The sequence below is a fragment of the Eumetopias jubatus genome, unplaced genomic scaffold (genome assembly GCF_037043125.1).
Source record: "Eumetopias jubatus isolate StellerSeaLion01/CBP00866 unplaced genomic scaffold, mEumJub1_p1.0 scaffold_75, whole genome shotgun sequence".
Lineage (NCBI taxonomy): Eukaryota > Metazoa > Chordata > Mammalia > Carnivora > Otariidae > Eumetopias > Eumetopias jubatus.
The window spans coordinates 689,376-759,633 of record NW_028274881.1 but is presented as its reverse complement, the minus strand read 5'-3'; the positions used below and the strand labels follow the sequence as shown (position 1 = coordinate 759,633).

The window sequence follows — 70,258 nt, the reverse complement described above, 5'->3', positions numbered from 1 at the left end:
ACAGGGATAGTCCCCTACCGCGTCTCCACGTTTTTCCACCAGAGTGGATTTCATATGCGCTCCCACAGTCTTTAGACCGTGGTTTTCATCTATTCGCCATCATGTGGATGCTGTGCACGTGCACTCCCAATCCCGGGTGACTTTCATGCAATGACAGACGTCTGGCATTGTCCTTGCTGGGGAGCGAAGCTGAGAGGGGCCACAAGGCAAGAGGTGTGTGACCTGGGAAGGTGACTGAAACCCCTAGCTATTTCCCATACCTGGAATCATATGTGCAATCAGCACAGATGGGTGCTGTGCCTCACACCCGCCTGGCAACTCCCACAACTCCCTCCTTGCCTTGGCCCCTGTGCGTCTGTGCATCGACACGGGAGACATAACCCTGAAGAACCACGGAATGCACACGAGGCCTCTGTGTTTGGAGGGATGTGGCTGCCCTCGGCCTCTTGCCACTTCCTCCATCATCGGTAGAGCTGGAAATCCCACATTCCTCTCATTCGCTGACTGGGGCCTACACACACTCTCATACACACATGTGCACATGCAAACGTTTGGGCACACAACACACATGCTTAGGATCTCGACACACAGGCATGTGCCTGTGGCCACACACACTCACACTCACAAGTGCCTGGAAACACAGGCATGCAACACACACCGGAGATCATGCAAACACAGACACATGACACACACCCACCCACCCTGGCTCGACACACGGAATGAAGAGGCCGCACGCAAACAGATACACAAACCAATGCAGAAGGCACCGTTCTCTCTCTCTCTCTATCACGTGCACACACACACACACACACACACACACACAGTCTGTGCCCCTCAGAAATGCATTTGGCGGCACACACCCACTTGAACACACACCTGTGCATGCACACATTCTCAGAACACATCATACACAAACACACACGTCCTGCACACAGGCATGCGCACTTGCCCGTGCAAACAGAGACACCTGCACTGGCACAATACTCACAGAAGTTCTCTGGCAAAGCAATACACGCGTGGCCCAGCACGATCACACACAGCCCGCTCCACCCAGGAACTCACGCACCCACACACGGAACAAATACACATGGTCTTAGGCTCACATAAATATACAACTTGCCCTCCCCAGACACACGCACAGACACACCTGCTCTTGGGATTCCCACACAGAACACAAACACACGTTCTATGTCGCACAGGAACGCACACTGATCCACACCAACACACACACGCACGTGTTCACGCACATGCCCACACGCACCACACACAAAGTCTCTGGCTCACAGGCATGTACCGTGAGCTTCCCAAAACACACACACATTTTGCACGTATTATTCCAGACGCACAGCATACACAAACGTACTCCAGGACAGAAGAATACACAATTGACCCCGGAACAACACCCACATACCATCACACACACACAAACACACACACACACACACACAGCCCATACAGCACAGAGACACTCAAGGAACACACAGTCATCAGTACACAGGAATACACGGTGGTCTCGCAACCAGACACGCACACACACAACAAGAGCTCATGCCAACACACAAACCTGCAGCACACACACCTCCACACGATTTTGGGCACCCAGGTGTGCAAACATGACCACCCAAATACACACACATGTGGTACAGCAACACATACACACCAGCCATGCAAACAATCTCCAACACAGAGGCATGAGCAGGTGGTTATAGAATGCTCGCGCGCGGGCGAGTGCTCATGCACACTCACACTCACAGACACTCAAAGTCACCCAAAGGTCTGCAAACACACAGACACACAACAGAAACCCTTGCGCATGCAAGCACACATACATTCAACACTCACATGGAATGTCTCTGGAACACTTCCATACATACGTACCCAGAAGAAAATCACACACCGAGGTGCGCCCGAAAACACACACAGATGCAATACACCCATGGAATAGCACAGCCAGGCAAATTTCTGCTCACATACACACACAGGTTCACCTGCACTGGGAAACACACACACCGTGCAACACACACACGGTCCCAGCACACAGGCATGCACGCTTGGCCGCCCACAGACCACTCGCGCATGTCAATGACACGCTCAGGAAACACACACCCAAAACATTTGATCTCCAGTACACAGTCATGCACACTTGCCAGGAACACACACAGATGTGCACAGGAAATACACACACACACACATACAACACTGGGACTTACACACTGTCACCGATACACAGAAACACACACTTGGCCACACACATACAAACATGTGATGCATGGAAACAAGCATTCGCATGAAATATAAACACAGTGGGTGCCCGCACACAGGTTTGTGCATTTGGGCCCACACGCGTGCGCGCACACACAAACGCACATTTGTGTGCAAACACACACTCAGGCAACACACACGAACTCACAAGGTCTATGGCACACAAGCATGCACCCCTGGAAACACAAATCAACAAATAAGTGGGCATGCAAACATGCAAGTGCAGCACATAAGAACCCAGGGTCCCTACAAACTGGCACACACACGTGGCCTCGAAACACACACACCTGTGCCCTGCAAACACACACTCTCCAAACACACACCAAGACACCTGGTCTCCGGTCCACAGGCATGCCCCCTTGCCACTGAGTCACATGTGCGTGGAAACTCACACACACCACAGAAACACACATGATCCCCAGCAAAGAGGCATGCTCAGGTGGCTGCAGGTGCAAGCACACATACACGCACACACGTGCGCACACACACACCCAAACGTGTACCTGGGTATGTAACTCCCTCATACAGCCCACTCAAAAAGCCACAGTGCACATCACTCAAACTGCCTTCCCTCACACGTGCTTGGAACTGTCCCGTCAGCACGTGGTGCGGCGCAGGAGGTTGTGGATCACAGGGAGCGCCAGGAATGGCCTCCTCCTTACTCCTCCCAGGACACGTGGGTTTTGCCGTGCTCCTGACCAGATGAATGCATGGGAAGGCATCACAGGAGTGTGGGGTACATTTCCAGGAGCAAGGCTACCGGGCCAAGCTCCCCAAGCGGTGTCAACTCAGTGGTACCAGGAGCCACCAGGCCACGAGGGCCCCGCTCACCAGGACGCTTCCCCACTTGTGTGCCCTGCCCTAAAGGACAAGGCTCCCATGAACAGAGGTCTGCCTTTTTCCGTCCTCCTCCTTGACCGTGCCAAGGATAGACGGTGCTCTGTCGGCAGGCCGAGCCCTGCCCTGCCCTGCCCCCATGCTGAACATCACCGCCACACATGGAATCCCAGAGGCCATGGGGTGGAGGGTCCCGCTAGGCTGACTGCCTCCTCGCCATGTCCGGGCTCCAAGTACAAACGCACACACAGACGCAAAGAGTTTCCTAACTCGTTTATGCCTCTCTCGCCTTCCCTAGATAGGTGCTGGATACTCTCCAGAGCAGCCACTTGTGATCCGTTCGCTCAATTCTGTCCTGTGCAGGCAGAGCACCACGAAGATTCCTCCAACCCTCTCTCACAGGGGCGGATGCCTCCTCAACTTCTTCTTGTTGCTCAGATTCTGATCATCTGTGGTATACACGTGCAACAGCTGCTATGCCACACACACACACACACACACACACACACCACACACCTTAGTGATTCGTGATATTGCATAATAAAAGTATAGGCAAGGCGGTGTTGAGGGTGTCCTCTGTCCTCGTGGGATCCCTCTTCCTCCTCAGCAAGAGCAACACAAGCCTCCTGCTCAAGGCCCAGTGCCATTCCCAAGAATGGCCGTGTGGCTGTGCGAGGCCACGGGGTGGTCGGGAGCATGGAGGGAAGTCTGGGATTCTGGGCACAGGAGTGGGAATGGAGCAAGGGAGCCCCACTCCCAAAGACTGGGAAGATTTCACCAACTGAACGAGTGGCAGGAGGCCTGAGAGAGGGTTGACGGGCACAGGTGAGAGTATAGAGAAATGGGCTGGAGAGCCTTGCTTCTCCCGAGTGACCTGGGATGTTCCAGCAGACAGGCTGGGGGCCTGAACTTGCCTGCAGGGCGCATCTGCCTGGATGTGTGCCTGACCTCCCCCAGGTTCCCTTCTCACCCGGCCACCCGCTCCCTGGGTGAACTGGGGCCCAGGCTCCCCTGAGCTTCAGTTTCCCCACCAGGGCAAGCTGCCTGTTCCCCGACACCTGCCACACACACACGTCAGGGCCCAGCCACCCTGGCTCATTAGCAAAAGGCCCTCCTCTCAGTTCGTTACCTTCGGCTGCCTCCCTGCAACACACACTCTCGAAACACACACCAAGACACATGGTCTTCGGTCCACACGCATGCACTCTTGCCACACACTCACGTGCGTATGCAAACTCAAACACAATGCACAAACACACACGATCCCTGACAAAGAGGCATGCTTAGGTGGCCGCACGCGCAAGGACATATACACGGAGGCACATGAGCACACACGTACCCGAACGTGCACCTGGGCATAGAACTCCTTCACACACGGCACACTCACAAAGCTACAGTGCCCACCACTCACAATTTTGTTCCCACACACATTTGAAAGTGTTCCCTGTGGGCAGGTGGTGTGGTGCGGGAGGGCGTGGGTCCAAGGGAACGCAAGGAATGGCCTCCTCCTTAATCCTCCCTGGACACGTGAGTTTTGCAGGGCTCCTGACCGGATGAATGCATGGGACCTGATCACAGCAGTGTGGGGCACGCTTACAGGAGTAAGGCTACTGGGCCAAGCTCCACAGGCCGTGTCAATGCGGCGGTATCTGGAGCCACCTGGCCATGAGGGTCACGCTAGCCAGGACACTTCCCCGCCTGTGTGCGGTGCCCTAAAGTACAAGACTCCCTGAAGAGATGTCTGCATTTTCCCGACCACATCCTAGACCCTGCCTAGGATGGGCGGTGCTCTGTCGGCAGGCCGAGCCCTGCCCTCCCCTCCCCTGCCCCCATGCTGAACATCACCGCCACACATGGAATCCTACAGGCCATGGGGTGGAGGGTCCCACTAGGCTGACTGCCTCCTCACCATGTCCTGCTTCCAAGTACAGACGCACACACAGACACAAAGAGTTTCTTAACTCGTTTATGCCTCTCTCGCCTTCCCTAGATAGGTACTGCATACTCTCCAGAGCTGCCACTGGTGATCCTTTCCCCCAATTCTGTCCTGTGCAGGCAGAGCACCACGTAGATTCGTCCACACATCTCTCACAGCGGTGGAGGCCTTCTCGACGACTTCTTGTTGGTCAGATTCGGATGCTCTGTGGTTTACACGTCCACACAGCTGGAATGTCCCCGACACACGCACGCACACACACACACACACACACACACACACACACACACACACGTTAGGGATTCTTGAAATTGCATAAAACCAAGGATAGCCAAGGCGGTGTTTAGGGTTTACTCTCTCATCGTGGGATCCCTCGTCCACCTCAGCTAGAGCCTCACGAGCCTCCTGCACAAGGCCCAGTGCCATTCCCAAGAATAGCCGTGTGGCTGAGGGAGGCCAAGGGATGGTCGGCACCACGGAGGAAGTCAGGGATTCTGGGCACAGGGCGGGAATGGAAAAAGAGACCCCTACTCCCAAACACTGGCAGGACATCCTCAAATCAGCGAATGCAGGAGGCCTGAGACAGGGTCGATGGGCAGGGTTCAGAGTTCAGAGAAACGGGCTGGAAAAGTCTGGGCTCTCCCGAGTGACCTGGGACGTTCCGGCTGCCAGCCCGGGGGGCCTGAAATTGCCCGCATGGACACACCCGCCTGGATGTATACCCTGAGTTCCCCCAGGTCACTTCTCACCCTGCCTCCCCCTCCCTGGGCAAGCTGGGGCCCAGGATCCCCTGAGCCTCATTTTACCCACCGCCATCCTGCCTGTGCCCCGGCACCTGCCACACACACACGTCAGGACCCAGCGCCCCTGGCTCCTCACCGACAGGCCCTCCTTTCACTTCATTCCCTTGGGCTGCCTTCCTGCCTCGGGTAGTACTGCAGGGGATTGGGCCACAGGTCCTCGATGATGACCTGGTAGGGGAAAGAGGGGAGCTGGGCACGGGGCCCGGGCCCCATTCCCCAGCAGCTGGGGCTCCGGTATCACTCCGGCTGACGAATGCCGCAGGGGCCCCACCTCAGTGATCCTGTGAGACCCTGGATAGCAGGGGTCACACAACCAGTTGAAGAAGTTAAGGCTGGTGGTGTCGTGCCTGCGCCTGGGAGCTCCACGTTCAAAGTCCCAGAACCACTGCACTGGAGTGGAACGAGACGCCCTATAGCCTGCAGGAATGGAAAATTTAGAAGATCCTGTGCAAGGCCTAGGACCCACGCCACCTCGCCCTCTCTCCCTGTCAACCTCCCAGGGTCTCTCCCTCCTGGGCAGGGTTCCGGGCCTACCCCCACTTGGGGGCACCGCGCGCACCTCCCCTCGCACTCCCAAGAGCACCCCTGCCTGCCCCCAGCATCCTCAAAGCTCAAGCCTACTCTTACCGACAATGCTAAGATGATACTTCCTTAATGATCACTTTGTTCAGGAAGTAGGGGTTGTTCTCAAAGAAAAACATCAACCTACAGCGGTACTTGGGACGGCACAATTCCTCCACCTGCGCCGCCGAAGAAAGAGTAGGGCACGTGGGAACGTGTCCTTTACCTATCCCTAGCTGCTTGCCTGGCTGCGCTCTGAACCACTATGCCGGCCCTTTCATGCTCAAACCCCTCTCCCAACGGGCCTCTCCCAGCCTCCATCTCCCACGACTGACCTCCAAATTGGTCAGGTAGCTGAGCATGTCACTGTCCTGTTCACCCATCACGGCTGATATCTTGGGGTGATTCAGGATCTAATTTGTGTCAAGGAGCCTCGCACGTGCTATGGAAGGAGAGCCAGGAGCGACCCAGCCCTTCCTGGCTGAGAACGAAGTATCCGAACAGCGCATGTGCAGAAACACCAGGGCCTGCAGGCCTCCCAACCTCCTAAGCCCCTGCCCTTTCTTCCCACCTGCTCAACCCTGGGGAGTCCCTTGGCTGCCAGAACCTCTGACGCTGCCTGCACTCAACAGGGCAAGGCCAAGGGCCTGATTGCTCTCTGTTCCCAAGTGCCCTGGCCTGTGCCTGTGGCCTGCAGGCAGTCACTGCTTTGGATGGCTGGATGTGCTCCGTCCCACTCTCACAGCTTGTTTGCTTGGGTGTTTCCCTGAGGCTCCATAACTTTGAGGGGCCTCCTGTGCACAGGAGGGGGCCACGCGGCTCACCTGGAGGATGGCAGCACACCCACGACGCAAAGGGTGATACAGACAGTTTTAGCTAATGGGAGGGTGAGGAGTAGGTGGGGGCAGGAGGGAAAGGAAAAGAGAGAGAGGGACAAAGAGACCCCACACCGGGAGGAACGGACACAAGGGGGGGGCAGAGAGGACAGAGGGAGAGGGCGGGCGAGGACACAGAGGGGGAGAGACTGGCAGGGAGGAAAGGTGCATGTAGGTGCCTGGGCCTGGGGCCCCGGCCTGGCTGTGTGGGGCTGGTGGAGACAGAGGTTGCAGCACCCCGGCAGGGCCGAGTCTGAGGTCCGGCGGTCTGCTGAAGCGAGGCGGCCCGCTGATGGACTCGGCAACCCGTGTGTGGACGAGATTGTGGGTCGGCCCTGAACTCTGGAAACCACGCAGTCTCTGAAGGGTAGGGAAGGGGTCCGGGCAGCCTCCCCGTTTGCCCCAGGTCCCAATAAATGTTTCTTTCCAATATCTGGTCTGAGCCAAGTGGGATTTGGGCTACAGTACTTGTCGAAGAGTGTTGACCCACGTTCCCTGAACCCTGCAAGCCTGTTGGGAGAGCTGCAGGCCCAAAGCTTTCGCCTGCAGCTTCAGCTCAAACCCGGTTGGACAGGTCTCAGCCCCTGCGTTCTCAGCCCCGCCCCGAAGCGCCTTCCTCTGCTCTGCCTTATAGGGATCGTGGGAAGGGGGTTAGGAACCCTTCCCCACAGCGCCCGTGGCCGTGGCTCTGCTGCTGCCCTCCTCCCGGTGCTCCTCCACCACAGCCAAGCCCCACCAGCCGGAGGAAGGATACGGCCTGGGCCCAGAAGCCAGGGATGCACTGGATGATGGCCCTCCGGCGAGCCAGGTGAGAACTCCGCTTCTGATTCCTCCTGCGCTTGAGCCGCACGTAGGCCCTGGTAGCTTGGGCATCCACAGAGCTGAGCGCCACCTGAACAACCTCCAGCGCGGCCAGCGGGACCCAGCACTGGCTCTTCCTGCGGCAGCTCCTGCAGCTTCTCGTCCTGCTCCGCTTGAGTCACCTCCCCGTCTTCCACGGCCACGACCTCCACCACCGCCATGATATCCTCCACCACGACCACCAAATCCTCCCCCCGGACGGCCTCGCCACTGCCCTGCCGAGTCTCAGCCTCCTGCACAGATTCTGCAACCATGCCGCCCGCACCTAGGGCCTGTGGCGCCCACGCCTCGCCACAGGCGCTCGCCTCCCCACGGGCCTCCGAATCCTCACCGCCCCCTCCACGGACTAAGGTGGCCCAGGATTCCCGGGCAGCCCCGCCTTGCCCGGACCGCGCCTGGCTCTCCATGGGGCACTGCACGCAACCGCGCAAGCCGCAGACAGAAGGAGCTGGAGTGGCGAGCACGCAGCTCCGGCAAGCGCCGGGTAGTTGGAGCTATGGCGCCCACGCTCTGAGGCGGACAGCTATCGGAGGCCGCTGGCCGGGGGGACGCATGCGCACAAATACTGGGGGCCTGGTGGCTTCTGGGTGGCGTTGGGGGTTGCACTCCTCGCACGCATGTGGGCTTTGTGGGATATTACCACCCCTCTCACGCCCAGGATGCTGAGCGGCCCCGAGGACCAACCCGTGGCAGGGCGGTGGGCGTGGCCGCGGCCGGCACCACCCCTTGTTCCCGGGGGAGCCAGGCCGCCACTGCACCTCCTCAGGGGTGGCGTCCGTGCCTGGACCCTGGCCATTTTCTTCGCTGACACCTCCCAGTCCATTCCCGGGAGGTCCCTGCTATCACAAAACTCGTGTTCATCTTCTTACCAGTTCCCTTGGGAACACGCTCCTGGCACGGGGGAATTCAAAGCCAGCGGCTCAAAGGGTGACCCCCGCCGCCAGGGATCCTCACCCGGCCCCTTCTTAGTCACACTGGGGGCCAGCTCTGCAGTCATTAGCTGTTGCTCCAACCACTGCCACATGGCTCTCCACATTGCTTCCAACACTTTAGCCGCCCTGTGCGGGAGGGAGTCTGCAGGCGGCCCAGGAGGATCTGGGATGCAGGGTCTTCCCCGCCCCAAAGACCCGCCTCTCCTAAAAAGAGAGGAACCGCACACAGATAATTGGCCTAGCAGGAGCAAGGAGCTAAGTTCCGAGGCCACGCCCGTGCTCACACAACCACTGGCACAGCCACTGTCAAGTCCAGGATTTGGACTCTTTGGCAGGCTAATGGGCCGGGTAGCTAGCCTGAAGAGTACCTCTGGGTGTGTTGTTTCGTCAAAGCCACTGGTAGGATTCGCTCCCACTGTACTTTCCTCTGCCTGGCCCTTCATCTTTTGTTTCTCCCTCCTTGCCTGATCCACGCTCCCTTTCCCTGTGTCTTCCTTCCCGCCTCACCATAACTGCCAGGGATGTCTGAGCTCCAGCATAATGCTACACGGAGCCTGCTTTAATCTGCCTTCCTGAGGAGCTGTGGCTGTCTTGGCTGCCCCAGCTCTGCTGCAAGTTCTTCCTTGGTCTGTCTGTCCCTGAGTGGAGTGCCAGCCAGGGAGGGGATGGCAAAGTGAGCATTGCCGGCACACCCTGCCCCTTCTGCGGTACTCACGAGGCCCTTCTCCACAATCCCACACTTCATGCCGGTCCCCTGCAGGGAGGCATACCGAAATGTATACGAATCATGCCACCTGAAGTGCCAGGAAGGCCCAGTGGGTGATGGCAAGCCCGAAGGCGATGTGTTGCATCGTGGGAGGGCCTCACATATCTAAGAGGGATGGGTCGGGCCGCCCGTGGCGGGGGGTGGGATTTGACCAGAAGGAGGCAGTTGGAACCCCCTTGGGGTGAAGTGCAGGGTTCTGGGTGGTAGCGCGTCACCGTTTCAAATTCTACTCGTCAACGCACCCAGTGACCTTACAGGGATAACAATGCCCGGGCATCTGGGGTGGGGGGAGAAGAACAATTTTTTGAAACTGTCCCTGACACAACCCAGACTGTGGGTTTACTGCTACAGTCCAAACTGAATTAGTTCCTGTATACTTGCCCAGGGCGCTAAAGGAGGGTCCTGAAGAAATAGTGCACCAAAAAGAGCACATCCTTGGGGATAGGGAAGACCGGGGTAGGGGTGTTCCACAGGGAGAGGTGAAGAGCAGGAGCGGTGTGGAGAAGGAGAAGAAGAGAGAGGGTGGTCAGAGGGAGAGGAACAGGGAGGGAGAGGAGGGGGTGCGAGGGAGAGAGGAGGGCAGAGGAGGAGGCAGGCATGGGGACAGGGTGGGCGGGGGAGGGAGAGAGGGGGGAGCGAGGACGGGCGGAGGCAGGGACGGAGGCTGAATTCTCTACATTGCAAAGCCCACAGCCTGAACGAAAACATTCCCTCCTGGACGTCAGGAGGAGATCTGAACGCACCCGTGGCCCTGCAGACAGATCCCACAACGTCATGCGGGTGAGATGGAGAGGCAAAGCCACAAAGAAATGAAGTGAAGGGCTCCAAAGAGGTCTGCGGGAAACTCTCATGCCCACCACCGACATGTGCGAATCCGGAATGCCAGAGAGAGGAGGGAGGGAGTTATTCATGCAGCAAGTGCACGAAGACCTAAGGTGACAGGGCTTTGCAAGTTGCCTGACAACGCTGACTCTGCACATCCAAGGAGCCCAATGTACTCCTAGCAGAAGGTACGCTCCAAAGTGTCGCCCAGGCCACTGGGCCAGCGAGGCAAAGACGCATCTCTCGGCAGCCTACAGAGTTGGGACTGACCCACCACCTACCGGGATCCTCAGGGAGAGGAAGAGCCTGCTACCCCTTTGGATGCACGGAGTCCAGAAGTCACTGCGTGATACGTTCGACCGGTTCAGAGAGAAAACTCCTGTAAAGTGCAGTCGATGTTCGGCACCAATGACCCAGAAAATGTTCGCCAGACATAAGGAGTAGGAATGGGAGGATGAGCGTGGGTCATGAGGGCTGCGGTGCAATGCTGGTGGGAGGCGGGCCCTATGGTAAAGAGAGGCCAGCGGGCCAAGAGGAAGCAGGTATGTGAGTCCCTTATGTCAAGGTGCTAGCCTGAAATAAGGCATCCCCCTAAAGTACACGCATAACAATCACCAGAGCAGGATTTGCATATGGAAGTACTCTGCATTGCCTAATGGGCCCCAGAGACAAATGCTTCCAAGCAGGCATCCCTTTGCATACTCAGGTGAGCAGGCACAGAGCTATATCTTGGAAGCTGCAGGGTGCCGTTCCGTGGAGTCATGACAGACAGCCTTGAGCAGGCCCCTCGCGCCTTGCGCCAGCCTTGTCCCTGTTATCGGCCGACCTGGGGCCTCCCAGGCTCAGGTGTTCACTGCAACTGTGAGTGGGGAGAGCCCCGAAGAATGCGCGTTCAACGTAGATGCGGTAAAGCACTCTGGGTTATAGGAGTTTTGTTCCCGTAGTGCCCGGGTTCTTGGCTGCACCGCGTCGAGGAAGGAAGGGGTAGACCAGACGAAGTGCACTAGGCAGCAGGGCAAAGTTTATTGAGCCAGAGTACAATACGCCCTGAGAGGGCTGCCGGGTTCGCATTCAGACTTGGGTGTTCTTTTGAGCTCTTTCCAGAACCTTGAGAGTGGGCCCCTTGTGGATTCGCTGCCAAGGTGCGGCCAGTCAGGCCTTGGATCACGCTGCCCTTCTCCCATGTTGATGGGTCTTGTGGGCTGACATCTGGAGACCAAGTGCCTGAGCTTGTGACAGCGACCAGTGTTTCATGGTTAGTTCCTTTATTTCGTGTCGTGCTGCAACATGGACCCCTGCAGAGGCTGTTAGACTGGATGCTATCGTCTTCTCTGAGCGGTCAAACGGGACGGTAGCGTGGTTTTTCTGAGCTGTCCGGCCCCCTGCTTTCCCGTTGGGGACGCTGGACCTGACGCCCTCAGCATCCAGTTGACTCTCGACATCCGGGGCTCCCTGATCTCCCAAAGCTTTTGACCGCCCCGCCTCGGCCATTTCTCCAGGCCGGGCCTCAATCACGCCATTGTTCGAGCAAAGGGGAGGTTTGCTAAGAGGTGGGGGATCCTGTGCCCACCTCTTCCCCCATGTTTTACATTCTTGGCATCACCCTACCAAAAGGAACAAACATAGATGTCTACCCTGCGGTGCCCCGAAATGGCCCAGCCTAGGACCCCTTCAGACCATGTGCCAACATGGGTGCTGTCCTGCTCACGTTGCGGATTACGAAGTCACACGTTCATCTGAGCTGCACAAGAAGAGCCAGGGTCCAGCTGACGGGTACCCCGGCATTTACAGACCAAGAAGCTGAAAGAAGGGCGCCTGGGTGGCTCAGCTGGTTAACCAGCTGCCTTCGGCTCGAGTCCTCGTGCTGGAGTCCCGGATGGAGCCCCACGTCGGGCTTCCTGCTCAGCGGGGGTCTGCTTCGGCCTGTGACCCTCTTCGCTCTCCTACCTTCTATCTCTCATTCTCTCTCTTAAATAAATAAATAAAATCCTAAAAAGAAAAGAGGCTGATAAGCCCGATCTCCCCACAGGGCGAAAGAGACAAGCCTTCCCTCCTAGAACTTCAGAGGCTTCCGCCCGCCCTGGAAGGGCAACGCTAGGTCCTACAGATCATCAAATCCACAACCTGATGCCAGACAGGAGATCTGTCCTTCATACTGTAAGGGACAAGAAGCATCCTTGCAGTTTCACTGTCAAACCTTCCGACGGGAAAGTGCCGCTGCACTTCCCAAAGCTGTGGAGCAGGGAGCCTCACTGGCTGGGGCGTGGTGCGGGGTAGGAGGGTTAGTATCGCCCTCTCATCCTCAGGGCTGGTGCCCATGGAGCCAATTTAGCTGGGGATGGAGAAGAGCCTCGTGGGGCAAACGCTCATATCTCCCCACTCTGCTGCCTGCGGACACGGTCCTCTGCCAGCGTCTCAAGGCAGAGGCGTCTCAGGCAAGCAGACACCCGCTTGGGGGAGGAGCACCCAAGGGGCTCACCTCACCGCCTCCCAGGTGCGGCTCACGACAGTTGCTCAGTATGCTCCTGGTCTTTCCGTGGACCTACGCACAGAACCCTAAGGGTTATCAGCCCCAGAGTCATCATGAGACAGGCAGCACATGGGTGGGTAGCACGGCCCTTGCACGTAGCAACTGTGCTACCCCTGCCCCACCGCTCTGACTATCTGCATTCTGGCAGACACCAAACTAGGGCCCTAGGAAAACAAGAGGCTAGGGATCCTGGGGGAGCGTGGGTTCGACAGTGTGTTAGTGTAAGAAGATGTGAGTGAAACAGCCTTGGGTTGGTGGGTGAGTGTGTGTCTGAGTGAGGGAGCGAGTGTGCGTATGTTAGGGGTTGTGTGTGAAGGAGTGTGTATGTGGGGGTGACTGATAGTATGTGTGTTTCAGTGTGTGGGAGTGCCTGAATGAGTGTGGGGGGATGAGTGATTTGTACCTGAGTATGCTTCTCAGACTGTGTGTGTGTGTGTGTGTGTGTGTGTGTGTGTGTGTGTCTCTCAGTCTTGCCCACAAATTAGAGTCTCGCCTGGCTCCTGTGCATGAATGAGTGTCATCTTTCTGCCCTCCTTCCATCACCTCCCTCAGTCGCCTCTCCCAACGACCCTCCTTACGGTCTGACCCATATTCCCTATCATCGTGGCTGGTCCTGAGAGTCCAACCGTGACAGCAAGAGCCTGTGCACCGTTCCTAGGCCCATGAAGTGCACCAGCGCTGGGTTCAACTGAGTAACGTACCTTGGGTTCTCCCCGCACCTCCCCCGTGGCATGTGCATTGGATGTGTCGGAGGACACCCACCAGGGAGCATCCCTGGACGACTCTCATCACCATGCAGCAAACCTGCGTCCTGGACATGTTCGGCCCTTGCTCATCGCTCCCTTTCCTTGAACTTCCTCATTTCTCCAGGGAAGAGATGAGCCCCAGGTAGCTGGCCTTGGTCTCATTTCTTCTCCTTACCAAGCGCCCCCGCACCCCAAGGGGAAGGACCTCTGACCCCTAGGATGCAGTCCCCGAGCATGTGTGCCCTAGCCCTCTGGGCAAGCATGCAGGCCAAGCCATTCCATGAGCTGGCGATGCCCAGGCAGAGAAGTCAAACACCCACACGAGGCCGATGTGCTCAGGCACTCCCCCGACCCCTTGCCACAAACGCGAGTGCGCAACCAAGCGCCCGCATGCACACACACACATGCACACACACACACACATATATACACTCACACAAGGACACTTGAACTTGTTTTTCAAACTTTTAATATTGTTCCAGGTCACCTGGGGCCTCAATCTGCCCTCTGTTTCGCACGGCTTCGGCCTTTGGTTACTCCCACGCAGAGGAACCACCCAAACATTCGGGTCCACCTGAAGCTTTTGGACTGGCTTCGGCCAATGCAATGCTCCCTCATTTTCATCTCAAATGCATGACGCTCCCTGGGAGGGACAGGCACACAACATGCAGACAGACACACATGCACACAGGCACACAGTAGGAGACCCCTGTGTACCCTCTGGGCCATAGGTAGGGTTGCTTCAGGGTTTGAAGGCCCTCCCCGGGAACGGCGGTCACTCTCCCATGCCACTCGTCGCTGCGCACTGTGATCGCCTTAGCCATCCTCCACCCATGTATTCAAATAATCTGTGCACGCTGGCCAGTGTTCTCAGCGTGGCTGGGGGCGGCGGGAAAGGAGCTGCCTGTGGAAATCAAGGGTTCGACTGTGGTCTCCAGACCAACACAGAAGTGTGACGGGATGGCAGGGTGTGCCTTTGCGCCAGCGTACCCAGACGACTGTGCCAAGGGTGGCGGGAGGCAGCTTCACTGGGCCCAAGTGTAAGGCGGTGCTAGGACACCTGAGGGTGGGGCTCATGGCCCATGAGAATTCCCACAAGTGCAGCTGCGAGCCGGCTTTGCCTCCCCAGGTCTGCTCATGGACGCTGCTGGGCCCCGCCTGTCTCAAACCCCCCATGCCGAAGCCCTTTGCCACTGCACTTGTCCAAGCTCCCTGTCTCATAGTGATGCCGTTTTGACCCAGGGTCCTTGCATCGGAGAATTTCTCGGAGCCTCAGTGTCTCCATTGGTGGAGCCAGGTCCCACGGGCACCATGGCGCACAATTCGGCACCCACACCCCAGGCCCCTCACCTGTCATCCTCTCGGGTCCCTCTCCTGGGGCCTTCTTCCTCACGTTGTCCTGCAAGGGGTTGGGCCACAAGTCGTCCATGATGATGTGGCAGGGGAAACGGGGCAGAGCTCAGAGGCCCATCCCAAGTAGCCGGGGAACCCACGGGGTCCTTCCCGCTGTTTATCACTGGGCCCCACCTCAGTTATGGTGCTAGAACCAGCAAAGCTGTGGTCAGAGAACCAGTTGAAGGAGTTAAGACTGGTGTTGTGGTGCCTGCGACTGTAGGCCTCCTGTTCATAATCCTGGTGCCACTGGATGGGAGTGGAATGAGACGGTCCATACCCTGCTGGAAGATGAGAATGGGAGACGGCGCCAGGTAACGTTTTGGGTTCGACCCTCCGTCTTGCACCTGCTGCCGCCCATTCAGGCAGCAGCCTCTTACCAGCAGCGCTGAGGACATACTCCTTCACAACGACTTCATCCCGGAAGTAGGGGTTTTTTCGAAAGAAGAGCAGGATCTTGCGGCAATCACGGGGAAACCTGAGTTCCTCCACCTGCCGGGTGGCAGACTGGGGGAGACGGGGGTGAAATGTCTGACCAGCAGACCCTCCCCGTCCTGATTTCGGGGCTGGATCTCTTCGGCACGCTCCCCTCTCCCGTTCCCCGCCCCGGCCTCAGTGTGCCGGGCCAGACCTTCAAATCCGTCATGTAGCCAAGGTGGCCTTCATCTTGCTTCCTGATCACGGCTGACATCTGTGGGTGGTTCACAAACTGCTGTGAGTCTAGGACCCTCCGAGGGCTTGAGATGATAGAGCTACAACAACAGAGCAGGTCTGGACAGCAGCCGGGCACCGCCCCCCCCTCTGCTTCCCGATCGCACGCCCCCACAAGGGCTGCATCAAGACCCGCTCGCTGGGCCCCCGCACGGAATCCTGTAGATCTCAACACTCACACAGGAAGCGGTGCATCCTCAGGGAAACCGCTCCCGCCCCACACCGCCCTCCGCAGGCCATACTCATGTCCTGACAGCCAGACACAACCAGTTCATCTCCAGACAAGCACACATTCCTGCCTCAGGCTGACCAGGTGGGCACTCACAACCATGCGCCTGCCTTGAAACCCCGAGGGGAACTCGAGCTTTGCCTGGAGTCGTTTTGAGGAAAGACGCCCTGCCGCGGCTCCCAATTCCTAATTCTGAGCTGGAACGCTGCTGCTACTCTCCCACTGGACTTCCAGTGCCTTGTGCGAAATCAAGGGCACCCTGAGGCCCCCAGCCCCCAATTCCACCCAGAACGAGGATGTCGAGGCTGTCGGGATCACCAGGGCATGAGCGTGGCCACCACACCCCGGCGTGGCTGGGGGTGTGTCTGCGGGTCTGGGGGTTCACCAACCGCTGTATTTTGATACTCATCGTCCCCCTCCTTCGGTTCCTCTTGCTCTAGCCCGGCCACATCGGGGTCCCTCCATGACAGCGTCAAGGATACAGCCTTGGCCCAGAAGCCAGGGATGCCCCGCATAAGGGCGCTTCGGTGTTCCAGGGGACGCTGCCGCCTCCGACAACACCTGAGCCTGAGCCCAGAGTAGGAGCTGCTGGCGTGTTTCTTCATGCGCTCCAGCTCCAACTGCAGGGCCTCTAGAGCCTCGAGCGAGGACAGGATCGGACCCCGCCGCCCCTCTGGCTGTTCTTCCGCTTTCCGCTTCTCCTGCAGCTCCTGAGCCCCTCTTCCTCCTTCAGCCCTCCTCCCTCTGGTCCTCCTGCTCAGCCCCTTCAGCCTCCTCTCCCTCCTCAGGGCCCTCGCACTCCCCAGCCTCCTCTTCCTTTGCCTCTCCAACATGCTCCTCCTTAGCCTCCTCCACCTCAGCCTCTTCCGCAACAGCCTGCTCCTCAGCCTTTTCCTCACCCTCCTCTTCCTCAGCCTCTTCAGGCCCCTCCACCTCCTCCTCTTCCTCGGGCTTCTCCTCCTCCCTTGGCTCCTGCTCAGCCTCCTCAGCCTCCTCCTTCTCAGCATCCTCAGCCTCCCCTCCTCCACCCTGTCCACATCCTCCTCCTCCTCCCCCTGCTCCTGCTCAGCCTCTACAGCCTCCTCGCCCTCTTCCTCCACAGCCTTGCAGCCTCCTCCTCCTCACACTCTTCTTCCTCACCGTCCCCCTCCCCCTCCTCCTCGGACTCCTCACCTCCCTAGGCTCGTCTTCCTCCTCCGTGTCAGCCTCGTCTACCTCCTCCGCGGCCTCCTCCGTGGCCTCCTCGTCCTCTCCGTCCTCCCCCTCCAACACGACCAGTTGCAGCACCATCCTTAGGTCACCCCCCACTAGCCCCAGCTCCTCCACCAGGATGGCATCCTCGCTCTCCCATCGCTCCTCCCCTTCCCGCACAGCCTCGGCCGCCATCCCCAAACCTAGGGCCTCCAACGGGCGTACGTAGCCCGGGGGCCTCTATCCCCGTGCACAGCTGCCTCTTGAACGGCCCCTTTCCCGACTGAGGCGGGTCCAGGATTCTGGGGACCGCCCCGACTCCGCCGGGCACCGCGTCAACACCACAGGGCCCTGCCTCGCTGTGGCAGCTGCGGTGGGAGGGGCTGGATATGTGAGCGCAGACTCCGCAGGCGGCACGGCAAATGGAGCTCTGGCTCCCATGGACGGCGACCGACAGCAGTCTCCACCCGGAGGACGCTGGACTCGGGGAAGAATGCACCCTAAGGCCTGGGGCCAGGTGTCCAAGGGGCAGAGGTGGCTGGGGCACGTATTCAGCCTAGGCGGGATAGAGTCCGCGAGCCACCTCCAGGACGCGGGACGGCCGTCGCGTCCAACCAGTGGCACGGCGGGGGGCGTGTCCTCCCGCAACCCTGCCCCTCGACCCTACCTGAGCCCGACAGCCATGCTTGGAGCCTGCCAGTGCGCCTCCTCCGGAGTGGCCTCACCTCCTTCGGGTTCGCAGCCTCACCGAAACCCTCTATCACCCCCATGCCTCCCGCGAAACACCACCCCCAGCCCACCCCCCTGCCCCCGCCACCCGCGGCCTCGTCGGGCACGCCCTCTGCCTGGATTTTGTACCGACTTGTGAAGCTGTCCCTCGCCCTTCCCGAAGAGACTCATGTAAGACTCAGGACACTGTGTGCTCCTCCAGGAAGCCTGGTCCAGTGTGCGTGGAAATGGTCAGCCCAGGGCCTGGAGTATACATAGTGCCATTTCTGGAGACAGAGGCCCAGAAGCCGTCTGCCTCCTCAGGGGAAATGTGCGGCAACAGTTTGTCCCAGCGCATGCCCTCTGCTGGTCAGAAGAAAACGACGAAGAGTGCTCTGTCCATGGGTCCGCCTTTCCCGACCTCATGGCCTCCTCTCCGTCCTCATCCATAACCTACTCCACCTCAGCCTCGTCCCCCGTCCTCCTCTCTGACTTTGTCTCCCGGCGCTCTTTTTCTGACCCCTGTGCCCACACGGCCACTGGAACCTAAAGACTTCCGCACAGAAAATGCAGATGCGTCTCGGAGCATCTCTTTTCTCAGGAAATCAAAGCCCTCTGCCCCTCAGGGACCGCCAGCCAGGTCGGTGACCCTCAAAAATGTGCCAAGCTGGGTGCCCACACAAACAAACACTCACAGAGACACGCAGTGTGTTTGACATGGAGGACAGAGGGAGGCATGCCTTTCCCGGAGCCAAGAATATACAGCAAATGGGACCTAGATGCCCCTCCCTGAAGAGGAAGTCTGGGCCAACCCTCTGGGTAAGGCGGCAGGTGGATGCTGTCCACCGGCTCGGTGACCTCAGTGCCCACTCTTTGGAAGGCCACGCGGCAAGGAGCTGAGGATGACACCCAGGTGACAGGCAGCAAGAACGCCTGCCCCACCAGAGATGGAACGTCCTGCATTGCATTCTGCAAATAGCACACACACCCGGGCAGATTTGTGCTCACCTGCACAAACACGTCCACGTACACTGGGAAAGGCACACACCACGGGACACACACACGGTCCCCGCTCACAGGCATGCACACTTGGCCACACAAACACTCCACCGTGCACGGGCAAAGACACAATCAGGAAATAAACACCCAACACTTATGATCTCCGGCGCAAAGGCATGCACACTTGACTGGAACACACACTGACATGCACAAGAAACACATAAAAACACACACTCACAACACTGAGAAGCACACACTCACAGGCACACAGGTACGAACACATGACCGCACAGATACACATATACGCACACATGTGAAGACGCATACACATGGAATGGAAACACACATGGTGCCCGTACACAGGTATGTGCAGTGGGCCACACAGCGGGGGCACACACACACACACAAACACACACACATCCGTGAGCCAACACACACTCAGGCAACACCCACCAACTCACAAGGTCTGTGGCACACAAATATGCACAGTGGCCTCACACACCAACACATACGTAGGCATGCACACACCCAAAACATAAACACCCAGCGTCCCTACACAGTGGCACACACATGTGGCTTCACAAACAGAACACCCGGTCACCTGCAAAACTCTCTCCCGGTACAAACACCAAGACAGAGTGTCTTTGGTCCACAGGCATGCGCACTTGCCACACACGCACGTGTACCTTCAACCTCACACACACCGCACAAACACACACGATCCACAGGAGAGTGGCATGCTCAGGTGGCCGCACGTGCAAGCTCACACACATGCACGCACGCACACACACAGAGAGCTAAACGCAGACCTCCCTCACACAGCGCCCTCACTAACCTGCAGTGCCTTCCACCACTCACACATGCCTTCCCTCACACGTCCTTGGAACTATCCCCTGTGGTCGGGATTTGAGGCTCAGGAAGGACTGGGTCCGCAGGGACCGCAAGGGATGGCCTCCTTAGTCCTCCTGGGACATGTAGGTTTTGTGGTGCAACAACCGGAGGCAGGCAGGGAGCACATCACAGCAGTGCGGTGCATGCTTCCAGGATTAAGGGTACTGGGCCAAGCTCCTTAAGCGGCGTCAATGGCGCGGGACCAGGAGCCACCAGGTCACGAGGGCCCCGCTCGCCAGGACACTTCCCCACCTGTTTCTGTGTCCTGAAGAATAAAGCACCCATGAGGAGAACTCTGCCTTTTCCCGTTGTCCTCCTAGACCCTGCCCAGGAGATCCTCATGCCATGCCCTCCCCTCCCCTGCACCCATGCTGAACATCACCGCCATTCATACAAGCCCACATATCGGAAGATGGAGGGTCCCCCCCAGGCAGACTGCCTCCTTCCATGTCCTGGCTCCAAGGACAAACACACACACAGACGTAAAGCGCTTCTTAATTTGTTTATGTCACTCCCACCATCTTTTCAGATACGTGCTGGATACTCTCCAGAGCTCGCCTGGTGATCCTTTCCCCCATTTCAGTCCTGTGCAGGGAAAGCACCACGTAGCCTCGTCCACAAATCTCTCACAGCGGTGAACGGTCCTCCTCTTCTTGTGGTTGGTCAGACTCTGATGCTCTGCGATGTCCACGTCCACATAGCTGCTGTGCCCCGGGGGCACACACTCACACACACACACACACACACACACACACACACACGTTAGGGATTCGCTAAAATGCATAATGCGGAGGGTAGCCAGGTGGGTTGAGGGTGTCCTCTGTCCTCGTGGGATCCCTGTTCCTCCTCCCCTAGAGACCCAGGAGCTTCGAGCCCACAGCCCAGTGCCATTCCCAAGTATGGCCATGTGGCTGTGGGAGGCCCCGGGGTGGTTGGGAACACGGAGGGAAGTGGGGAATTCGTGGCACAGGAGTGGGTTGGGACAAGGGAGCCCCACTCCCAAGACTGGTAGGTCATCCCCAACAGAACAAGCGGCCGGAATCCTGACAGAGGAGCCGAACGGGCATGGCTGACAGTTCCGAGAAACGGGGTAGATACCGTTCTCCTCTCCCGAGTGACCAGGGAAGCTCTGGCAGCCAGCCTGGCGGGCCTGAACTTGCCGATTTGGACGCAACCCCCTGGATGTGTGCTGAGTTCCCCCAGGTTCACTTCTCACCCTGCCAACCGCTCCCTTGGCCAGCTGGGGCCAAGGCTCCTCTGAGCCTCAGGTTCCCACCATGAAACTGCCTGTCCCCAGGCACCTTCCACACACAAACATCAGGACCCAACCCCCTGGCTCCTCACTGAAAGGCCCTCTTCTCAGCTCATGACCTTCGGGTGTATTCCTGCCGTGGGTAGTACTCCAAGGGATCGGGCTAAAGGTCCTTGATGATGACCTGGTAGGGGAAACAGGTCAGCTGAGTATGACGCCCTGGCCCTCCTCCCAAGCAGCAGGCGCTTGGCCATCACTCCGGCTGATGAAGGACGCAGCGCCCCACCTCGGCGATCCTGTTAGACCCTGGGCCGTATGGGTCCCACAACCAGCTGAAGAAGTTACGGCTGCTGGTGTCATGCCTGAAGCTGGCAGCTCAACCTTCATAGCCACAGGACCACTGGAGTGGAGTGGAAGGAACTGCCCTCGATCCTGCAGGAAGGGTAAATTTAGGAGATGCTCCTCACAGCCTGGACCCATGCTCCATTTCCTTCTCTCCCTCCCAACCTCCCAGGCTCTCTCCATCCTGGGACCGGTACCGCCCCCACGCAGGGACATCTCGCTTCTCCCCTCCCGCTCCCAAGTCCCCCCCTGCCTGCCCGCAGCATCCAGGAAGCTCAAGCCCACTCCTACCGGCAATGCTCAGCCGATACACCTTAGCGATCACTTTGATTTGGAAGTAGGGGCTGCTCGCAAAGGGAAACATCAACCTGCAGCGGTAAGTGGGACGGCCTAGTTCCTCCACCGGCCCCGAAGAAGAACGAGGAGGGAAGGGGAAAAGTGTCTTCTAGGGGTCCCGTGCTGCGTGCCTGGGTGCAGTACTGAACGACTTTGACGGGGCCCATCCTGCTCAAACACCAATCCAACCGGGCCTCTACCAGCCTCCGTCTCCCAGGACTCACCTACAAATTGGTCATGTAGCTGAGCGTGAGAATGTCCTGGTCACCTGTCATGGCTGATATCTTGGGGTGATTCAGGATCTGCCTTGGGTCAAGGAGCTTCATCAGCACGTGCTACAGAAGGAGAGCCAGGAGCGACCCAGCCCTTCCCAGGTGAGAGCGAGTGAACCGAACATGCAAAATTTCAGAAACACCAGGCAATGCCTCCCTCCCAACATCTTCAGCTCCTTTACTTTCTTCCCACCTGCTCCACCCTGGGGTGTCCCTTGGCTTCCAGCACCTCTGAGGCTGCCTGCGCCCAACAGGGCAAGGCAGAGGGACTGTTGCTCTCTGTTCCCCAATTTCCCTGCCTATGAGTGTGGCTGGCAGGCAGTCACAGCTTTGGATGCCTGGATGTGCGCCGTCTCACGTTGATGGCTGTGTTTGCTTGTGTGTTTGCCTGAAGCCCCGTGGCTTTGGGGGGCCTCCTGTGCCCAGGGAAGGGCCGCTCGTCTCACCCGGGTCATGGCTGTGCACCAACGGCCCAAAGGGTGGTCCTGGCAGAGTCAGCAAGAGAGGGAGGGAAAGGAGTAGATGGGGGCGGGAGGGAAAGTAAAAGAGAGACAGGGACAGAGAGACCCCACACCAGGAGGAACGGACACAGGGGGAGGGCAGAGAGGACAGAGCGAAGGGGCGGGCGAGGACACAGAGCGGGGGGAGACTGGCAGGGAGGAAAGGTTCGTGTAGGCGCCTGGGCCTGGGGCCCCGGCCTGGCTGTGTGGGGCCTGTGGAGACAGAGTTTGCAGCACCCCGGCAGCGCACTGTCTGTGTTCCCGCGGTCTGCCGAAGCGAGACGGCCCGCTGACTGACATGGCGACCCGCGTGCGGGCGATATTGTAGGTCTGCCCTGAACTCTTTGGAAAACCAGGCAGGCTCTGAAAGACAGGGAATGCTGGTGGGCAGCCTCTCGGACTGCCGCATGTACCCAGCAAATATTTCTTTCCATTATCTGCTCTGAGCCAAGGGTGCTTTGGGCTACACTATTGTTGTAGAGTGTTGAAGTGCTTGCTCCCTGAAGTCCGCCAGTCTGTTGGGCGTGCTGTAGCCCCAAAGTTTTGGCCCACACCTTTTGCTCAGACATGGTCTGGACAGGTCTCAGGCCCTGCTTTTCACCCCCTCCCCGCCCTGCCCCTCCCCACCCTCCTATGCTGTGTATTATAGGGATCGTGGGTCCACACCACCAGGGGCCTGGGCGTGGGTGGCAGAGCCCTTCTCCCAGGGCTCATGACCCTGGCCATGGCTCTGCTTCTGCCCTCCTCCCGGTGCTCCACCACAGCAGCCACGCCCCACCACCTGGAGGAAGGATACGGCCTGGCCCCTGAACCCAGGGCTGCACTGGGTGATGGCCCTCTGACGAGCCAGGTGAGAACTTCACTTCTGATTCACCTTCGATTGAGCCACAAGTACGCCCTGGTAGCTTGCGCATCCACTTAGCTGAGCGTTAACAGCAACAGCCAGTGCGGCAATTGGGGCCCCGGGTGTCTTGGGACCCAGCACTGGCTCCTCCTGCAGAAGCTCTTGCACCTTCTCGTCCTGCTAGGCTCAGTCCACCTCCTCATCTTCCACCGCCATGACTTACACCACCGCCAAGATATCCTCCAGCACGACGACCAACTCCTCCCCTGGGCTGGTCTCAACTCTGCGCTGCCGGGCCTCAAACTCCTTCACAGCCTGTGCCGCCATCCCCCCTCAACTGGGGCCTGCAGCACCCCCGCCTCAACGGAGGCGCCTGCCTCCCCGTGGACCCCGGCTCCTAACGGCCCCCTCTGCAGTCTCAGCTGGTCCAGGATTCTGGGGCATCCCCGGGTCCCCGGATCATGTCTCGCTCTCCATTTAGACATGGATCATATCGTTGGGACCGAGCCACGGCAGCGGCAGAAGGAATGAGATTTAGGTGTGGGTACGCGGCTCCCTCGAGCAGCCGGCATGTGGAGATCCTGTGGTCAGGGCTAGACGCGGGCACCTTTGAAGGCCGTGCACCTGAGGGATACAGCACACAATTGTTTGGGCCCAGGTGGCTTCTGGGTTGTGGGGGCGTAGGCTACCGGCTCGCCGCCTTGGCTGGATGGGACGCCATGGCCAAGGCCATGATGCTGTCCCGAGGCCGGGAACACCCATTGGCAAGGCTGTGGTCGGGGCCTTACCCACCCCGCCCTCGCCCCAGCAGGAGACAGCCATTCAGCGAGGGAGCCCGCCCCTGTGCCCGACGGAACACCCCTCACCCACCCCTCCCACGCTTCACTACAACCCCCACCCATACAGCCTGCGTGAAACGCACCCACGGTCCCGTAGGGCACGCCATCTTCCTGTTATTTGTACCGACAATGTGACGCTGTCCCTCGCCCTTCGGAAATAGACTACTCTAAGACTGAGGAGAACGTGTGCACCATCGGGAAGTCTGGTCCAGTGTGCGTGGAATTGGTCAGCCCAGGTCCTGGATTATTCATAGTGTGATTCCATGACACAGAGACCCCGAAGCTGTCTGTCTCCTAGGGGGAAATATGCGGCTACACTTTGTCCCAGCGCATGCCCATTGCTGGTCAGGAGGAGAGCGACAGAGTTCTCTGGCCAATGGTCTGCCTGTCCTTTCCTCACGCTCTCCTCTCCGTCCTCCTCTCTGATTTCTTTTCCGGCGCTCTTTCTCTAACCCCTCTGGCCACACGACCTCTGGAACCTAAAGGCTTCCGGACAGGAAGATGCAGATGCGTCTCTGAGCATCTCCTTTCCCAGGAATTCAAAGCCCTCTCCCTCGTTGGGACCGGTAGCCAGGCCGGTGAGCCTCGAAAAGGTGCCATGCTGGGTGCGACACAAACCCAAGCTCACACGCTCACAAACACATGCAGTGTGTTTGGCATGGAGCACAGCGGGATGCATACATTTCCTGGAGCCAAGACAATACAGCCACGGATCCAGATGGCCCTCCCTGAAGACGAAGTCTGGGCAAACCTTTGGAGAGGGTGGCAGGTGGATGCTGTCCACCGGCTCGGTGACCTCAGTGCCCACTCTTTGGAAGACGAGGTGGCAAGGAGCTGAGTACGGCATCCAGGGAACAGGCAGCACAAAGGCCTTCACCACCAGCGACAGCGCCTCTGTGTTGCCCGCCTCTAGGCTTGGTCCCAGATCTCCACCTACCGGCTGCGTACCAGAGACGCATGCTCACACCTCCAGCTCACTCCCTCTGCCGCTGCTGTGGCTCCATACTGAGATCGGCTCCACGTCCAAATGGGCAGCGATGCGTGGTCCGGGTACACCGGGGCTGCCCTGGAATCCTGGACCAACATAGTCCGCAGAGGGGGCCTTGAAGAGGCGGGGACCCACGGGGAGGCAGGCACCTCGGGTGAGGAGTGGGTGCCGGAGGCCCTAGGTGTGCAGCGTTGCGGCGCAGGCTGTGCAGGACGCTGAGGCCTGGATGCATAGAGGTGAGGCCGGCCCAGGGTAGGATTTGGTCGTCTGGTGGAGGATATCATGGTGATGGTGCAGGTCGTGGCAGCGGAAGACCAGGAGGTGGAGCGAGCCGAGCAAGACGAAAATCTGCAGGACCTGCCACAGGAAGAGCGAGTGCCTGGTCCCAAGATAGCCGGGGACCCACTTGCCACACTGGCCATTGCTCTGTTAGCGCTGGGCTCACTGGATGCCCAAGCTACAAGGGCCTACGTGCAGCTCCATCGCAGGATGAATGAGAAGTGAAGTTCTCAACTGGCTTGCCAGAGGGCCATCATCCTGTACATCCCCAGCTTCTGGGCCCCGGCCTTATCCTCCGTCCGGATGGTGTGGCTTGGCTGCTGTGGAGAAACAACGGGAGGAGGGCAGGAGCAGAGACACGGCCAGGGCCATGAGCCCTGGGCGGAAGGGCGCTACCATCCACCACCAGGCACGCCGTGCTGTGGGCCCATGATCCCTATAATTCCCAGCAAATGAGGGTGGCGTGGCATATGGCAGGCGTAGGATCTGAGACCTGTCCAGACCGTGTCTGTGCAGAAATTGTGGGCCAAAGGTTTGGGGCTGCAGCACTCCCAACAGCCTTACGGGCTTTAGGGAACACGGGTCAATACCCAACACCAAGTAGTGTAGCCCAATGCACACTTGGCTCAGAGCAGATATTGGAAGGAAAAGTTTGATGGGTACCTGGCCAGGCGAAGAGGCTGCCTGCCCCCGTCCCTGCCCTTCAGAGCCTGCGTGGTTTTCCAAAGTGTTCAGGGCAGACCCACTCTCTCGTCCGCACTCAGGTTGCCAAGTCTGTCAGCGGGCCGCCTCGCTTCGGCAGACCGCGGGAACGCAGACACGAGGCTGTCCGGGTGCTTCAAACTCTGACTCTACATGCCCTACGCACCCAGGCCGATGTCGCAGGCGCAGGCGCCTACACTTGCCTTTCCTCCCTCCCCTTCTCTCCCCCTCTGTGTCCTCGCTCGGCCTCTCCCTCTGTCCTCACTGCCCTCCCCCTCTGTCCCTTCCTCCCGGTGTGGGGTCTCTCTGTCCCTCTCTCTCTTTTGCGTTCCCTCCTTCCCCCACCTACCGCTTTCCCTCCCTCTCTCACGGACTCAGCCAGTATCACCCTTTGCGCCTTGGGTGTGCAGCCGTGCTTCAGGTGAGGCAAGCGGACCCTTTCTGGGCACAGGAGGCCCCTCAATGTCACGGGGCTTCAGGCAAACACACAAGCAAACAGCCGTCAATGTGGGAAAGAGCACATCCAGCCATCCAAAGCTGTAACTGCCTGCCAGTAGCATGGACCAGACAGGGAAATGTGGGACAGGAGAGCATTTAAGCCCTCAAATGTGCCCTGTCAGCCGCAGGCAGCCTCAGAGGTGCTGGAAGCCAAAGGACTCCCCAGGGTGGAGCAGGTGGGAAGAAAGGGCAGGGACTGACAAGGCAGGGAGGGCGGCAGTGCCTGGAGTTTCTGCACTTTTGCACGTTCGGGTCACGTGCTCTCTGCCGGGAACGTCCAGGGGTCTCCTGGCTCTCCTTTCATAGCTCGTGCCGGCGAGCCTCCTTGACCCAAGGCAGATCCTGCAACACCCCAAGATATCAGCCATGAAGTGGGACCAGGGCAGAGACGTGCTAAGCTACATGACCAATTTGTAGGTCAATCCTGGGAGACGGAGGGTAGCGGAGGCTCGGCGGGAGTGGGGTATGAGTAGCAGGGGCCTGGCAAAGCATTTCATTGCCGCAGCCAGGCAAGCAGCTCGGGACACCCAGAAGACACGTTCCCCCTTCCCCTCCTCTTTCGTCGGTGGGGGAGTTGGAAGAAATGGGCCGACACAAGTACAGCTGAAGGTTGATGCTTTCCTTTGGGAGCAACCCCTACTTCCAGAAAAAAGTGACTCTTAAGGTGTATCAGCTTAGCATTGCTGGGAGGAGTGGACTTGATTTTCGGGGATGGTGAGGTCGAGCAGGGGGCACTTGGGAAAGGGAGGGTAGATGCGCGCGGTCTCCAGCTTAGGGGCGAATTCGGGCCAAGGAGGGAGAGAGGCTGGGTGGTTGAGAGGGAGAGACGATGAGAGTGCGTGGGTCCTGGGCCGTGGAGAGCTTCTCCAAAAATTTCCCTTCCTGTAGGGTGGCGGGGGTCTCGTTCCACTCCAGTCCAGTGGTTCTAAGACTATGAAGGTGGAGCTGCCAGCTGCAGGCACTACTCAACCAGCCCTAACCTCTTCAACTGTTTGTGTGACCCCAGCTTCCTAGGGTCTATCAGGAGCATCGAAGTGGTGCCCTTTGGCCTTCGTCAGCCCTAGTGATGCCTGAGCCCCAGCTTACTGGGAAGGGGGCCTGGACACTGTGTAGAGCTGCCCTGTTTCCCCTACTGGGTATTCATCGAGGACCTGTGGCCCAATCCCCACTGTACTAACCGAGACAGGGAGGCAGCCAAAAGGAATGACCTGAGAGGAGCGCCTGTCGGTGAGGAGACAGGGGAGCTGGGCCCTGACGTGCGTGTGTGTGTGTGTGTGTGTGTGTGGAAGGTAACGCGGGTGAGGCGGATTAGTGTTGGGGAAACTGATGTTCAGTGGAACCTTGGCCCCAGCTGGCCCAGGGAGCATGTGGCAGGGTGAGAAGGGAACCTGGGGGAAGTCAGGCACACATTCAGGGAGGTGCATCCACGTGGGCAAGTTCAGGCACGCCAGGCTGGCAGCTGGAATGTCCCAGGTCAATCGGGAGAGGCGATGCGTCTCCACCCTGTTTCTTGAAACTGTCACCCGTGCCTTTCGGCCCCTGTGTCAGGGCTCCTGCTGTTGTTCATTTGGGGATGGCCTGCCAGTCTTTGGGAGTGGGGCTCTCTTGTCCCATCCCGCCCTTTGCTGATTCCCCCACGTTACTCCATGTTCCCGACCACCCCGTGGCCTCCCACAGCCACATGGCCTTTCTTGGAAATGGCACTGGGACGTGGGCTGGAGGCTCCTAAGTCTCCAGGGGAGGAGGGACAGGTTTCCCACAAGGACAGAGGAGTCCCTCAACCCACATTGGCTAACCTTGGCATTATGCAATTTCATGAATCCCTAAGGGGTTTGTGTGTGTGTCCGTGTATGTGTGTGTGTGTGTGTGTGTGCGCGCCCGGGCCCGATGGCTGTGTGGACGTGGACCCGGCAGAGCATCAGAGTCTGGACAACCACAAGAATTCGAGGAGGCGGTCACCCCTCTGAGAACTTTGTGGACGTGTCTCCTAGGTGCTTTGCCTGCACAGGACAGAAATGGGGGAACAGATCACCAGTTGCAGCTCTGAGAGTATCCAGAATGTAACTGAATGGACGGGAAAGGAGACATAAACCAGTTAAGAAGGGCTTTGCGTCTGCCTGTGGGTTTGTCCTTTGAGCCAGGACATGGCGAGGAGGCAGTCTGCCTGGTGGGACCCTTCAGCCCCTGACGTGTGGGATTGCCTGGGTGGCGGTGATGTTCAGCATGGGGGCAGGGCAGGGCAGGGCAGGGCATGAGGACACCCGAGGGAGGCTCTCGGAGGAGGGCGGAAAAGGCAGACTACTCTTCATGGGTGCCTTATTCTTCAGGGCCGGGAAAACAGCTGGGAAGGGTCCTGGCGAGTGGGGCCCCCGCGGCCTGGTGCTTCCGGGTCCCGGCCTGCTGACACCGCTTAGGGAGCTTGGTCCAGTACCCTGGATGCGGGCCCTGCCCTGCTGTGGTGCGCTTCCATGCATGCGTCCTGTCAGGAGCACCGCAAACCCAAGTATCCCGCCAGGACGAAGGATGAGGCCATTCCTCACCGTCCCGACAGACACTCGCCGTCCCATCCGCAAAACCCGCCCACAGGGGACAGTTCCAAGGACGTGTGAAGGAAGGTAGGTGTGAGTGGTGGAAGGCACTGCGGCTTTGTAATTGGGCTGTGTGTGAGGGGAGTCTGCGTCCGGCTGTGTGTGTGTGTGTGTGTGTGTGTGTGTGCCTGTGTGTGTGTTTGTGTGCTTGCGTGTGCAACCACCTGAGCATGCCTCTGTGCCAGGGATCATTTTGTTTGTGCGGTGTGTGTGAATTTCATGTGCACGTGAGTGTGGCAAGAACGCATGCCTGTGGATCGGAGATCAGGTGTCTTGGTGTGTGTATCGGGAGGGTCTGTTTGCCAGTACACGGGTGTGTATTTGTGAGGCCATGTGTCTGTGCCACTCTGTCGGGCCCTGGGTTTTATGTGTTGCGTGTATGCTCACCCACATTTGTGTTGGTGTGTGTGGCCAAGTGTGCATGCTTGTGTGCCACAGAACTTGGGGTTTGGCGGGTGTTCCCTGAGTGTGTTTATGCATATGGATGGGCCTCTGTGTGTGTGTGCGCGTGTGCGGCCAATTGCACATACCAGTGTGCGGACATCGTGTGTGTTACTCTTTCCTGTGTGTGCGTGTTTGCCTGCGTGCGTATGTGTGTATGTGTGTTGCCATGAGTGCGTGCCTGTGTGCCGGTGGTAGTGTGTGCTCCCCAGGGCTGTGTGAGTTTCTGTTTGTGTGTGTTTCTTGTGTACGTCAGTGTGTCTTCCTGTCAAGCAGGCATGCCTGTGCACTGGAGATCATATGTTTTGTGTACGTGTTTCCTGAATGTGTCTTTGCCGAGGCTGGGTGGTCTGTGTCTCCTCCCCCTCTCTCTCCACAGGCTTGTCAGCCTCCTACCCCTCCTCCTTTCCTCAGCCCCCTCTTGCTCACCATCCCTCTCCCCCACCTCATCTGACTCCTCTGCCTCCCTAGCCTCATCTACCTCCTCCGTGTCCTCCTCGTCCTCCTCATCCTCTCCTTCCTCCCTCTCGAACATGGCAAGTGAGCAGCACCAACCTTAAGTCGGCCACCACTAGCCCCAGCTCCACCACCAGGATGGCACCCTCTCTCTCCCATCGCTCCTCCCCTTCCCGCACAGCCCCGTCCGCCAGCCCCACACCTAGGGCCTTCAGCGTCCCCGGGGCGCCCCGGGGGCCTCTATCCCCGCGCACAGCCGCCTCCTGAACGGCCCCTTCCCCGATGGAGGCGGGTCCAGAATTCTGGGGACCTCCAGCCTCCCCGAAACCTGCCTCGCCACCCCCGGACACAGCCTCGCCGGGGCAGCTGCGGAGGGAAGGGCTGGAGGTGTGAGCGCAGGCCACCGCAGGCGGCCCGGCAAGTAGAGCTCTGACGCCCGCGGACGGCGACTGATTGCACTCTGGTCCCGGAGGCCGCCAGACTCTGGGACGCATGCGCACAAGGGCCTGGGGAACAGGTGTCCAAGGGGCAGAGGTGGCCGGGGCTAACATGCGGCCATGGCGGGATGGAGTCCCCGAGCCACGCCCAGGACGCGGGCCGGCCCTCAGATCCAACCAGTGGCAAGGTGTTGGGCGTGCCCGCCCCCGGCCCTGCCCATCGCCCCCACCGGAGCCAGCCAGCCAGCCAGGGAGCCTGCAGGTGCGCCTCCTCCAGGGTGGGTTCGGGGTCCCAGCAGCACCGAACCCCCCGTCCCACCCCCACGCTCCCCTGCCAACACCACCCACACACCACCCCCCAGACCCTGCCCCCTCCCGCATCCTCGTCGGGTGCGCCCTCTGCCTGGATTTTGTACCGACAATTCAAAGGTGTCCCTCGCCCTTCCCGAATAGACTCCTGTAAGACTCAGGACAATATGTGCGCCACCTGGAAGCTGGTCCATGTGCGTTAAATTGTCAGCCCAGGCACTAGAATATTCATAGAGCGATTTCAGGTGACAGAGTCCCCTAAGCCGTCTGTATCCTCGGCGGAAATGTGCGGCTACAGTTTTTCCCAGTGCATGCCCTCTGCTGGTCAGGAGGAAACGATGAAGAGCGCTCTGTCTCCCGTTCCGCCTGCCCTTTCGTCATGCTCTCCTCTCCGTCCTCCTTTCTGACTATGTCTGCCAGCGTACTTTTTCTGCCCCTGTGGCCACACAGCCTCTGGAACCTAAAGACTTGCAGATAGAAGATGCAGATGTGTCTGGGAGCATCTCTTTTCCCAGGCAATCAAAGCCCTCTCCCCCTCAGGGACCGACAGCCAGGCCGGTGACTCTGGAAAAGGTGCCAAACTGGGTGCCGACACAAACACACACTCACACACTCACAGAGAAACTCCTTGTGTTTTGTATGAAGGACAGAGGGAGGCATGCCTTTCCCGGAGCCAAGAGCATACAGCAAAGTGGACCCAGATGGCCCTCCCTGAAGAGGAAGTCTGGGCCAACCCTGTGGAGAGGGTGGCATGTGGAAGCTGCCCACTTGCTCGGTGAACTTAGTGCCCACTGGTTGGAAGGCCAGGAGGCCAGGAGCTTAGAATGACACCCAGGCGACAGGCAGCAACAAAGCCTGCCCCACCAGAGAACTAGCGTCTTACCTTGCATTCTGCAAATAGGACGAATGCCCCCGGAAGAGGCTCCCAGCTTGTCTGGGCTGCGGAGGGGAGCACATCCTCCTGAGCCTTCTCTGCTCTGGGCCAGTCGGGTCAGACCGTGAGCGGATCATCCAGCCAGGCCATCACAACCCCAGAGCTGGTCCACAAATGTGGTGAGGGATCCCCAAGTGTGGTTTCAAGCTAGCAAAATAGTCTTGGGGCTGTTGGTCTGGTACCAATGACATCCTGTCTCTCCAGGCATCACCGACTAAAGGGGCTTTTTCACTGCCCCCCCCAGTCTCAGTCAGGAGAAGTGTGCACATATACAGGGATAGTCCCCTACCGCGTCTCCACGTTTTTCCACCAGAGTGGATTTCATTTGCGCTCCCACAGTCTTTAGACCGTGGTTTCATCTATTCGCCATCATGTGGATGCTGTGCACGTTCACTCCCACTCCCGGGTGACTTTCATGCAATGACAGACGTCTGGCATTGTCCTTGCTGGGGAGCGAAGCTGAGAGGGGCCACAAGGCAAGAGGTGTGTGACCTGGGAAGGTGACTGAAACCCCTAGCTATTTCCCATACCTGGAATCATATGTGCAATCAGCACAGATGGGTGCTGTGCCTCACACCCGCCTGGCAACTCCCACAACTCCCTCCTTGCCTTGGCCCCTGTGCATCTGTGCATCGACAGGGGAGACATAACCCTGAAGAACCACGGAATGCACACGAGGCCTCTGTGTTTGGAGGGATGTGGCTGCCCTCAGCCTCTTGCCACTTCCTCCATCATCGGTAGAGCTGGAAATCCCTCAGTCCCTCTCATTCGCTGACTGGGGCCTACACACACTCTCATACACACATGTGCACATGCAAACGTTTGGGCACACAACACACATGCTTATGATCTCGACACACAGGCATGTGCCTGTGGCCACACACACTCACACTCACAAGTGCCTGGAAACACAGGCATGCAACACACACCGGAGATCATGCAAACACAGACACATGACACACACCCACCCACCCTGGCTCGACACACGGAATGAAGAGGCCGCACACAAACAGATACACAAACCAATGCAGAAGGCACCGTTCTCTCTCTCTATCACATGTGCACACACACACACACACACATACACACACAGTCTGTGCCCCTCAGAAATGCATGTGGCGGCACACACCCACTTGAACACACACCTGTGCATGCACACATTCTCAGAACACATCATACACAAACACACGTGTCCTGCACATAGGCATGCGTACTTGCCCGTGCAAACAGAGACACCTGCACTGGCAAACACTTGCACAACACTCACCGAAGTTCTCTGGCAAAGCAATACACGCGGGGCCCGGCACAATCACACACAGCCCGCTCCACCCAGGAACTCACGCACCCACACACGGAACAAATACACATGGTCTTAGGCTCACATAAATATACAACTTGCCCTCCCCAGACACACGCACAGACACACCTGCTCTTGGGATTCCCACACAGAACACAAACACACGTTCTACGTCGCACAGGAATGCACACTGATCCACACCAACACACACACGCACGTGTTCACGCACATGCCCACACGCACCACACACAAAGTCTCTGGCTCACAGGCATGTACCGTGAGCTTCCCAAAACACACACACATTTTGCACGTGTTATTCCACACGCACAGCATACACAAACGTCCTCCAAGACAGAAGAATACACAATTGACCCCGGAACAACACCCACACACCATCACACACACACAAACATACACACACACACACACGGCCCATACAGCGCAGAGACACTCAAAGAACACACAGTCATCAGTACACAGGAATACACGGTGGTCTCGCAACCACAGACACGCACACACACAACAAGAGCTCATGCCAACACACAAACCTGCAGCACACACACACCCACACGATTTTGGGCATCCAGGTGTGCAAACATGACCACCCAAATACACACACATGTGCTACAGCAACACATACACACCAGCCATGCAAACAATCTCCAACACAGAGGCATGAGCTGGTGGTTATAGAATGCTCGCGCGCGGGCGAGTGCTCATGCACACTCACACTCACAGACACTCAAAGTCACCCAAAGGTCTGCAAACACACAGACACACAACAGAAACCCTTGCGCATGCAAGCACACATACATTCAACACTCACATGGAATGTCTCTGGAACACTTCCATACATACGTACCCAGAAGAAAATCACACACTGAGGTGCGCCCAAAAACACACACAGATGCAATACACCCATGGAATAGCACAGACAGCCAGGCAAATTTCTGCTCACATTCACACACAGGTTCACCTGCACTGGGAAACACACACACCGTGCAACACACACACGGTCCCAGCACACAGGCATGCACGCTTGGCTGCCCACAGACCACTCGCGCATGTCAAAGACACGCTCAGGAAACACACACCCAAAACATTTGATCTCCAGTACACAGTCATGCACACTTGCCAGGAACACACACAGATGTGCACAGGAAATACACCCACACACACACATACAACACTGGGACTTACACACTGTCACCGATACACAGAAACGCACACTTGGCCACACACATACAAACACGTGATGCATGGAAACAAGCATTCGCATGAAATATAAACACAGTGGGTGCCCACACACAGGTTTGTCCATTTGGGCCCACACGCACGCGCACACACACAAACGCCCATTTGTGTGCAAACACACACTCAGGCAACACACACGAACTCACAAGGTCTATGGCACACAAGCATGCACACCTGGACACACAAATCAACAAATAAGTGGGCATGCAAACATGCAAATGCAGCACATAAGAACCCAGGGTCCCTACAAACTGGCACACACACGTGGCCTCACAAACACACACACCTGTGCCCTGCAAACACACACTCTCGAAACACACACCAAGACACCTGGTCTCCGGTCCACAGGCATGCCCTCTTGCCACTGAGTCACATGCGCATGGAAACTCACACACACCACAGAAACACACATGATCCCCAGCAAAGAGGCACGCTCAGGTGGCTGCAGGTGCAAGCACACATACACGCACGCACGTGCGCACACACACACCCGAACGTGTACCTGGGCATGCAACTCCCTCATACAGCCCACTCAAAAAGCCACAGTGCACATCACTCAAACTGCCTTCCCTCACACGTGCTTGGAACTGTCCCGTCAGCACGTGGTGCGGCGCAGGAGGTCGTGGATCACAGGGAGCGCCAGGAATGGCCTCCTCCTTACTCCTCCCAGGACACGTGGGTTTTGCCGTGCTCCTGACCAGATGAATGCATGGGAAGGCATCACAGGAGTGTGGGGTACATTTCCAGGAGCAAGGCTACCGGGCCAAGCTCCCCAAGCGGTGTCAACTCAGTGGTACCAGGAGCCACCAGGCCACGAGGGCCCCGCTCACCAGGACGCTTCCCCACTTGTGTGCCCTGCCCTAAAGGACAAGGCTCCCATGAACAGAGGTCTGCCTTTTTCCGTCCTCCTCCTTGACCGTGCCAAGGATAGACGGTGCTCTGTCGGCAGGCCGAGCCCTGCCCTGCCCTGCCCCCATGCTGAACATCACCGCCACACATGGAATCCCAGAGGCCATGGGGTGGAGGGTCCCGCTAGGCTGACTGCCTCCTCGCCATGTCCGGGCTCCAAGTACAAACGCACACACAGACGCAAAGAGTTTCTTAACTCGTTTATGCCTCTCTCGCCTTCCCTAGATAGGTGCTGGATACTCTCCAGAGCAGCCACTTGTGATCCGTTCGCTCAATTCTGTCCTGTGCAGACAGAGCACCACGTAGATTCGTCCACACATCTCTCACAGCAGTGGAGGCCTCCTCGACGGCTTCTTCTTGGTCAGATTCGGATGCTCTGCGGTTTACACGTCCACACAGCTGGAATGTCCCCGACACACACACACACACACACACACACACACACACACACGTTAGGGATTCTTGAAATTGCATAATACCAAGGATAGCCAAGGCGGTGTTTAGGGTTTACTCTCTCATCATGGGATCCCTCGTCCACCTCAGCTAGAGCCTCACGAGCCTCCTGCACAAGGCCCAGTGCCATTCCCAAGAATAGCCGTGTGGCTGAGGGAGGCCAAGGGATGGTCGGCACCACAGAGGAAGTCAGGGATTCTGGGCACAGGGCGGGAATGGAAAAAGAGACCCCTACTCCCAAACACTGGCAGGACATCCTCAAATCAGCGAATGGCAGGAGGCCTGAGAGAGGGTCGATGGGCAGGGTTCAGAGTTCAGAGAAACGGGCTGGAAAAGTCTGGGCTCTCCCGGGTGACCTGGGACGTTCTGGCTGCCAGCCTGGGGAGCCTGAAATTGCCCGCATGGACACACCCGCCTGGATGTATACCCTGAGTTCCCCCAGGTCACTTCTCACCCTGCCTCCCCCTCCCTGGGCAAGCTGGGGCCCAGGATCCCCTGAGCCTCATTTTACCCACCGCCAACCTGCCTGTGCCCCGGCACCTGCCACACACACACGTCAGGACCCAGCGCCCCTGGTTCCTCACCGACAGGCCCTCCTTTCACTTCATTCCCTTGGGCTGCCTTCCTGCCTCGGGTAGTACTGCAGGGGATTGGGCCACAGGTCCTCGATGATGACCTGGTAGGGGAAAGAGGGGAGCTGGGCACGGGGCCCGGGCCCCATTCCCCAGCAGCTGGGGCTCCGGTATCACTCCGGCTGACGAATGCCGCAGGGGCCCCACCTCAGCGATCCTGTGAGACCCTGGATAGCAGGGGTCACACAACCAGTTGAAGAAGTTAAGGCTGGTGGTGTCGTGCCTGCACCTGGGAGCTCCACGTTCAAAGTCCCAGAACCACTGCACTGGAGTGGAACGAGACGCCCTATAGCCTGCAGGAATGGAAAATTTAGAAGATCCTGTGCAAGGCCTAGGACCCACGCCACCTCGCCCTCTCTCCCTGTCAACCTCCCAGGCTCTCTCCCTCCTGGGCAGGGTTCCGGGCCTGCCCCCACTTGGGGGCAGCACGCGCCCCTCCCCTCCCACTCCCAAGAGCACCCCTGCCTGCCCCCAGCATCCTCAAAGCTCAAGCCCACTCTTACCGACAATGCTAAGATGATACTCCTTAATGATCACTTTGTTCAGGAAGTAGGGGTTGTTCTCAAAGAAAAACATCAACCTACAGCGGTACTTGGGACGGCACAATTCCTCCACCTGTGCCGCCGAAGAAAGAGTAGGGCACGTGGGAACGTGTCCTTTACCTATCCCAAGCTGCTTGCCTGGCTGCAATCTGAACCACTATGCCGGCCCTTTCATGCTCAAACCCCTCTCCCAACGGGCCTCTCCCAGCCTCCATCTCCCACGACTGACCTCCAAATTGGTCAGGTAGCTGAGCATGTCACTGTCCTGTTCACCCATCACGGCTGATATCTTGGGGTGATTCAGGATCTAATTTGTGTCAAGGAGCCTCGCACGTGCTACGGAAGGAGAGCCAGGAGCGACCCAGCCCTTCCTGGCTGAGAACGAAGTATCCGAACAGCGCATGTGCAAAAACACCAGGACCTGCAGGCCTCCCAACCTCCTAAGCCCCTGCTCTTTCTTCCCACCTGCTCAACCCTGGGGAGTCCCTTGGCTGCCAGAACCTCTGACGCTGCCTGCACTCAACAGGGCAAGGCCAAGGGCCTGATTGCTCTCTGTTCCCAAGTGCCCTGGCCTGTGCCTGTGGCCTGCAGGCAGTCACTGCTTTGGATGGCTGGATGTGCTCCATCCCACTCTCACGGCTTGTTTGCTTGGGTGTTTCCCTGAGGCTCCATAACTTTGAGGGGCCTCCTGTGCCCAGGAGGGGGCCACGTGGCTCACCTGGAGGATGGCAGCACACCCACGACGCAAAGGGTGATACAGACAGTTTTAGCTAATGGGAGGGTGAGGAGTAGGTGGGGGCAGGAGGGAAAGGAAAAGAGAGAGAGGGACAAAGAGACCCCACACAGGGAGGAACGGACACAGGGGGAGGGCAGAGAGGACAGAGGGAGAGGGCGGGCGAGGACACAGAGGGGGAGAGACTGGCAGGGAGGAAAGGTGCATGTAGGCACCTGGGCCTGGGGCCTCGGCCTGGCTGTGTGGGGCTGGTGGAGACAGAGGTTGCAGCACCCCGGCAGGGCCGAGTCTGAGGTCCGGCGGTCTGCTGAAGCGAGGCGGCCCGCTGATGGACTCGGCAACCCGTGTGTGGACGAGATTGTGGGTCGGCCCTGAACTCTGGAAACCACGCAGTCTCTGAAGGGTAGGGAAGGGGTCCGGGCAGCCTCCCCGTTTGCCCCATGTCCCAATAAATGTTTCTTTCCAATATCTGGTCTGAGCCAAGTGGGATTTGGGCTACAGTACTTGTCGAAGAGTGTTGACCCACGTTCCCTGAACCCTGCAAGCCTGTTGGGAGAGCTGCAGGCCCAAAGCTTTCGCCTGCAGCTTCAGCTCAAACCCGGTTGGACAGGTCTCAGCCCCTGCGTTCTCAGCCCCGCCCCGAAGCGCCTTCCTCTGCTCTGCCTTATAGGGATCGTGGGAAGGGGGTTAGGAACCCTTCCCCACAGCGCCCGTGGCCGTGGCTCTGCTGCTGCCCTCCTCCCGGTGCTCCTCCACCACAGCCAAGCCCCACCAGCCGGAGGAAGGATACGGCCTGGGCCCAGAAGCCAGGGATGCACTGGATGATGGCCCTCCGGCGAGCCAGGTGAGAACTCAGCTTCTGATTCCTCCTGAGCTTGTGCCGCACGTAGGCCCTGGTAGCTCGGGCATCCACAGAGCTGAGCGCCACCTGAACAAGCTCCAGCGCGGCCAGTGGGTCCCCAGCTGGCTCGGGACCCAGCACTGGCTCTTCCTGCGGCAGCTCCTGCAGCTTCTCGTCCTGCTCCGCTTGAGTCACCTCCTCGTCTTCCACGGCCACGACCTCCACCACCGCCATGATATCCTCCCCCACGACCACCAAATCCTCCCCCCGGACGGCCTCGCCACTGCCCTGCCGAGTCTCAGCCTCCTGCACAGATTCTGCAACCATGCCGCCCGCACCTAGGGCCTGTGGCGCCCACGCCTCGCCCCAGGCGCCCGCCTCCCCACGGGCCTCCGAATCCTCACCGCCCCCTCCACGGACTAAGGTGGTCCAGGATTCCCCGGCAGCCCCGCCTTGCCCGGACCACGCCTGGCTCTCCATGGGGCACTGCACGCAACCGCGCAAGCCGCGGACAGAAGGAGCTGGACGGGCGAGCACGCGGCTCCAGCAAGCGCCAGGTAGTTGGAGCTATGGCGCCCACGCTCTGAGGCGGACAGCTATCGGAGGCCGCTGGCCTGGGGGACGCATGCGCACAAATACTGGGGGCCTGGTGGCTTCTGGGTGGTGTGGGGGGTTGCACTCCTCGCACGCATGTGGGCTTTGCGGGGTATTACCACCCCTCTCACGCCCAGGATGCTGAGCGGCCCCGAGGACCAACCCGTGGCACGGCGGTGGGCGTGGCCGCGGCCGGCACCACCCCTTGTTCCCGGGGGAGCGGGAACTCCTCAGGGGTGGCGTCTGTGCCTGGCCCCTGGCCATTTTCTTCACTGACACCTCCCAGTCCATTCCCGGGAGGTCCCTGCTATCACAAAACTCGTGTTCACCTTCTTACCAGTTCCCTTGGGAACACGCTCCTGGCACGGGGGAATTCAAAGCCAGCGGCTCAAAGGGTGACCCCCGCCGCCAGGGAACCTCACCCGGCCCCTTCTTAGTCACACTGGGGGCCAGCTCTGCAGTCATTAGCTGTTGCTCCAACCACTGCCACATGGCTCTCCACATTGCTTCCAACACTTTAGCCGCCCTGTGCGGGAGGGAGTCTGCAGGCGGCCCAGGAGGATCTGGGATGCAGGGTCCTCCCGGCCCCAAAGACCCGCCTCTCCTAAAAAGAGAGGAACCGCACACAGATAATTGGCCTGGCAGGAACAAGGAGCTAAGGTCCGAGGCCACGCCCGTGCTCACACAACCACTGGCACAGCCACTGTCAAGTCCAGGATTTGGACTCTTTGGCAGGCTAATGGGCCGGGTAGCTAGCCTGAAGAGTACCTCTGGGTGTGTTGTTTCGTCAAAGCCACTGGTAGGATTCGCTCCCACTGTACTTTCCTTTGCCTGGCCCTTCATCTTTTGTTTCTCCCTCCTTGCCTGATCCACACTCCCTTTCCCTGTGTCTTCCTTCCCACCTCACCATAACTCCCAGGGATGTCTGAGCTCCAGTATAATGCTGCACGGAGCCTGCTTTAATCTGCCTTCCTGAGGCGCTGTGGCTGTCTTGGCTGCCCCAGCTCTGCTGCAAGTTCTTCCTTGGTCTGTCTCTCACTGAGTGGAGTGCCAGCCAGGGAGGGGATGGCAAAGTGAGCATTGCCGGCACACCCTGCCCCTTCTGCGGTACTCACGAGGCCCTTCTCCACAATCCCACACTTCATGCCGGTCCCCTGCAGGGAGGCATACAGAAATATATACGAATCATGCCACCTGAAGTGCCAGGAAGGCCCAGTGGGTGACGGCAAGCCTGAAGGCGTTGGTGTTGCATTGTGGGAGGGCCTCACGTATCTAAGAGGAATGGGTCGGGACCCCCGTGGCGGTGGGTGGGATTTGACCAGAAGGAGGCATTTGGAACCCCCTTGGGGTGAAGTGCAGGGTTCTGGGTGGTAGCACGTCACCGTTTCAAATTCTACTCGTCAACGCACCCAGTGACCTTGCAGGGATAACAACGCCCGGGCGTCTGGGGTGGGGGGAGAAGCACAATTTTTTGAAACTCTCCCTGACACAGCCCAGACTGTGGGTTTACTGCTACAGTCCAAACTGAATTAGCTCTTGTATACTTGCCCAGGGCACTAAAGGAGGGTCCTGAAGAAATAGTGCACCAAAAAGAGCACATCCTTGGAGATAGGGAAGCCCGGGGTAGGGGTGTTCCACAGGGAGAGGGTGAAGAGCAGGAGCGGTGTGGAGAAGGAGAAGAAGAGAGAGGGTGGTCAGAGGGACAGGAACAGGGAGGGAGAGGAGGGGGTGCGAGGGAGAGAGGAGGGCAGAGGAGGAGGCAGGCATGGGGACAGGGAGGGAGGGGGAGGGAGAGAGGGGGGAGCGAGGACGGGCGGAGGCAGGGACGGAGGCTGGATTCTCTACATTGCAAAGCCCACAGCCTGAACGAAAACATTCCCTCCTGGACGTCAGGAGGAGATCTGAACGCGCCCGTGGTCCTGCAGACAGATCCCACAACGTCATGCGGGTGAGATGGAGAGGCAAAGCCACAAAGAAATGAAGTGAAGGGCTCCAAAGAGGTCTGCGGGAAACTCTCATGCCCACCACCGACATACGCGATCCGGAGTGCCCGAGAGAGGAGGGAGGGAGTTATTCATGCAGCAAGTGCACGAAGACCTAAGGTGACAGGGCTTTGCAAGTTGCCTGACAACGCTGACTCTGCACATCCAAGGAGCCCAATGTACTCCTAGCAGAAGGTACGCTCCAAAGTGTCGCCCAGGCCACTGGGCCAGCGAGGCAAAGACGCATCTCTCGGCAGCCTACAGAGGTGGGACTGACCCACCACACACTGGGATCCTCAGGGAGAAGAAGAGCCTGCTACCCCTTTGGATGCACGGAGTCCAGAAGTCACTGCGTGATACGTTCGACCGGTTCAGAGAGAAAACTCCTGTAACTTGCAGTCGATGTTCGGCACCAATGACCCAGAAAATGTTCGCCAGCCATAAGGAGTAGGAATGGGAGGATGAGCCGTGGGTCATGAGGGCTGCGGTGCAATGCTGGTGGGAGGCGGGCCCTATCGTAAAGAGAGGCCAGCGGGCCAAGAGGAAGCAGGTATGTGAGTCCCTTATGTCAAGGTGCTAGCCTGAAATAAGGCATCCCCCTAAAGTACACGCATAACAATCACCAGAGCAGAATTTGCATATGTAAGTACTCTGCATTGCCTAATGGGCCCCAGAGACAAATGCTTCCAAGCAGGCAACCCTTTGCATACTCAGGTGAGCAGGCACAGAGGTATATCTTGGAAGCTGCAGGGTGCCGTTCCGTGGAGTCATGACAGACAGCCTTGAGCAGGCCCCTCGCGCCTTGCGCCAGCCTTGTCCCTGTTATCGGCCGACCTGGGGCCTCCCAGGCTAAGGTGTTCACTGCAACTGTGAGTGGGGAGAGCCCCGAAGAATGTGCGTTCAACGTAGATGCGGTAAAGCACTCTGGGTTATAGGAGTTTTGTTCCCGTAGTGCCCGGGTTCCTGGCTACACCGCGTCGAGGAAGGAAGTGTTAGACCAGACGAAGTGCGCTGGGCAGCAGGGCAAAGTTTATTGAGCCAGAGTACAATACGCCCTGAGAGGGCTGCCGGGTTCGCATTCAGACTTGGGTGTTCTTTTGAGCTCTTTCCAGAACCTTGAGAGTGGGCCCCTTGTGGATTCGCTGCCAAGGTGCGGCCAGTCAGGGCTTGGATCACGCCACCCTTCTCCCATGTTGATGGGTCTTGTGGGCTGACATCTGGAGACCAAGTGCCTGAGCTTGTGACAGCGACCAATGTTTCATGGTTAGTTCCTTTATTTCGGGTCATGCTGCAACATGGACCCCTGCAGAGGCTGTTAGACTGGATGCTATCGTCTTCTCTGAGCGGTCAAACGGGACGGTAGCGTGGTTTTGTCTGAGCTGTCCGGCACCCTGCTTTCCCGTTGGGGACGCTGGACCTGACGCTCTCAGCATCCAGTTGACTCTCGACATCCGGGCCTCCCTGATCTCCCAAAGCTTTTGACCGCCCCACCTCGCCCATTTCTCCAGGCCGGGCCTCAATCACGCCATTGTTCGAGCAAAGGGGAGGTTTGCTAAGAGGTGGGGGATACTGTGCCCACCTCTTCCCCCATGTTTTACATTCTTGGCATCACCCTACCAAAAGGAACAAACATAGATGTCTACCCTGCGGTGCCCCAAAATGGCCCAGCCTAGGACCCTTTCAGACCATGTGCCAACATGGGTGCTGTCCTGCTCACTTTGTGGATTACGAAGTCACACGTTCATCTGAGCTGCGCAAGAAGAGCCAGGGTCTAGCCGACGGGTACCCCGGCATTTACAGACCAAGAAGCTGAAAGAAGGGCGCCTGGGTGGCTCAGTTGGTTAGCCAGCTGCCTTCGGCTCGAGTCCTCGTGCTGGAGTCCCGGATGGAGCCCCACGTCGGGCTTCCTGCTCAGCGGGGTTCTGCTTCGCCTGTGACCCTCTTCGCTCTCCTACCTTCTATCTCTCATTGTCTCTCTTAAATAAATAAATAAAATCCTAAAAAGAAAAGAGGCTGATAAGCCCGATCTCCCTACAGGGCGAAAGAGACAAGCCTTCCCTCCTAGAACTTCAGAGGCTTCCACCCGCCTTGGAAGGGCAACGCTAGGTCCTACAGATCATCAAATCCACAACCTGATGCCAGACAGGAGATCTGTCCTTCATACTGTAAGGGACAAGAAGCATCCTTGCAGTTTCACTGTCAAACCTTCCGACGGGAAAGTGCCGCTGCACTTCCCAAAGCTGTGGAGCAGGGAGCCTCACTGGCTGGGGCGTGGTGCGGGGTAGGAGGGTTAGTATCGCCCTCTCATCCTCAGGGCTGGTGCCCATGGAGCCAATTTAGCTGGGGATGGAGAAGAGCCTCGTGGGGCAAACGCTCATATCTCCCCACTCTGCTGCCTGCGGACACGGTCCTCTGCCAGCGTCTCAAGGCAGAGGCGTCTCAGGCAAGCAGACACCCGCTTGGGGGAGGAGCACCCAAGGGGCTCACCTCACCGCCTCCCAGGTGCGGCTCACGACAGTTGCTCAGTATGCTCCTGGTCTTTCCGTGGACCTACGCACAGAACCCTAAGGGTTATCAGCCCCAGAGTCATCATGAGACAGGCAGCACATGGGTGGGTAGCACGGCCCTTGCACGTAGCAACTGTGCTACCCCTGCCCCACCGCTCTGACTATCTGCATTCTGGCAGACCCCAAACTAGGGCCCTAGGAAAACAAGAGGCTAGGGATCCTGGGGGAGCGTGGGTTCGACAGTGTGTTAGTGTAAGAAGATGTGAGTGAAACAGCCTTGGGTTGGTGGGTAAGTGAGTGTGTGTCTGAGTGAGGGAGCGAGTGTGCGTATGTTAGGGGTTGTGAGTGAAGGAGTGTGTATGTGGGGGTGACTGATAGTGTGTGTGTTTCAGTGTGTGGGAGTGCGTGAATGAGTGTGGGGGGTATGAGTGATTTGTACCTGAGTATGCTTCTCAGACTGTGTGTGTGTGTGTGTGTGTGTGTGTGTGTGTGTGTGTGTGTCTCTCTCAGTCTTGCCCACAAATTAGAGTCTCGCCTGGCTCCTGTGCATGAATGAGTGTCATCTTTCTGCCCTCCTTCCATCACCTCCCTCAGTTGCCTCTCCCAACGACCCTCCTTACGGTCTGACCCATATTCCCTATCATCGTGGCTGGTCCTGAGAGTCCAACTGTGACAGCAAGAGCCTGTGCACCGTTCCTAGGCCCATGAAGTGCACCAGCGCTGGGTTCAACTGAGTAACGTACCTTGGGTTCTCCCCGCACCTCCCCCGTGGCATGTGCATTGGATGTGTCGGAGGACACCCACCAGGGAGCATCCCTGGACGACTCTCATCACCATGCAGCGAACCTGCGTCCTGGACATGTTCGGCCCTTGCTCGTCGCTCCCTTTCCTTGAACTTCCTCATTTCCCCAGGGAAGAGATGAGCCCCAGGTAGCTGGCCTTGGTCTCATTTCTTACCAAGCGCCCCCGCACCCCAAGGGGAAGGACCTCTGACCCCTAGGATGCAGTCCCCGAGCATGTGTGCCCTAGCCCTCTGGGCAAGCATGCAGGCCAAGCCATTCCATGAGCTGGCGATGCCCAGGCAGAGAAGTCAAACACCCACACGAGGCCGATGTGCTCAGGCACTCCCCCGACCCCTTGCCACAAACGCGAGTGCGCAACCAAGCGCCCGCATGCACACACACACATGCACACACACACACACACACATATACACACTCACACAAGGACACTTGAACTTGTTTTTCAAACTTTTAATATTGTTCCAGGTCACCTGGGGCCTCAATCTGCCCTCTGTTTCGCACGGCTTCGGCCTTTGGTTACTCCCACGCAGAGGAACCACCCAAACATTCGGGTCCACCTGAAGCTTTTGGACTGGCTTCGGCCAATGCAATGCTCCCTCATTTTCATCTCAAATGCATGACGCTCCCTGGGAGGGACAGGCACACAACATGCAGACAGACACACATGCACACAGGCACACAGTAGGAGACCCCTGTGTACCCTCTGGGCCATAGGTAGGGTTGCTTCAGGGTTTGAAGGCCCTCCCCAGGAACGGCGGTCACTCTCCCATGCCACTCGTCGCTGCGCACTGTGATCGCCTTAGCAATCCTCCACCCATGTATTCAAATAATCTGTGCACGCTGGCCAGTGTTCTCAGCGTGGCTGGGGGCGGCGGGAAAGGAGCTGCCTGTGGAAATCAAGGGTTCGACTGTGGTCTCCAGACCAACACAGAAGGGTGACGGGATGGCAGGGTGTGCCTTTGCGCCAGCATACCCAGACAACTGTTCCAAGCCTGGCGGGAGTCAGCTTCGGTGGGCCCAAGTGTAAGGCGGTGTTAGGAGTCTTGAGGGTGGGGCTCATGGCCCTGGAATGACAATTCCCACAAATGCAGCTGTGAGCTGGTTTGCTTCCCCAGGTCTGCTCATGGACGCTGCTCGGCCCCGCCTGCCTCAAACCCCCCATGCAGAAGCCCTTTGGCACTGTACTTTTCTAAGCTCCCTGTCTCATAGTGATGCTCTTTTGACAGAGGGTCCTTGCATCGGAGAGTTCCTCGGAGCCTCAGTGTCTCCATTGGTGGAGCCAAGGTTCCACGGAGCCCCATGGCGCACAATTCGGCACCCACACCCCGGGCCCCTCACCTGTCATCCTCTCGGTTCCCTCTCCTGGGGCCTTCTCCCTCACGTTGTACTGCAGGGGTTTGGGCGACAGGTCGTCCATGATGATCCGGCAGGGGAAACGGGGCAGGGCTCAGAGGCCCATCCCAAGCAGCCGGGGAGCCCACGGGGTCCTTTCTGCTGTTTGTCAATGGCCCCACCTCAGCTATCCAGCTAGACACGGCAAAGCTGTGGTCAGAGAACCAGTTGAAGAAGTTAGGACTGGTGTTGTGGTGCCTGCAACTGTAGGCCTCCTGTTCACATTTCTGGTGCCACTAGATGGGAGTGGATTGGGACGGACCGTATCCTGCTGGAAGACGAGGATGGGAGAAGGCGCCGGGTAAAGTATTGGGTTCACCCGCCGTCTTGCACCTGCTGCCGCCCATCCAGGTGGCGGCCTCTTACCAGCAGCGCTGAGGACACACTCTTTCACAACGACATCATTCTGGAAGTAGGGCTTCTGGTGAAAGAAGAGCAGGTTCTTGTGGCAATCACGGGGAAACCTGAGTTCCTCTACCTGCCGGGTGGCAGAGTGGGTGAGACGGGGGTGAAATCTCTGTCCAGGAGTACCTCCCAATCTTGACTTCGGGGCCGGATCTCTTTGGCACGCTCCCCACTCCCGTTCTCCGCCCCGGCTTCAGTATGGCCGACCAGACCTTCAAATCCGTCATGTAGCCAGGGTGGCCTTAATCTTGCTTCCTGATCACGGCTGATATCTGGGGGTGGTTCACAAACTGCTGTAAGTCATGGACACTCCGACGGCTTGAGATGATAGAGCTACAAGAAGAGAGCAAGTCTGGACATCAGGCGGGCACTGCTTCCCCTCTGCTCTCCTGGTTCGCATGCCCCCACAAGGGCTGCGTCAAGACCAACTGGGCCCCAGCACGGGATCCTGCAGATCTCAGCACCCACACAGGAAGCTGTGCATTCTCAGAAACCACCCTCCCGCCCCACACCACCCTCCCCAGCCCATTCTCCTGTGCTGACAGCCGGACACAACAAGCACAAATTCCTGCCGCAGGCTGACCAGGTGGGCACTCACACCCGTTCGCCTGCCACGATACCCCGAGGGGAACCTGAAATTTTGCTGGAGCGTTTTGTGGGAAGACGCCCTGCTGCGGCTCCTAATGCCTAATTCTGAGCTGGACCTCTGCTCCTAAACCCCCAGTGGAATTCCAGTGCCTCGTGTGACATCAAGAGCACCCTGAGGCCCACAGCCCCACCCCCACCTAGAACGAGGGTGTTCAGGCTGTCGGGATCACCAGGTCATGGGCGTGGCCAACACAACCCGGCGGGCTAGGAGTGTGGCTGGGGGTGGGGGCGTTCACCAACAGATGTATTTTGATACTTAACGGCCCCCTCCATTTGGATCCTCTTGCTCTAACCCGGGCACATCGGGTCCATCCATGACAGTGTCAAGGATACAGCCCTGGCCCAGAAGCCATAGATGCCCCAGAATAGAGTGCTTTGGTGTTCCAGATGACTCTGCCTCCTCTGAAAAACCTAAGCCTGTGCCTTGAGTAGGACTTGCTGGCTTGTTTATTCATGCGCTCCAGCTCTGACTGCAGGGCCTTTAGAGCCTCGAGCGAGGACGGGATCGGACCCTGCCGCCCCTCTGGCTGTTCTTCCCCTTTCCGCTTCTCCTGCAGCTCCTGCGCCCCTTCTTCCTCCTTCTGGCCCTCCTCCCTCTGGTCCTCGTGCTCAGCCTCCTCCTCAGCCTCTTGAGCCTCCTCTCCCTCCTCAGGCTCCTCGCACTCCCCAGCCTCCTCTGCCTCAGCCACCTCCTCTCCAACATGCTCCTCCTTAGCCTCCTCCACCTCAGCCTCTTCCACAACAGACTGCTCCTCAGCCTGTTCCTCCCCCTCCTCTTGCTCAGCCTCTTCAGGCCCCTCCACCTCCTCCTCTTCCTCGGGCTTCTCCTCCTCCCTTGGCTCCTGCTCAGCCTCCTCAGCCTCCTCCTTCTCAGCATCCTCAGCCTCCCCCTCCTCCTCCCTGTCTACATCCTCCTCCTCCTCCCCCGCTCCTGCTCAGCCACTACAGCCTCCTCGCCCTCTTCCTCCACAGCCTTGTCAGTCTCTCTTCCTCCTCCTCAGCCTCCTCTTCCTCACCACCCCCCTCCCCCTCGGACTCCTCAACCTCCCTAGCCTCGTCTACCTCATCTGTGGCCTCCTCGTCCTCTTCGTCCTCCCCCTCCAACACGGCAAGTTTCAGCAGCAACCATGAGACCAGCTCCACCACCAGGATGGCACCCTCTCTCTCCCATCGCTCCTCCCCTTCCCGCACAGCCTCGTCCGCCATCCCCACACCTAGGGACTTCAGCGCCCCCGGTGCGCCCCGGGGGCCTCTATCCCCAGGCACAGCCGCCTCGTGAATGGCCCCTTTCCCAACTGAGGCGGGCCCAGGATCCAGGGGACCGCCCGGTCTCCCCCGGACCCCGCCTCAACACCCCCGGACCCTGCCTCGCTGGGGCAGCTGCGGAGCAAGGGTCTGGATATGTGAGAGCAGGCTCCCGCAGGCGGCACAACAAGCGGACCTCTGGCGCCCACGGACGGAGACCGATAGCAGTCTCCTCCCGGAGGACGCTGGACTCTGGGACGCATGCGCACAAGGGCCTGGGACCAGGCGTCCAAGGGGAAGAGGTGGACAGGGCACGTATGCGGCGGAGGAGGGATGGAGTCCTCGAGCCACGCGTAGGACGCGGGAGGGCCCTCGGTTCCAACCAGTGGCACGTCGGTGGGCGTGTCTGGCCGCGGCCCCGCCCCTCGCCCCCACTGGAGCCCTCCTGCCAGTCGTGGAGCCTGCCAGTGCGCCTCCTCCCAGGTGGCCTCGGGCTCGCAGACGCACCGAAACCCCCTCTCACCCCCACGCCTCCCCCGCCCAACACCACCCCCACCCCACCCCCCTGCCCCCGCCCCGCCGGCAGCCTTGTCTGGCGCGCCCTCTGCCTGGATTTTCAACCAACGACGCGAAGCTGTCCCTCGCCCTTCCCGAATAGACTCCTGCAAGACTCAGGACACTGTGTGCGCGCCCGGGAAGCCTGCTCCAGTGTGCGTGGAAATGGTGAGCCCCTGCCCTGGAGTATTCATAGTGCGATTCCAGGAGACAGAGGCCCCGAAGCCGTCTGCCTTCTCAGGGGAAATGTGCGGCTACAGTTTGTCCCAAAGCATGCCCTCTGCTGGTCAGGAGAATACGACGAAGAGCGCTCGGTCCACCGGTCCGCCTGTCCGTTCCTCACGCTCTCCTCTCCGTCCTCCTCTCTGACTTTGTCCTCCAGCACTCTTTTTCTGACCCCTGTGGCCACACGGCCACTGGAACCTAAAGGCTTCAGGACGGAAGATGCAGATGCGTCTTGGAGCATCTCTTTTCCCAGGAAATCAAAGCCCTCTGCCCCTCAGGGACCGCCATCCAGGCCTGTGACCCTCAAAAAGGTGCCAAGCTGGGTGCCCACACAATCACACCCTCACAGAGACACGCAGTGTGTTTGCATGGAGGACAGATGGAGGCATGGCTTTCCCGGAGCCAAGAGCATACAGCAAAGGGGACCTAGATGCCCCGCCCTGAAGATGAAGTCTGGGCCAACCCTCTTAGTAGGGCAGGAGGTGGATGCTGTCCACCGCCTCGGTGGCCTCAGTGCCCACTCTTTGGAAGGCCAGGCGCCAAGGAGCTGAGGATGGGACCCAGGTGACAGGCAGCAGGAATGCTTTCCCCACCAGAGGCGGAAAGTCTTGCGTTGCATTCTGCAAATAGCATGAGTGGCCTAGGAAGGGGTTCCCAGCTCATCTGGGCTGCAGAGGAGAGCACATCCTCCCTAGACTTCTCCGCTCTGGGCCAGCCGGGCCAGACCATGAGCTGCTCATCATGCCAGGCCATCACAACCTGAGAGCTGGTCCACAAATGTGCTGAGAGATGCCCAAGTGTGGTTTCGAGCCAACAAAATAGTCTTGGGGCTGTTGGTCTGGTGCCAGTGCAAGCCTATCTCTCCAAGCATCACCGACTAAAGGGGCTTTTTACACTCCACCCCCCTATCTCAGTCAGGAAATGTGGGCACATATATACAGTTATTGTGCCTGACCAGGTCTGGACGTGTTTCCACCAGAGTGGATTCCATATGTGCCGCCACGGTCTTTGGACCATGGTTGTCCTCTGTTTGCCCTTCATGTGGATGCTGTCCACGTCCACTCCCAATCACGGGTGACATTCGTGCAATGACAGACTTCTGGCATTGCCCTTGCTGGGGAGTTGAGAGGGACCACATGAGAAGAGGTGTGCAACCTGGGAAAGAGACTGAAATGCCTAGCTATTTCCCAAACTGGAACCTTCTGTGCAATCATCACAGATGGGTGGTGTGCCTCTCACCCGCCTGAATATCTCTCACCCCTCCCTCCTTGCCTTAGCCCGTTTGCGTCTGTGCAGGTGAGACAGACTGCTGAAAAACCACAGAATGCACACGATGCCTGTGTGTCCGGAGGGACGTGGCTGGCTGCCCTCAGTGTCTTGCAGCTTGCTCCATAATTGGCAGAGCTGGAAATCCCGGAGTCCCTCTCTTTCGCTGACCGGGTCATACACACAGACTCATACACAAGTTTGCACATGCAAATGCCTGGACACACGACAGACACGCATATAGTCTCAACATACAGGCATGGGCCAGTGGCCACACAGACTCACACTCACACCAGTCTCGAAACACAAAGGGACATGCAACACACACACAACTTCATGGAAACACATGCACAAGGCACACACCTACACACTCGGGCTCAACACACAGGAATGGAGATGGCAACATGCACGCACACAGAACAAACCCATTCAGACAAGCACCACTCCCTCTCTCTCTCTGTCTCTCTCTCACTCGTGCACATAGAAACACACATACACACACACACACACACAATCTGCACCCCACAGGCATACATGTGTCTGCACACACCCACTTGCATGCACAACTTTGCATACACACACACTCAGAACACATCTCACACAAATACAAGCATCCTGCACACAAGCATGCACGCTTGTCCCTGCAAACACAGACACCTGTGCTGTGAAACACTCCCACAACACTCACAGAAGTTCTCTGGCACAGCCATACATGCGTGACCCGGTAATATCACACACAGGCCCCCCCACCCAGGAACTCACGCACACACATGTGAAACAAATACACTCCTTGTCATCCTCCTCCATGTCCTCCTCATACTCCTCGTCCTCTCCGTCCTCCCCATCCAACACGGCCAGTTGCAGCACCAACCTTAGGTCACCCCCCACTAGGACCAGCTCCACCACCAGGATGGCACCCTCTCTCTCCCATCGCTCCTCCCCTTCCCGCACAGCCTCGTCGGCCATCCCCACACCTAGGGCCTTTAGCACCCCTGCACGCCCCCGGGGGCCTCTACCCTGCACACAGCCACCTCGTGAACGGCCTCTTCCTCGAATGAGGTGGGTCCAGCATTCTGTGGACCGCACTGCTTCCCCTGGACCCCGCCTCGCCACTCCGGACCCAGCCTTGCTGGGGCAGCTGCGGAGGGAAGGGCTGGATGTGTGAGCACAGGCCTCCGCCGGTGGCTCGGAAAGTGGAGCTCTGGCGCCCAGGGGCGATGACCAATAGCAGTCCCCTCCCAGAGGCCGCTGGACTCTGGGACACATGCGCGCAAGAGCCTGGGCCAGGGGTCAAAGGGGCAGAGGTGGTTGGGGCATGCATGTGGCCTTGGCTAGATGGAGACCCCGAGCCACGCCCAGGATGCGGGCCAACCCTGGTCCAACCAGTGGCACGGCGGTTGCATGCCTGCTGGTGGCCCCGCCCCCCTCCCCCACCTGAGCCAGCCAGCCAGCCAGGGAGCCTGCTGGTGCGCCTACTCCACGGAGGCCTCGGGCTCCCAGCTACTCTGAACACCCACTCCCAACCCCACGCCATCCCCCCAACAACACCACCACCCCATCCCCCACAACCCCGTTCCACGGCCTTGTCGGGCACGCCCTCTGCCTGGATTTTGTACCGACAATGAAATGCTGTCCCTCGCCCTTCCCGAAATAAATCCTGTAAGACTCAGGACACTGTGTTCACCACCGTGAATCCTGCTCCAGTGTGCGTGGAAATGGTCAGCCCAGACCCTGGAGTATTCATAGTGCCATTCCAGGACACAGAGGCCCTGAAGCCATCTGCCTGCTCTGGGAAAATGTGTGGCTACAGTTTGTCCCAGTGCATGCCCTCTGCTGGCCAGGAGACGAGCGACGAAGAGCGCTCTGTCCACCGGTCCGCCTGTCCTTTCCTCACGCTCTCCTCTCCATCCTCTTCTCAGACTTTGTGTTCTGGCGCACTTTCTCTGACCCCTGTGGCCACACGGCCTCTGGGACGTAAAGACTTCCAGATGGAAGATGCAGATGCATCTTCGAGGAGCTCTTTTCACAGGAAATCAAAGCCCTCTCCCGCTCTGGGACCGGCAGCCAGGCCGGTGACCCTCAGAAATGTGCCAAGCTGGGTGCCCACACAAATACACGCTAACACACTCACACAGACACACAGTGTGTTTCACATGGAGGACAGAGGGACGCATGCCTTTCCTGGAGCCAAGAACATACGGCAAAATGGTGACACAGATGCCCCACCATAAAGATGAAGTCTGCGCCATGCCTTTGGAGAGGGCGGCAGGTGGATGCTGTCCACCAGGTGGATGCTGTCCACTGGCGCATTGACCTTAGTGCCCACTCTTTGGAAGGCCGGGCGGCAAGGAGCTGAGGACAGCACCCAGGCGACAGGCAGCACAAACGCCTGTAGCACCAGTGATGAAGTGTCTTGCGTTGCATGCTGCCAAGAGTACGAATGCCACGGTAAGGGGTTCCTGGCTCTTCTGGCCTGCAGTGGAGAACGCATCCTCCCTAGAATTCCCTGCTCTTGGCCAGCCGGGTCAGACTGTGCGCGGAACATCAAGCCGGGCCATCACAACCCCAGATCTCGCACACAAATGTGGTGAGAGATGCCCAATTGTGCTTCAAGCATGCAGAGTAGTCTTGGGGCCGTTGGTCTGTTGCCAATGCGAGCTTGTCTCCAGGCATCACCGACAAGAAGGGGCTTCTTAGAGGCCCCCCTCCCCCCATCTCAGTCGGTAGAAACATGCACATATCTACAGGTATCGTGCACGACTGAGTCACCACGCTTTTCCACCAGAGTGGATTTCATATGCGCCTCCACGGTATTTGGACCATGTTTTTCATCTGTTTGCCCTTCATGTGGATTCTGTCCATGTCCACTCCCACTCCTGGGTGACATTCGTGCAATGACAGACATCTGACATTGTCCTTGCCTGGGAGGGAAGGTGAGAGGGGCCACACGACAAGAGGTGTGTGGCTGGGAAGGAGCCCTAGCTATTTCCCACACATGGAACCATCTGTGAAATCAGCATAGATGGGTGGTGCGCCTCACACCTGCCTGCCAACTCTCACCCGTCCCTCCTTGCCTTGGCCCCTGTGCGTCTGTGCATCGAGAGGGGAGAACGACCCCTGAAGAACCACGGAATGCACGTGAGACATGTGTGTCCGGAGGGACGTGGCTGCCCTCGGCCTCTTGCCCCTTTCTCCATAATTGGTAGAGCTGGAAATTCCACAGTCCCTCTCTTTTGCTGAATGGGTCCTACACACGCACATATACACATGTGTGCACATGCAAATGCTTGGACACACGACACACACACATATGGTCACGACAGACAGGCATGGGCCATGGCCACACACACACACTCACACTCACACATCCCTCGAAACACAGAGACACACAACACACACACAAGCTCATGCAAACATATGAACACGACACACACCCACAGAACTTGGCTCGACACCCTGGAATGGAGATGGTCACACACAAGCACACAGACACAAACCCATGCAAACAGGCACCACACACTCTCTCTCTCACACACGCACACACACACAAGCCCACAGACATGCATATGCCTGCACCATGCACTTAAATGCACACCTGTGCTGGCTCACACACTCAGGTCACATAACACACAAACATGCATCATGCAGACAGATGCACATTTGCCCATGCAAACACAGACACTTGCACTCACAAACACACGCACAACACTCACACAAGTACTCTGGCACAGCCAGACACGCATGACCCGGCACTATCACACACACACCCTCCGTCCAAGAACTCATGCACACACATGTGGAACAAATACACACGGTCTTAGGCACACATGCATACACAACTGGCCCTCATCCAGACACACGCACACACACACCTGCCCTCAGTATACCCACACAGAACAGAAACACACTGTATCACACAGGAACCCAACTGAGCCGCACCAACACACACACACATACGCAGGTGTTCACGCACATGCCAAATTGCACCCACACGAAGTCTCTGGCTCACAGGCATGTGCAATGAACTTCCCAACACACACACATTTTGCACGTATAATTCCACACCCGCAGCATACACAAATGTTCTCCAGTACAGAAGAATACACAATTGACCCCGGAGCAACACACACACATTCACACACACACTCACACACACACACGGCCCGTTCAACACAGAGACACTGAAGGAACACACACGGTCTTCAGTACACAATCATACACCGCTGGTTCCACACCCAGAGACACGCACACAACACACGTGCTCATGCCAACACACACACATGCAGCGCACACACACCCATATGCTTTTTCGGCACACGGGTTTGCAAACATGACAATCAAAATACACACACACGTGCTATGCAATACATACACACCAACCACGCAAACAATCTCTAACACAGAGGCATGACTAGGTGGTTACAGAATGTGTGCGCAGTCGCACGCACACACACACACAATCACACAAAGGTCTGCAAACACACAGACACACAACAGATACCCTCGTGAATGCATGGAAACATACACACAAATCTCACACGGAAGGTCTCTTGCACATGTCCATACATACGTACCCCACAGAGAGTCACTCAGGTGAGCATGAAAACACACACACACGCAATACACCCATTGAATAACACAAACAGCCAGACAGATTTCTGCTTGCATGCACACACACATTCATGTGCACGGGGAAACACACACACCATGCAACACACACATGGTCCCCGCACACAGCCATGCACACTTGGTCACACCAACACAGACAACCATGTGCGGGCAAAGACACACTCAGGAAACACACACCCAACATATTTGATATCCAGTAGAGTTTCATGCACACTTGCCAGGAACACACATGGACGTGGACGTGAAAGACACACACACACACAACACTCGGAATTACACACTGTCACTGACACACAGAAACACACACTTGACCACACACATACACACATACACACATACGAAGCATGCAAAGTTGCATTGGCCTGAAATATACACACAGAGTGACCGAACACAGGTATGTGCATTGGGTGCACGAACACACACACACACACTCACACACTCACCATCCATGTGCAAACAGACTTCAGGCAACACCCACCAACTCACAAGTTGTATGTCACACAAGCATGCACACTTGGCCACACACATCAACACATAGGTGGCCATGCAAACACGCACACGAAACACATAAACACCCAGGGTCCCTACACACTGGCACACACACGTGGCCTCGCAAACACACACATACTTGCCCCTGCAAACAAACACCCTTGAAACACACACCAAGACACATGGTCCCGGTCCACAGTCATGCACTCTTGCCACACACTCACGTGCACATGCAAATTCACACACACCACACCAACACACACGATCCCCGGCAGTTGGCATGCTCAGGTGGCTGCATGCGCAAGCACACATACAAGCATGCACATGCGCACACACACACCCGAAATTGAACCTGGGCATACACCTCCCTAAACACACAGCCCACTCACAAATCTACAGTGCTCACCACTCACACATGCCTTCCCTCTCACGGTTTTGGAACTGTCTCCCGTGGGCAGCTGATGCAGTGCAGGAGGGCATGGGTCTGCAGGGAGTGCAAGGAATTGCCTCTTCCTTAGTCTTCCCGGGACACATGGGTCTTGTGGTGCTCCTGACTGGACACATGCATGGGACTGCATCATAGCATTCTGGGACATGCATTCAGGAGCGAAGCTACTGGGCCACGCTCCCCAGGCAGTGTCAACGTGGCAGTACCAGGAGCCACCAGGCCATGAGGGCCCCGCTCACCAGGACCCTTCACCGCCTGAGTGCCCTGCCCTAAAGACAAGGCTCCCATGAAGAGAGGGCTGCCTTTTTCTGTCCTCCTCCTAGACCCTGCCTAGGATGGCCGATGCTCTGTCCGCATATGAAACAGTGCCCTGCCCTGCCGCCATGCTGAATATCATGCCACACAAGGAATCCCACAGGCCATGGTTGGGAGGGTCCCACTAGGCTGACTGCCTCCTCGCTATGTCCTGGCTACAAGTACAATCGCACACACAGACGCAAAGAGTTTCTTAACTCGTTTATGCCTCTCTCGTCATCCCTACATAGGTACTGGATACTCTCCAGAGTTGCCACTGGTGATCATTTCCCCCATTTCTGTTCTGTGCAGGCAGAGCACCACGTAGACTTGTCCACCCATCTCTCACAGCGGTGGATGCCTCCTCATATTCTTCTTGTTGGTCAGATTCTCGTGCTCTGCAGTGTACACGTTCACACAGCTACCATGCCCCCGACACACACACACACACACACACACACACACACACACACACACATTAGGGATTCGTGAAATTGCATAATGCCAATGATAGCCAAGGCGGTGTTGAGGGTGTCCTCTGACCTCGTGGGATCCCTCTTACTCCTCAGCGAGGGCCTCACGAGCCCCCAGCCCATAGACCAGTGCCATTCCCAAGAATGGCCGTGTGGCTGAGGGAGGCCACGGGGTGGTCGGGAACACAGAGGGAGTCTGGGACTCTGGGCACAGGAGCGGGAATGGAAGGAGGGAGCCCCACTCCCAAAGACTGGAAGGATGTCCCCAAATGAACGAGCGGCAGTAGCCTGAGAGAGTATTGATGGGCACGGTAACAGTTCAGAGAAGCGGGATGGAGAAGCCTTGCTTCTCCCAAGTGATCTAGGATATTCCGGCTGCCAGCCTGGGGGGCCTGAACGTGCCCGCATTGATGCACACCACTGGATGTGTACCCTGACTTCCCCCAGGTTCACTTCTCACCCTGACATTTGCTCCCTGGGCCAGCTGGGGCCAGGCTCCCCTGAGTCTCAGTTTCCCTGCTGCTAACCTGCCTGTCCCCCAGCACCTTCCACACATACATGTCAGGACCCAGCCCCCCTGGCTCCTCACTGACAGGCCCTCCTCTCATTTGGATCCCTTTGGCTGCCTTCCTGCCTCAGGTAGTATTGCAGGTGTTTGGGCCACAGGTCCTCGATGACAAACTGGTAGGGGAAACAGGCCAGCCGAGCACGGGGCCCGGGTCCCGTTCCCAAGCAGCTGGGGCTCAACATCACCCCTGCTGACGAGTGCCGCAGGTGCCCCACCTCGGCGATCCTGTTAGACCCTGGGCCGCTGGGGTCACCAAACCATTTGAAGAGGTTAAGGCTGGTGGTGTTGTGCCTGCGTCTGGCAGCTCCACATTCATAGTCCCAGGACCACTGGACTGGAGTGGAACGAGATGCCCTCTATCCTGCAGGAAGGGAAAATTTAGAAGAGGGTCTCCATGTCCTAGGACCCACTCCCTCTTGCCCTCTCTCCCTCTCATTCTCCCATCCTCTCTCCCTCCTGGGCAGGTTCCTGCACCCGCCCCCTCCTGGGGTGGCCCATGCGCACCTCCCCTCCTGATCCCATGTGCCCCCCTGCCCACCCCTATCATCCTCGAAGCTCAAGCCCACTCTTTCCGGCAATGCTAAGGTGATACTCCTTAAAGATCACTTTGTTCTGCAAGTAGGGTTTGTTCTCAAAGAAAAACTTGAACCTGCAGGGGTACTTGCGATGCCACAATTTCTTCACCTGCCCCGCCGAAGAAAGAGGAGAGCACATGGGAACATTTCTTCTGTGTGTCCCATGCTACTTGCCTGGCTGCCCATCTGAGCCAATTTGCCGGGTCCCCTCCTGCCCAAACCCCTCTCCCAATAGGCCTACCCCAAGCCTCCGTCTCCCAAGAATGACCTCCAAATTGGTCATGTAGCTGAGCTCGTCTCTGTCCTTCTCACATGTCAATGCTGATATCTTGGGCTGATTCAGCATCTGCCTTGAGTCAAGGGGCTCACCGCCACATGGTACAGAAGAGAGCCAGGAGCAAACCAGGCCTTCCCGGCTGAGAGCAAGGGAACCGCTAGTGCAAAAGTGCAGAAACACCAGGTACTGCCACACTCCCAAGCTTGGCAGCTCCTGCAATTTCTTCCCACCTGTTCCACCCTGGGGAATACCTTGGCTTCAGCACCGCTGAGGCTGCTTGCGCCCAACAGGGTAAGGCCAATGGCCTGATTGCTCTCCATTCCCACGTTTCCCTGGCCTATGCGTGCGACTGGCAGGCAGTCACAGCATTGAATGGCTGGATGTGCACCGCCCCACGCTGACGGCTGTGTTTGTTGTGTGTTTAGCTGAAGCCCCGTGCCTTTGAGGGGCCTCCTGTGCCCAGAAGGGAGCCACTTGCCTCACCGGGAGCACGGCTATGCACCCACGGCACAAAGGGTGGTCCTGGCAGAGTCAGCGAGAGAGGGAGGGAAAGGGGTAGGTGGGCGCAGGAGGGAAAGAAAAGAGAGAGAGGGACAGAGAGACCCCACACCGGGAGGAAGGGACACAGAGGGAGGGCAGAGAGGGCAGTATGAGAGGGCGGGCGAGGACACAGAGGGGGAGAGAAGGGCAGGGAGGAAAGTCGTATTTAGGCACATGGGCTGGGGCCTGGCCCTGGCTGTGTAGGGCCTGTGGAGACAGAGTTTGCAGCACCCCGGCAGCGCCGTGTCTGGATTCCCGCGGTCTGCTGAAGCGAGGTGGCCCGCTGACTGACTAGGCAACCCGCGTGCGGACAAGATTGTGGGTCTGCCCTTTACTCTTTGGAAAATCACACAGACTCTGAAGGACTGGGAAGGGGGGCGGGCAGGCTCTCCATCTGCCCCATATACCCATCAAACTTTTCCTCCCAATGTATGCTCTGAAACAAGGGTGCTTTGGGCTATACTACTTGCCGTTGAGGGTTGACCCGTGTTCCCTGAAGCCCGGAAGGCTGTTGGGAGTGCTGCAGTCCCTATGTTTTGGCCCACAGCTTCTGCTCAGACAGGGTCTGGATGGGTCTCTGCCCCTGCGTACTCACCCCCGCCCTGCCCAACCCTGGGACGCCCTCCTATACTGTGCATTATAGGGATCATGGGCCCACACCACTTTGGGCTTTGGGCTTGGGATGGGGAGAGCCCTTCCCCCCAGGACTCATGGCCCTGGCTGTGGCTCTGCTCCTGCCCTCCTCCCAGTGCTCCTCCACAGCAGCCAAGCCCCATCAGCTGGAGCAAGGATACGGCCTGAGCCCATAGGCCAGGGATGCACTGGATGATGGCCCTCTGGTGAGCCAGGTGAGAACTTCGGTTCTGATTCATCCTGCGCTTGAGCCACAAGTAGGCCCTGGTAGCTTGGGCATCCACTGAGCCGAGCGCTAAGAGAGCAACCTCCAGTGTAGCAAGTGGGGCCCCGGCGGCCTCGGGACCCAGCACTGACTCTTCCTGCGTCAGCTCCTGCACATTCTCTTCCTGCTCAGTTCACGCCAACTCCTCTTCTTCTGACACCACAACCTCCACCACAGCCATGATATCCTCCATCACGATGACCAACTCCTCCCCCGGCCGGTCCACGCATCTGATTTCCCAGGCCTCAGCCTCCTGCACAGCCTGTGCCACCTTCCCCCCTCACCCAGGGCCTGTGGCAACTCTGTCTCACCCCAGGCGCCTGCCTCCCCATGGGCCCCCGGCTCCTCACGTCCCCCTCCACGGACTAGGGTGGTCCAGGATTCCTGGGCAGCCCCAGGGTCCCTGGACCATGCCTCGCTCTCCATTTGGACGTCGATCCGATCCTCGGAACGGAGTTGCGACAGCGGCAGACGGAATGAGCTGGAGGTGTGAGCATGAGGCTCCCGCAAGCAGTTGGCAGGTGGAAATCTGACGCCCAGGCCTAGAGTCGGGCACCTATCAGAGGCCGTGTGCCCGCGGGATGCATGCACGCAATGGTTTGGGGCCAGGTGGCTTCTAGGTCGAGGGCACGTGGGCTACCGGTACACGGCATTGGCTGGATGGAACTCCATGGCCAAGCCCAGGATGCTAACCAGACACCGGGACCACTCAGTGGCAAGGCGGTGGTCAGGGCCTCATGCGTGCCCGACCCTCTCCCCAGGAGGAGCCAGCCAGCTACCCAGGAAGCCTGATGGTGTGCCCCCTCCTGGGTTACCTCGGCCTCCCAGCTGCACTGAGCACCCCTCACACACCCACTCCTATGCTGAAGCCCCACCCACACCCCCACTGCCCACGTGAACTGCTCCTGCGGCCTCTTAGGGCACGCCGTCTGCTTGTTATTTTTGCCGACAATGCAAAGCTGTCCCTCACCCTTCCGAAATAGACACCTGTAAGGCTATGGGCACTGTGTGCGTCACTGGGAAGCCTGCTCAAATGTGCGTGGAAATGTTCAGCCCAGGCCCTGGAGTATGAATAGTGTGATTCCAAGAGACCGAGGCCCCAATGCTGTCTGCCTGCTCGGGGGAAATGTGCGGCTACACTTTGTCCCCGTGCATGCCCTTTGCCGGTCAGGAGCAGAATGACGAAGGGTGCTCTGTAGATCGCTCTGCCTGTCCTTTCCTCACGCTCTCCTCTCCGTCCTCCTCTCTGACTTTCTATTCCGGCACTCTTTCTCTGACCCCTCTGGCTACACGGCCTCTGCAACATAAATGCTTCCGGAGGGAGGATGAAGATGCGTCTCTGAGCAGCTCCTTTCCCGGGAATTCAAAGCCCTCTCCCCCTTTCGGACCAGCAGCCAGGCCGGTGAGCCTCGAAAATGTGCCAAGCTGGGTGCCCACACAAACCCACACTCACATGCTCACACAGACATGCAGTGTGTTTGGCATGGAGGACAGAGGGACACATGCATTTCCTGGAGCCAAGAGCATACAGCCAAGTGGACACTGATGCCCCTCCCGAAGAGGAAGCCTGGGTGAACCTGTGGAGAGGGTGGCAGGTGGATGCTGTCCGCCGGCTGGGTGACCTCAGTGCCCCCTCTTTAGAAGGCCAGGTGGCAAGGAGGTTAGGACGCCATCCAGGGGACAGGCAGCATGAATGCCTTCACCACCAGAGACGGAGTGTCTTGTGTTGCATGCTGCCAACAGCACGAATGCCCCGGCAAGGGGTTCCCGGCTCATCTGCCCTGCAGAAGAGAACACATCCACTCTCAACTTCCCTGCTCCTGGCCAGCCGCATGAGACCATGAGTGGAACATCAAGCGGGGCCATCACATCCCCAGAGTGGGCCCCCAAATGTGGTGAGAGAATGCCCAAGTGTGGATTCGAGCCATCAAAGTAGGCCTGGGGCCGATGGTCTGGTGCCAATGCAAGCCAGTCTCTCCAGGCATCAGCGACAAGCAGGGCTTCTTGCACTCCCGCACTCCCCCGTCTCAGTAGGGGAAGTGTGAACATATATCCAGTCATAGTCCCCGACTGGGACTCCATGCATTTCCCCAGGAGTGGATTTCATATGCACCCCCATGGTCTTGGACCGTGGTTTCCATGTGTTCAGGCTTCATGTGGATGTTGTCCACATTCACTCTCACTCTTGGGGTACATCCATGCAATGACAGACATCTGGCAATGCCCTTGCTGGCGATGGAAGATGAGAGCGGCCACACAACAAGAGGTATGTGGCCCGGGAAGGAGAGTGAAAGTCCTAGCCATTTTCCACAAACACAAACCCATGCATACAGGCTCCCCTCTCTCTCTTTCTTTCTGACAGGCCTATGCGCACAAACACATGCACACAATCTGTGGCCCACAGGCATGCATGTGCTGCACACACCCACTTACACACACACGTGTATGCAGACACACTCAGATCACATAACTCAAAAACACACGCATCCTGCACACAGGCATGCGCACTTGCCCGTGCAAACTCACACAGCTGTGCTCACGAACACACACAAAACACTCACAGAAGTTCTTGGCACAGCCATACATACATGACCTGGCACTATCACACATGCCCCCCTCAACCCAAGAACTCACGCACACACACGTGCGACAAATACACATGATAATTGGCACATATGCATACACAAGTGGCCCTCACTGAGACACATGCACACACACCTGCCCTGAGGATAACCACAGGGAAAAGAATCACACGGTCTGCGTCACACAAGAATGCACACTGATCCACACCAACACACACAGACGCACGTGCTCATGCAAACACGCACACATGCACTCAACACAATGTCGCTGGCTCACTGCATATGTGCCGACCTTCCCAACACACACACACACATTTCCACATATAGTCCCACACCCACAACATAAAAAACCTTCTCCAGTACAGAAGAATACACAATGGGCCCTGGAAACACGCACACACACATACACACACACACAGAAACATATGGACCCTACAGCTCACAGACACTCAAAAAACACACACGGTCTTAGGTGCACAGGCATACACCGCTGTTCCCGCACCCACAGAAATTCACACACACACGAGCTCGTGCCAACACACACAGCCACACGTGTTTTTGTCACACAAGGTTGCACACATGACCACCCCAGTACACACGCAGTTGCTAAGACAACACATGCCCACCCAGCATGCACACATTCTCCAAAACTGAGGCATGAGCCCTTCGCTACATATGTGTGTACACATCCACACATACAAACACACACACACAATCACCCAAATGCCTGCAAACACAGACACAAAACAGACACCCCTGCACACTCAAGCACACATATTTCAACATTCACACAGAAGTTCTCTAGCAAATGTCCATACATATGTAGCCCCGCAGAAAGTCACACACCCAGGTGCGCCTGAAAACACACAGATGGCATACACTCATGGACTAGCACAGACACCCAGGCAGATTTGTGCTCACAAGCACACACACATCCAGGTACACTGGGAAGCACAGACACCACATGACACAAACTGTCCCTGCACACAGGCATGCACACTTGGCCGCAAAAACACAATCCACCGTGCATGGGCAAAGACACAATCAGGAAATAAACACCCAAGACATATAATCCCCAGTACACAGGCATGCACACTTGACAGGAACAGACACAGACATGCACAAGAAACACACACAAACACACACTCTCACAACACGGAGAAGCACACACTGTCACAGGCACATGGGCACTAACACATGACCACACACATACATATATGCACACATGTAAAGATGCATACACATGAAATATAAACACACATGGTGCCCGCACACAGGTATGTGCACTGGGCCACACACACACACACACACACACATGCACATCCGTATGCAAACACACACTCAGGCAACACCCACCAACTCACAAGGTCTGTGGCACACAGACATGCACAATGGCCTCAGACACCAACACATACGTGGGCATGCAAACACGCAACACATAAACACCCAGCGTCCCTACACAGTGGCACACACATGTGGCCTCACAAACACAAAACCCATTCACCTGCAAAAACTCTCTCCCGATACACACACCAAGACACAGGGTTTCAGTCCATGGGCATGCACACTTGCCACACATGCACGTGCACATGCAAACACACACACCACACAAACACACACAAAAAAGAGAGAGGTGGGAGGGAGTTAGTCATGCAGCAGGTGCACGAAGACCTAACGTGACAGGGCTTTGCAAGTTGCCCGACAACGCTGACTCTGCATATCCAAAGAGCCCAATGCAATCGTAGCGCAAGGCACGCTGCAAAGAGACGCCCAGGCCAGTGGCCCAGCGAGGCAAAGACGCATCTCTCGGCAGCCTACAGAGGTGGGACTGACCAACCACACACCGGGGATCCTCAGGGAGAGGAAGAGCCAGCTTCCACTTTGGGTGCACAGAGGCCAGAAGGCACTGAGAGATATGATCGACAGGTTCAGAGAAAAAAACTACTCTAATGTGCAGGCACGTTCAGCACCAATGAGCCAGAATATGTTCACCTGACATAAGGAGAAGGAGTGGGAGGATGAGCCCGTGGGTTGGAGGGGTGGGGGTGGGATGGACGTCGCAGGTGAGGCTTTATGCTAAGGAGAGACGGGCTGGCCGAAATGAAGTGGGTTGGTGAGTCCATTAAGTCAAGCTGCTAGCATGAAATAAGGCATCCCCTTAAAGTACACGCATAACAAACACCAGAGCAGGATTTGAGTGTGGGAGTACTCTTTGTTGCCTATGGGGCCCCAAAGACAAATGCGTCCAAGAAGGCATCCGTTTGTGTTCTGCGGCTGAGCACGCACAGAGCTGTATCTTGGAAGCCGTGCGGTGCCCTTCCGTGGAGTCATGACAGACAGCCGGGAGCAGGCCCCTCATGCCTTACGCCAACCATATCCGTGTTATTGGACGACCTATGTCCCGCAAGGCTAAGGTGTTCACTGCAACTGTGAGTGGGGAGAGCACCGAAGAAGGTTCGTTCAACGTAGATGCGGCAAAGCACTCTGGGTTACAGGAGTTTTCTTCCATTAGTGCCCGGGTTCTTGGCTGTGCCGCTTCGAGGAATGAAGAGGTTGACCAGACGAAGACTGCTGGGCTGCAAGCCAAAGTTTATTGAGCCAGGGTACAAAACTCCACGAGAGTGCTGCCGGGTACCCATTCAGACTTGGGGGTTCTTATGAGCTCTTTCCAGGACCTGAGAATGGGCCCCTTGTGGATTCGCTGCCAAGGTGTGGCTAGTCAGGGCTTGGATCACGGCACCGTCTCCTGTGCAGATGGGTCTTGTGGGCTGACATCTGGAGACTGAGTGCCTGAGCTTGTGACAGCGACCGATGTTTCATGGTTAGTGGCTTTGTTTCGGGTCGAGTTGCAAAGGTCACCCCTGCAGAGGCTACTAGACAGGATGCTATACTGGTCTTGTCGGAGCGGTCAAATGGGACGCTAGTGCGGTTTTGTCTGAGCACCCCCGGCTCCCTGCTTTCCTGTTGGGAACCCTGGCTGTGACACCCTCAGCGTCCAATTGACTCCCAACATCTGGGGCTCCCTGATCTCCCAAAGCATCCCCCCTACCCCCGCCTCACCCTTCTCTCTGGGCCGGGCCTCAATGACACGCCGTTGCTCGAGCGCTGGAGGGATATGCTAAGAGGTTGGGGACCCTGTGCCCACCTCTTCCCCCAAGCTTTACATCCTCGGCAACACCCTACCAAACGACGCAAGTGTAGTGGACTACCCTGCGTTAACCCGAAATTGCCCAGCCTAGGACCCTTTCAGACCATGCGCCAACATGGGGGCTGTCCTGATACCGCTGCGGATTATGAAGTCACACTTTCATCTGAGCCGCAGAAGCAGAGCCAGGGGCCAGCAGGCGGGTACCCTGGCATTTACACACCAAGAAGCTGAGAAGAAGGGCCCCTGGGTGGCTCAGTTGTTTAAGCGGCTGCCTTCAGCATGGGTCATGAACCTAGAGTCCCAGGATCGATTCCCACATTGGGCTCCCGGCTCTGCGGGCAGTCTGCTTCTCCCTCTAAGCCTGTTCACTCTCGTGCTCTCTATCTCTCATTCTCTCTCTCAAATAAATCAATAAAATCCTTAAAAAAAGAGGCTGAGAAGACCGATCTCCCCTGCAGGTCGAGAGAGCCAAACCTTTGCTCCTAGAGCCTCAGGTGCCTCCGCCCGCCCTGGAAGGGGCAAGGCTAGGTCCTACAGATCATCAATTCCACAACCTGACGCCAGACAGGAGATCTGTCCTGCATACTGAAAGGGTCAAGAAGCATCCTTGCAGTTTGACTGCAAAACCCTCCTCCGGGAAAGATTCGCTGAACTTCCCGGAAGTTGTGGAGCGGGGAGCCTCACGGAGCGGGGCGTGGTGGGGGACAGGAAGGTTAGTATCGCCCCATCACCCTCAGGGCTGCTGCCCATGCAGCCACTTAAGATGGGGATGGAGAAGAGCCTTGTGGGGCAAATGCTCACCTCTCCCCACTATGCTGGCATTGGACTCAGTCCTCTGCCAGCTTCCCTAGGCAGAGGTGTCTCAGGTAGGCAGATGCCCGCTCGGGGGAGGAGCACCCAAGGGGCTCACCTCACCGCCTCCCAGGTGCGGACTGTGACAGGTGTTCTGTATGCCCCAGGTCTTTCCTTGGACCTACACACAGAAGACTAAGGGATATCAGCACCAGAGTTATCATGGGACAGACAGCACACGGCTGGGTGGCCCGACCCTTGCACTTAGCAACCGTGCTACCACTGCCCCACCCCTCTGACAGTCTGCACTCTGGCGGACCCCAAACTAGGGCCCTAGGGAAACAGGGGGCCGGGGATCCTGGGGGAGCGTGGGTTGGTCAGTGTTTGAGTGTCAGGACATGTGATTGAAAGAGGCTGTGGGTGGGTGGGTGAGTGAGTGTGTGCCTGAGCGAGGGAGCGAGTGTGCGTATGTTAGGGGTTGTGGGTGAAGGAGTGTGTATGCGGGGGCTGACTGAGAGTGACTGTGTTGCAGTGTGTGGGAGTGCCTGAATGAGTGTGTTTGGGGGGTGATTGTTCACCTGAGTGTGCATCTGAGAGTGTCTCTGTGTGTGTGTGTCAGTCTTCCCCGCAAATTAGAGCCTCGCCTGGCTTCTGTGCCCAAATGAGTGTCATCTTTCCTACTTTCCCACTTCCCTCTGTCACCACTCCCACCGACCCTCCTTAAGGCCTGACCCACACACCCTATCTTTGTGGCTGGCCCTGAGATTCCAACTGTGTCAGCAAGAGCCTGTGCACGTTCCTAGGCACGTGAAGAACACCAGCCCTGGGTTCAAATGAGTAATGTACCTTGGGGTCTCTCCCCACCTCCCCCAAGACATTTGCAGTGGATGTGTCGGAGGACACCCACCAGGGAGCATCCCTGGATGACTGTCATCGCCATCCAGCGAACCTGGGTCCTGGACAAGTTCGGCCCTGGCTCGTCGCTCCCTTTCTTGAACTTCCTCATTTCCCCAGGGAAGAGATGAGCCCCAGGTATCTGGCCTCGGTCTCATTTCCTCCCCCTAACCAGTGCCCCCACACGCTTAGGGGAAGGACCTCTGGCCCCTGGGTTGCAGTCCCCGAGCTTGTGTGACCAAGCCCTCTGGGCAAGCATAAAGGCCAAGCCATTCCATGGGCCGGCGATGCCCAGGCAGAGAAGTCAAACACCCACATGAGGCCAATGCCACAATGGGGACCGCACGCACCCGAGCACCCGCGTGCACACACACACACACAAACACACGCACACATTCACAGAAGGACACTTGACCTTGTTTATTAAACTTTTAATACTTTTCCAGGTCTCCTGGGGCCTCAATCTGCCCTACGTTTCGGACTGGCACCGGTCTTCGGTTACTCCTGTGCAGAGGAACCGGCCTGACCATCGGCTCCATCTGAAGCTTTTGCACTGGCTTCGAACAAGTGCGATGCTCCCTCATATTCATCGCAAATTCATGACGCTCCTTGGGAGGGACAGACACACAGACACACAGACAGACACACATGAACACAGAAGACTCATGTGTACCTTCTCTGGGCCATAGGTAAGGTTGCTTCAGTGTTGGAAGGCCCTCCCTGGGAACGGCGGTCACTCTCCCATGCTGCTACCTGCCACTGACTGTGATCGCCTTACCTTTCCTCCACCCATGTATTCAACTAATCTGTGCACGCTGGACACTGCTCACGGCGTGCCTGTGGGCAGGGGGAGAGGAGCTGCCTGTGGAAATGAAGGGGTCAACTGTGGTGTCCAGACCAACACAGAAAGGCGACGGGGTGGCGGGGTGAGCCTTTGCACCAGGAAACCCAGGTGTCTGTGCCAAGCGTGGTGGGAGGCAGCTTCAGTAGGCCCATGTGTAATGCGGTGCTAGAAGACCTGAGGGTTGGGCTCATGGCCCTGGAATGACAATTCCCACAAGTGCAGCTGCCGAGCCGGTTTTGCCTCCTCAGCTCTTCTCATGGACACTGCTGGGCCCCTCCTGCCTCAAGCTTCCCCAGGCAGAAGCCGTTTGGCACTGCACTTGTCCAAGCTCCCTGTCATGGTGATGCCCTTTTGACCCAGGGTCCTTGTGTCGGAGAATTCCTCAGATCCTCAGTGTCTCCACTGGTGGAGCTGAGGTCCCACGGAGCCCCATGGTGCACATTTCAGCAACCACACCCCATGCCCCTCACCTGTCCTCCTCTCGGTTCCCTCTCCTGGGGCCTTCTTCCTCACGTAGTACTGCAGGGGTTGGGCCACAGGTCTTCCATGATGATCTGCAGGGGAAACGGGGCAGAGCTCAGAGGCCCATCACAAGCAGCCTGGGAACCCACGGCATCCTTCCCACAGTTAGTCACTGGGCCCCACCTCAGCTATGCTGCTAGACCCGGCAAAGCTGTGGTCAGAGAACCAGTTGAAGAAGTTAAGACTGATGTTGTGGTGCCTGCGACTGTAGAGCTCCCGTTCATAATTCTGGTGCCACGAGATGGGAGTGGAATGGGATGGCCCGTACACTGAGGGAAGACGAGAATGGCAGAAGGCGCCGGGTATAGAATCGGGTTCGACCCTTCGTCTTGCACCTGCGGCCGCCCATCCAGGCAGCAGCCTCTTACCAGCAGCACTGAGGACATACTCCTTCACAACAACTTCATTCCAGAAGTAGGGGTTCTAGCAAAAGAAGAGCAGGATGTTGCGGCAATCACGGGGAAACCTGAGTTCCTCCACCTGCCGGGTGGCAGAGTGGGTGAGACGGGGGTGAAAACTCTGTCCAGGAGAACCTCCCCGTCCTGACTTCGGGGCTGGATCTCTTCGGCACGCTCCTCTCTCCCGTTCTGCGTCCCGGCCTCAGTCGGCTAGGCCAGACCTTCAAATCCGTCATGTAGCCAAGGTGGCCTTCATCTTGCTTCCAGATGACGGCTGACATCTTTGGGTGGTTCACAAACTGCTCTAAGTCAAGGATCCTCTGAGGGCTTGAGATGATAGAGCTACCAAACAGAGCCAGTATCGACAGCAGGCGGGGACTGCCTCCCCTCTGCCCTCGCGGGTCGCACGCCCTCTACAAAGCCTGCGTCAAGGCCCACTGGGCCCCTGCACGGGATCCTGCAGATCTCCGCATACACACAGGAAGGTGTCCATACTCAGAGACACCCCTCCCGCCCCACAGCCCCCTCTCCAGCTCATCCTCCTGCGCTGACGGCCAGACACAACCAGCTCATCGCTGGACAAGAACACAGTCCTGCCTCATGCTGACCAGGTGGGCACTCACACCCGTTCACCACCCGCGTTACCCTGAGGGGAAACCGAGCTTTGCTGGAGTTGTTTTGTGGGAAGACGCCCTGCTGCGGCTCCTAATTCCTAATTCGCAGCTAGACCTCTGCTCCTAATCCCCCACTGGACTTCCAGTGCCTCGTGCGACATCAAGGGCACCCTGAGGCCCCCAGCCCCCACTCCCACCCAGAACGAGGATGTCGAGGCTGTCGGGATCACCAGGGCATGAGCGTGGCCCCCACACCCCGGCAGGGCTGGGGGTGTGGCTGGTGGTGGGTGCGTTCACCAACAGATGTATTTTGATACTCATCAGTCCCCTCCCTTCGGTTCCTCTTGCTCTAGCCCGGCCACATCCGGGTCCCTCCATGAGAGCGTCAAGGATACAGCCTTGGCCCAGAAGCCAGGGATGCCCCGGATAAGGGCGCTTCGGTGTTCCAGGGGACACTGCCGCCTCCGACAAAACCTGAGCCTGAGCCCAGTGTAGGACCTGCTGGCTTGTTTCTTCATGCGCTCCAGCTCCGACTGCAGGGCCTCTAGAGCCTCGAGCGAGGACGGGATCGGACCCCGCCACCCCTCTGGCTGTTCTTCCCCTTTCTGCTTCTCCTGCAGCTCCTGAGCCCCTCTTCCTCCTTCTGGCCCTCCTCCCTCTGGTCCTCATGCTCAGCCTCCTCCTCAGCCCCTTCAGCCTCCTCTCCCTCCTCAGGCTCCTCGCACTCCCCAGCCTCCTCTGCCTCAGCCACCTCCTCTCCAACATGCTCCTCCTTAGCCTCCTCCACCTCAGCCTCTTCCACAACAGCCTGCTCCTCAGCCTGTTCCTCCCCCCTCCTCTTCCTCAGCCTCTTCAGGCCCCTCCACCTCCTCCTCTTCCTCGGGCTTCTCTTCCTCCCTTGGCTCCTGCTCAGCCTCCTCA

General features: G+C 58.0%; 3 protein-coding genes across 3 annotated transcripts; all 3 read right to left on the bottom strand.

Annotated features, from left to right (window-relative positions):
- Positions 1-12,379: 12,379 nt before the first annotated feature.
- On the bottom strand, positions 12,380-17,649 carry LOC148161756 (testis-specific Y-encoded protein 3-like). The gene is made up of 7 exons (XM_088020597.1): positions 17,437-17,649; positions 16,582-16,901; positions 15,955-16,075; positions 15,704-15,815; positions 15,459-15,604; positions 15,282-15,330; positions 12,380-12,396 (listed from the first exon to the last, which is right to left on the bottom strand). Exons 1-7 carry the CDS (start codon positions 17,647-17,649, stop codon positions 12,380-12,382), a joined length of 978 nt encoding a protein of 325 aa, XP_087876723.1.
- Positions 17,650-21,467: 3,818 nt separating this feature from the next.
- Positions 21,468-23,925, bottom strand: LOC148161755 (testis-specific Y-encoded protein 1-like). Its single transcript, XM_088020596.1, has 7 exons — positions 23,822-23,925; positions 23,421-23,535; positions 22,992-23,117; positions 22,211-22,317; positions 21,938-22,014; positions 21,591-21,610; positions 21,468-21,488 (listed from the first exon to the last, which is right to left on the bottom strand). The coding sequence occupies exons 1-7, from the start codon at positions 23,923-23,925 to the stop codon at positions 21,468-21,470; spliced, it is 570 nt and encodes a 189-aa protein (XP_087876722.1).
- Positions 23,926-36,586: 12,661 nt separating this feature from the next.
- LOC148161754 (testis-specific Y-encoded protein 1-like) lies at positions 36,587-46,033 on the bottom strand. Its single transcript, XM_088020595.1, has 7 exons — positions 45,955-46,033; positions 39,069-39,251; positions 38,680-38,933; positions 37,386-37,463; positions 37,118-37,229; positions 36,762-36,907; positions 36,587-36,658 (listed from the first exon to the last, which is right to left on the bottom strand). The coding sequence occupies exons 1-7, from the start codon at positions 46,031-46,033 to the stop codon at positions 36,587-36,589; spliced, it is 924 nt and encodes a 307-aa protein (XP_087876721.1).
- Positions 46,034-70,258: the final 24,225 nt, after the last annotated feature.

What these genes read in the sequence shown, in the direction of transcription:
- LOC148161754 (XM_088020595.1), bottom strand. Translation starts at nt 46,033, where the DNA reads ATGGACGACCTGTCGCCCAAACCCCTGCAGTACAACGTGAGGGAGAAG. An exon ending in GGGAACCGAGAGGATGACAG is followed by an intron (nt 39,252 to 45,954) that starts GTGAGGGGCCCG and finishes TCGCCCGTCCAG; the next exon opens with CTCCTTCTGTCCGCGGCTTG. An exon ending in GCTACCTGACCAATTTGGAG is followed by an intron (nt 37,230 to 37,385) that starts GTCAGTCGTGGG and finishes TCGGCGGCACAG; the next exon opens with GTGGAGGAATTGTGCCGTCC.
- LOC148161756 (XM_088020597.1), bottom strand. Translation starts at nt 17,649, where the DNA reads ATGGCGGCCGAGGCTGTGCGGGAAGGGGAGGAGCGATGGGAGAGCGAG. An exon ending in AGGAAGACGAGCCTAGGGAG is followed by an intron (nt 16,902 to 17,436) that starts GTGAGGAGTCCG and finishes TCCTCGCTCGAG; the next exon opens with GCTCTAGAGGCCCTGCAGTT. An exon ending in GCTACATGACGGATTTGAAG is followed by an intron (nt 15,816 to 15,954) that starts GTCTGGCCCGGC and finishes GCCACCCGGCAG; the next exon opens with GTGGAGGAACTCAGGTTTCC.
- LOC148161755 (XM_088020596.1), bottom strand. Translation starts at nt 23,925, where the DNA reads ATGGCGGCACAGGCTGTGAAGGAGTTTGAGGCCCGGCAGCGCAGAGTT. An exon ending in ACAGACAGTGCGCTGCCGGG is followed by an intron (nt 22,318 to 22,991) that starts GTGCTGCAAACT and finishes CTCCTTCTGTAG; the next exon opens with CACGTGCTGATGAAGCTCCT. An exon ending in GGTCTAACAGGATCGCCGAG is followed by an intron (nt 21,489 to 21,590) that starts GTGGGGCGCTGC and finishes TTCCCCTACCAG; the next exon opens with GTCATCATCAAGGACCTTTA.